General features: G+C 44.8%; 4 protein-coding genes and 1 pseudogene across 4 annotated transcripts; 2 read left to right on the plus strand and 3 right to left on the minus strand.

Moving 5' to 3' along the window:
* Positions 1-3,577: 3,577 nt before the first annotated feature.
* On the plus strand, positions 3,578-4,519 carry LOC121463781 (olfactory receptor 1361-like). The gene has a single exon (XM_041676255.1). The coding sequence runs from the start codon at positions 3,578-3,580 to the stop codon at positions 4,517-4,519; it is 942 nt and encodes a 313-aa protein (XP_041532189.1).
* Positions 4,520-11,408: 6,889 nt separating this feature from the next.
* On the plus strand, positions 11,409-12,341 carry LOC121463811 (olfactory receptor 1361-like). Its single transcript, XM_041676299.1, has one exon. It carries the CDS (start codon positions 11,499-11,501, stop codon positions 12,339-12,341), a length of 843 nt encoding a protein of 280 aa, XP_041532233.1. The 5' UTR covers positions 11,409-11,498.
* A 2,169-nt stretch (positions 12,342-14,510) lies between these two features.
* Positions 14,511-15,064, minus strand: Znf200 (zinc finger protein 200). The gene is given in 3 exon segments (XM_041676593.1): positions 14,511-14,558; positions 14,560-14,848; positions 14,850-15,064. Coding segments are annotated over 3 exon segments (552 nt in total).
* Positions 15,065-23,843: 8,779 nt separating this feature from the next.
* On the minus strand, positions 23,844-25,919 carry LOC121463910 (annotated as a pseudogene).
* On the minus strand, positions 25,916-39,987 carry Mefv (MEFV innate immuity regulator, pyrin). Its single transcript, XM_041676594.1, has 11 exons — positions 39,711-39,987; positions 37,300-38,163; positions 35,450-35,796; positions 34,992-35,087; positions 32,859-33,089; positions 32,415-32,437; positions 30,776-30,891; positions 30,318-30,605; positions 29,939-29,971; positions 26,307-26,520; positions 25,916-26,174 (listed from the first exon to the last, which is right to left on the minus strand). The coding sequence occupies exons 1-11, from the start codon at positions 39,985-39,987 to the stop codon at positions 25,916-25,918; spliced, it is 2,748 nt and encodes a 915-aa protein (XP_041532528.1).
* Between the last annotated feature and the right edge of the window lie 31,293 nt (positions 39,988-71,280).

Below are 71,280 nucleotides of genomic sequence, written 5' to 3' on the forward strand. Positions count from 1 at the left end.
AATGGATATAACCAGTCCTGGTTTGGGAGCTTCATCTGCAAGCAGTGTTGGGTATGGAGCCTTCTTTCGGTGGAGCTCCTATCTGCAGCCCTTTTCTTACCTCCTCATTAAGGCCTCCCTGCAAAGGTCCTCAGTCCAGCTCAGTGGTCAAAAAGGGCACATTTGATATTCAGATTCGCCCAAATCATAGCTACCTCTGCCACTGCACAAAGAAAGGACCCTGAATTTGGGACATCTGAACTCTGCTCTGCTCTGCTCCAAAGTCTCTCATTTCTAAGCCTTTTCTACTTTTCACTCTTCAAAATCTTTGTCTTTAGCATTTTTCTGCACTCTGCTCTTAAGAAATCTGCTAAAACTATTGTGTAAACACTTACCTCAGGATTTGTAAGTTCTTTGAATGCGATAAAGAATCTCTAAAATTTGTAGCAAAGAGTTAGCTTAAAACTTGTAGCAAAATGATGAAATTTGCTATTTATAAAAATAGACCTACTTACTGGATATGTAACAAATTGAACTCTTGTTTAGGAAAATGGGTGTTTTTAAACAGCAACCATGTGACTTGCCTCCACCTTGGCTGATGACCTCGTTAGGATAGAAGCAATCATGTGACTGGCAGTCATGCTTACTAAGGTGAAAAAAGAACATGTACTGTAACTTCACCAGCATCTTGAGTAAGATGGATACATGGCATAAGCCAACTAAGTAGCAGCCGTAAAACTTCTTAGTCCTACCGAGTCCTCGGTTATCACTGTATCTCCTTTTTAGACTAAGTAGACAACAGCATGTTCCAGCATACTTTTGATTACTGTGAATTTTTAAAATTTATTTTATGTGCATTGTTGTTTTGCCTGCACATACATCTGTGTGAATCTGTCAGATCTCGGAGTTACAGATAGTTGTGAGTTGCCATGCAGGTGCTGGGAATTGAACCAGGGTTCTCTGTAACTGCAATCAGTGCTCTTAACTGTTGAGCCATCTCTCTAGACCAAGTATGAACCTTTGTATGATAAATGCCCAAGGTTATAAAGGTCTACTCAGATTAACAAAAGCTAATGTCGAGATATGCATCAAATTATTTCTGTCTTTGCTAACTTCAGTACCAGGCTTCAAATAGACTTTTAGATAAGAAACAACAAATGTTTGATAAAGCGTGTTTGATTAGGCTAATAAACTCTTAAGGTTGTAAAAGTCTCCTTAGGTTAGTGGAAACTGACTTGGAGGTGTAAGACTTTGCTAACTGTGTTCAACAGCAGGCTTCTAGAAAATAAGGTAACAGCCAGTTGGTGATGGCGCATGCCTTTAATCCCAGCACTCAGGAGGCAGAAGAAGGCGAATCTCTGTGAGTACAAGGCCAGTCTGGTTTATGGAATGAGAACGAGTTCCAGGATAGTCAGGGCTATTAAACAGAGAAACCCTGTCTCAAAAAACAGAGAGAGAGAGAGAGAGAGAGAGAGAGAGAGAGAGAGAGAGAGAGAGAGAATAAGGTAACAGAAGCTGACACATTCCAGGCCAGCCTTGGAGGCTGCAGTGTGACATCTCAGAAAACAACAGGGTTTGCGTGGTGGCTCATGCCTTTGAACATGGCCAGCCTTCAGGAGGACCGAGTCCAGTCACGAATCTTCCTATGGTAGGGGAGGTAGGTGGTAGGGCTGTGTGGGGCTGGTGGAGCTGCACTCAAGAGCCCACAGATGTGCAGACACTGGCGTTCCACTGGTGCGGGGAGACAGCCCAGAGCGTGTCTGCTCTTGGTACACAGAGTCATGGCTGGTCACATCCCTTCATCTTCCCCCTCCTTCCTTGTATTTTATATCAACTTCTTCAGGGGTCAGCTCTAGTTCTAGTTCCGTCTATTCCAGTCTCATCTTCCATCCTCCCATCCTGAAAGGTGCCGTGAGTCCCGTGCAGCAAATGTCCAGAGAGGAAACAAAAGAGGAGCATTCCCCAAACAGTGCTGTATCTCCGGTCTCTGCTGTGAGACAGAGTCTGGACCAACTGCAGACCTACATACAGGCTTAGGGTGCTGAGAAGATGGAGTTCTCAGGGAATTTCCTCTGGGACGTGTCTCCACCCAGACTGCTTTATCCCTGAGTTCTGACACGGGAGTAAGATGTTACCCTTCCTCCTCCTTGTTGGTCCACAGAGACCAGGAGCTAGGCAGGACAATTACTGTCTGCCTGACTTTAATGAGATGCTCAGGGAGTCTAGCCCAGTGGGAAGGATGCTGCAGTAAATACCCTCTGAGTCCCCCAAACCTCTTTGCTGGCTAGGAAGGTGATCACCCACTCCACCCGCTCAGAAGCCCCCTAGGATTCTGACCCTCTCCCATCCTTAGAATAAAGAGCACCATTGCCCAGCAACTCCAAGGCGGTGAACATGGGTCAGTTACAGCACTGACTTGTCAGGTATTGTAACAGCAGTGCCGATGCCAATTTCTTTACTAAAAAATGATGCTCACTCCTGTGTGCTGAAGGACCAATAGCTACATTTGTGAACCCATGAGGCCAAGTTAGAGTTGAACACAATGGTAACTAGGTATTTCTCATTACATTTTTTTGAAAGTACATTACACTTTGTGTGTGTGTGTGTGTGTGTGTGTGTGTGTACAGCATATGTGGAAGCCACAGGAAAACTTTGTCAGGGGAATTCTTTTTTGTTTTCCACAATGTGAACCCTGAAGGCTTGGACTCAGGACTTCAGGTTAGAGACGAGTGCCTTTCCATATTGAGACCTCTCTCTGGCCCCAGCTATTTACTTTTCCCTGTGCTCTGCTAAGAACTGGGGGAAAAACAGGGAAAGTTAACAGGATGTACATGATTTCAAGGAAGGGCCATCGGTGCATTCATTAAGACAATTATGTATTTTTTGTGTGTATTCATGTGTGTGTGCATGTGTGTGTGCATGTGTGTGTGCATGTGTGTGTACATGTGTGTCTGTGCATGTGTGTGTGTGTGCATATGTGTGTGCATGTGTGTGTGTTACATACGCCACAATGCACATGTGGAATCCAAGGGATGACTCTGTGTAGTTGGTTCTCCCCTTCCACCTTTAAAAGTGTTTCGTGTTTGTTCAGTAAACACTTTAACCCCCTGAAACACCTTGCATCCCATGCATGTATGTTCTATGTTATATTTAATAAAGCACAAGGGTGATTCTGGTGGGATCAGAACAATCTAGGACTGGGAGGTGGAAGTTGAGGGGATGAGCACTATGGGCAGATTCTGATTTATTTATTAAATGCATGTATATTTAAATTTATTTTTATTTTATGTCTGAATGTATTTTCCTGAATGCATGCATAGCAAATGATAGTGCCCATAGAGGCCAGAAGAGGGCCCAGGATCACTTGGAAAAGGGCTATGCACAATTGCTGGCCACCCTATGGGTGCTGAGAACTCACTCTGGCTCCTCTGGAAGACCAGTCAGGCATTTTAATAGTTCAAAGATCTCTCCAGTCCTAATGCAGGATTTTTATGTTTGTGTTATTTTAAACGTGACAAAGTCTGTAGTAAGATTTATTACAACCAAACTCTTCAGCACCTACATTTCTGCCTCTTTTCTCTGTAGCTGGACTCAGACCATGAGAGGCAGCAACCAGTCGAGTGTCTCTGAGTTCCTCCTCCTGGGACTCTCCAGGGATCCCCAGCAGCAGCAGCTCCTCTTCCTGTTCTTCCTCACCATGTACCTGGCCACTGTCCTGGGAAACCTGCTCATCATTCTGGCCATCGGCACAGACTCCCGCCTGCACACCCCCATGTACTTCTTCCTCAGCAACCTGTCCTTCGTGGATGTCTGCTTCTCCTCCACCACTGTCCCCAAGGTGCTGGCCATGCACATACTCAGGAATCGGGCCATTTCCTTCTCTGGGTGTCTCACACAACTATATTTTCTTTGTGTGTTTGCTGTCATGGACAATTTCCTGCTGGCTGTGATGGCCTATGACCGGTATGTAGCCATATGCCACCCTTTACACTACACAACAAAGATGACCCATCAGCTCTGTGCCCTCCTTGTGTTCGGGTCATGGATGGTAGCCAGCCTGAATGCTTTGTTTCACACCCTGCTCATGGCTCGGCTCTCATTCTGTGCAGACAACACCATCCCACACTTTTTCTGTGAAGTGACTCCCCTCCTGAAACTGTCCTGCTCAGACACTCACCTCAATGAGCTGGCGCTCCTTTTTGTTGCTGGTTTGATAATGATAGCCCCATTTGTTTGTATCCTCGTCTCTTACATCCTTATTGCTTGTGCTATCCTGAGAGTCTCATCCCCAAGGGGCAGATGGAAAGCCTTCTCCACCTGCAGCTCCCACCTGGCTGTGGTCTGTCTCTTCTATGGCACCATCATATCCCTGTACTTCAACCCCTCCTCCTCTCGCTCAGCTGGGAGGGACATGGCAGCTGCCATGATGTACACGGTGGTGACCCCCATGCTGAACCCGTTCATCTACAGCCTGAGGAACAAGGACATGAAAGGGGCTTTAAGGAGAGTGCTTACCTTGAAATATTTATCTACTCAATAATGTTGAAAGTGAGGAATATCACAGAGGGAACTAATGTCCAGAAATCATTTGTGATCCTATCAATAATCTGAAACGTCACTTGTCTTTTGAAAAAAAGGATGTATTGGGAGCTTTAGAGACGACCCACATTTAAGAGCCCTTGCTGCTATTGCAGAGGACCTGGATTTGATTTCCATCATCCATAAGACAGCTCACAACTGTTTGCAACGACAGTTCTCTGGGTTTGGGCACCCTCTTCTGGACTCTGTGTGGCACCAGGCCTGACATTGGTGCACAGAAATGCATGCAGGCAAACCACCCATACACATAAAAATGTTTTGGAGAAAATAAACTATTTTGGAGAGCAAAATCCAGCATACAATTTCTTTAGGTAAAAGAATGAAAAAAAAACTGGAGCAAAGGTCTTTATTCCTTTGTCATGTCAGTGCCTTGGAAACCCCCATGCACACACCTGTGCTTCTCCTCTGTCAGTGAGCACAGCTTTGGGGAGTGGGGAGGGGTCTCCATGGGACAATCCTGAAAGGGACTAACGATAAGCCTGAGCCTGTGCAGGGTGTGCTTCCTGAAACACCTGAACACTGGACTCTGATTGGACAAGCAGCAGCCACATGTGTCAGCCATTTTCAGGACAGTGGATGTTGTTTTTTGGGGTGAGTGGGTGGTCCTTGTTCCTCTGTTCAGACGCGATCACAACACGGTCTATGTCCTGTGCTATCGCTGTAGCAGAGGCGTTATCTGCCACTGCTGTCCTATGTAATTCTCTGTGTCCCTTAGCAGAGTTCCTAGACCAATGGGAGTGTTCAGGCCACCTCTGGGGCAGCACAGCTGTCCATTCTGTCACGCAGAAGAGGCCTCGCCTGAGCTCAGCTCAGGGGAAGAGCTGAGAGGAAAGGGTTCGCTTGGAGCTCCAGGAAACCCTAATTCTGCAGCTTGTTGGGCTTCATGCGTGATTCTTGTCATCTGGTCTTATGTAGCATTAACATTAGGCAGGGACTAAGTCAACTCAATAAAAATGAACCGTGCCTTCTACAATTCCAGCGTGCAGACTTGTCAGTCAGCCCTCCCCTCTTCTTCCTCCGTTCTGTTTATCCGCATTGCTGGTATTCTCACAGAGTCTCTCTATGTAGGTCTGGCTGTCCCCGGGCTGTCATTTAGTTAAAAATTTATATACTAGCTTTCAAACATCATTGTAGTGCAAAACTTTTTTAAAAGAGTGTCTGGTTTTTCATTTTCATAAGTCTTTCATAATTGCATTTACTAATAGTTATTTTTCTCAGTTAAATGCCAAAATTACATTATGCTTTGAAATTTATTTTGCAAATGAGACAAAATCATAAAAAGTTGAGAAATAAGTCATGTTTGTTTGATTATACATAAAATCAAAGCACTCACGAGACTGAGGAAGGAGGATAGTGAGTTTCAGATTATCTGGAGGCGGAATGAATTCTAGGCTAGTCTCACCTATGATGTGAGACCCTGTGTAATAAGAACAAAAGTGAGCTCCGTCATTGGCCTGGCAGCGGCAGGACCTCAGATGACTGATGAGGGATTGCAGGGACAGCGTGCTAATTTTACTTTCTGATATTCACTTGACACTCCAAAGGCCAGCTGACAATGATTGTCCTTAGGCTAAGTTCCATGTATGTGTGTCCATGTGTGTTTGCGGTGTTTTTACTTTTCATTTATTAGTTCATATCTATATGGGTGTTTTCCCTGCATGTACTTCTGTGTACCATGTGCATGCCTGGGGCTCACAGAGGTCAGAAAGTGTGTTGGATGGAGTAACAGCTGTCTTTGATCTGGTGTGTGTGTGTGTCTGTGTGTGTGGGCTTCATATCAATATATCCAATGGGAAGATCACAAAATTGATGAGGCAAGTAGGGAAGGATTTATTTGGAGATTTGGAGCTACAGAAAAATAATTCTACTCATTTGAGCTAATGTTTTTCATCTTGTGAGCTTTGTGTAGCTGATTAATAGGAATTTTTTCTACATTCCCAATATCCAGACATGTCAATCAAGTGTATAATTTCTCCCATTCTGTCATATCTATGTGAATGGGCTCAGATATTTTAACTCAAATACTTGTCTCCATCTAAACTTTCAACTGCTATTTTGTGAGAGGTTTTCTAAATTACTTCATGTCTCTATGATTTTATTTTTACTGATTTTATGTATTTCCACTCCCTAGTAATTCGATTTGTCCTTTAAAACATAAAAAACTTACAGTATGCTTTGAAAGTATTTTGAAAATGACTAATAAGTCTGACATATTACCTTCTGCCTCATTTTGAAAATGACTAATAAGTCTGACATATTACCTCCTCCTGCCTCAGCCTCCTGGTGTTGGGAGTGCATATTACATGTACATATTACATGTACTCCCAACACCAGGAGGCTGAGGCAGGAGGATCACAAGTTCATGGCCAGCATATTATGGGTTCCAGGTCATCCAAGGCTATACTGTGAAATCCTGTCTCATTAAACAAAACATGCTACAAGCCACAACATTATATAGTAATTTCTAAGCCATCTTTTCATGAGTGATTTATCAAGATCTTTGGTAAAGGTCAAACCAAAATTTAAGGAATTTTGGGATTATTGCTTTGTGAATAAATGGCTGTTTTTTTTTTCTGTAGATTTTTGCTGGAGCTGACTCCCCTTCTGTTACACATTTGGGGGAATTAATTCTCAACTGTTTCCTATGTCTTTGGGGCTTACTGATCACATTCCCCCAGCTATGTGTGAAAACAGTTTCCCACTGCCAGGCCTTGGTCCTCCTAGGTAAACGCAGAGACCTGCCTTCCTGCAATCAACAGGCATCTGGTCAGTGATTAGAGTCCAGGAAAAATCATTCCATCTAAGATATTCACAGCTTTCCAAAGACACAGAATTACTGCTTGCCCAAAACTGCTGATTCATAGCTGCTCAGATAGAAGAATAAGATGCCCTGGCTTTACCTCATTTAAAAGATTCCTAACTCCTTATGTTCACCTTCACCTCAGTTTACTGATTATTTTAGTTCAGGAAATTTCCTGCGTGTGCTTTACTCTCAAGGACAGCAGAGGAGATAATTAACCACAACCCAGAGAAAGACTTCCTTCCATCAGCACTACAGACCCATAATATCCATGATCAGATCAGCAAACCCCAGAATCGATCATTTAGAGGCCTGAGTCTCCTCTTTGTTCCTACCACTTAGAGCAATAAGTGCAAACTTCAGACTTAGGCCCATAGAAATCACAACATCTGGTGAATGTGCTCATCAGATCAGGAGCCATTGGTTCCCCCCCCCCCAATGTTTACATAGGTTGCCTGGTTACCGGATATCATCTATGCATGCTGGGAGGAAAAAAGTGGTTCACTGATTTCAAAACAATCCAATCCATGCCCTATTCATAATTTTACTAAAAAATAAACATTTTTGTTCACTTAAAAATGTAGTGTAGCACACTGGCCCTCCCCTCTAGAATCCCCTGATTTAATTCTCTTCTTAACTAGCTTTCTCCATTAAGGAGTTCATCAGACATGCACTAGCCACTCCCACCTTTGAGCTGACAGCCACAGATCTGTGTGAGTGAGTGTGTGGGGGGGCTGGGGAATTGCTGGTTACAGGGTATATATTACTGGGAACATTGGTAACAATGAAATAAGGAATAAGAATAAAGAAACAGGAATGGAAAGACCATGCTGTGAACAATCTTTTAGCTTTCAGATCTTAGGTCCCTTCCCTTACTGTGGTGTCTTTATTTGAACCCTGACAGGGATTCTGAAGAGCTGAACTCTTGAGCACCCTGTCAAAAAGAAATGAAAATTAACTTGAAACATATGAAATATTTTTTCCTCATCTTTTACTTTCAGCACTTTTATACAACACCTGACTTTGGGATCATGCTGGTTACAATCAATTGAGACTTGTGTATATACAGATCATTTTAAAAACAAGTTTGAGAAGTTTTCAGCCATTATTTCTTCAAGTAGTTTTTCCTTTCCTTTTTCTCCCCTTCCTCCCTCCCTCCCTCCTTCCCTCTTTCTTTCTTTCTTTCTTTCTTTCTTTCTTTCTTTCTTTCTTTCTTTCTTTCTTTCTTTCATAGGGTTTCTCAGTGTATCCCGCTAGGGATATGTCTTGGAACTCACTCTGTAGACCAAGCTACAGAGTTCAAGGTGGCCTTGAACTCAAGACTCACCTGTCTCTGCCCCCAGTGCTGGAATTGAAGGTGTGCACCATTAGGCCTGGCTTCTTTCCCTAAAGTCCTAATACTGTCTACCTTTGACTCCATGCTCTATTTTTCCTCATTCCTTCTCTTCTGCTCTTCAACTTCCACACTCTGTATGTGAGTATTTACAAGTTTGCCAATTATTTCTTTATCTGGTTCAAATTTGTTAAGCTCATTTAGTGGACTGATTATTTCAATTGTTTACTTCCCAATTCCATAATTTCCATTTGGCATTTCCCCATATTTTTGTCTTCTTATTCCCTGTTTGAGTTGACATTGTCTTCATACTTTTATTTGCTTATTCAGTCAGCTCTCCTTTCCATAGGTCTATGTTTTACCATGGCTACTTTGAAGTATTTTTGTTAAAGATGCCTAGGGATCTCATTGCTGCCTCTTGCAATAAGATCACAGGCTGGCTGCCACACACATTCGGTGTATATGTGGATGCTGGGAATCTGTACCGTGGTATTTATGCTGATAGAGTATTTAACCTACTGAGCCAACTTCTAAGCTGGCAAAAGTAAAGATTTTCTTGTTTGTTTTTTGAGACAGGTTCTCAGTGTGCAGTCCAGACTGGCTTCAAACACACAGGAATCCACTTGCTTCTGTTTTTCAAGGCCTGGGATTAAAGGCATGTGCCACCATGGCAAGCAAAAGTACTGATTTTTGGTTATAAACTTTAGATAATTTCAAACATATGTAAGAGCATACAGCACAGATGTTCAAAGCACATAGATTCAAGAATTAACTAATAGCAAATAACATTTCATCTATGCCCCTGAATTTTACTCTTTTATTTTATTATATTAGTGTGTGTGTGACATGCCTATGTAGCCCAAACTACATATTCATTATTATTTTTCTTTATTTTTCTTTATTTTTAAAAAGATTTATTTTATATGTGAATGTTTTTCTGCATATTCATGCATGCGCACCACGTGCATTCCCAAGGAGATGAGTAGAGAGTGTCAGATCTCAGATTACCTGAAACTGGAGTTATGGATGGTTGAGAAACACCATGTGAGTGTTGGGAATGGAACCCGAACCGCCTGAAAGAGCAAAAATTCCTCTACACCACTGATCATCTCTCTAGTGTCTAGTGTTTCTTTTTCTTTGTTATGTTTTTGTTTTTATGAGACTGAGTCTCGGTATAATAGATCAGGGTAGCCTGGAACATGGCAGCAATCTTCTTGCTTTAGACTCCAGTGTGTCTGGATAAGCACATGCTATCCCTTTTCTAAACTCCTTTCCAGGATGAGTTAAGAAAGATACGACTTTGATTGTTGATTGAGGAATAGAAATGAAGGCCTCCTCAAGCTGGGCATTAGAAGTATCATGAATCCTAAATCAGCAGCCCCAGGACTCCCTCTCTCGTGTTTACCTTGTTTTTGCTGTCACCTCTAGACATTTACTTGTTCACCTGGGAGTGAAGCAGGAAAACACTGTGAGCTTCTAGCTGTGCATGGATGCAGCCACACTGAGGCTGGCCTACCAGTTCTCTGTCCCCAGGCTAGCTTTCTAAGTCCTACCATGAATCCTGTCTGGAAGGGGTGGGAAGATAAATGAGGCTGGTGAAGAGCCTATAGATTTTCAGAAATGGATGACTCACCGTGGGCTGGGAAGACAGCCCAAAGTAACCTTCAGTCACAGCAGACTACACATTTTTTGCTTTGCCCTCTTTGTACTTTACATCAAATGTTTTACGGGATCAAACCCGACCCTGGAAGGCCAGTTGCTCCCTTCTGTACTCCCAGGGCTTCCTATCAGCACGTGTACCACAACCCTATGTGGTAAGAGGATGTTCGCTCTGGTAACACAATACCTCCAGTTTCTGTGCTGAAAGGGAGACTCTGGACCAATCCTTCAAATCTACTAGCGTAGTTAACTAAGTTGATGAAGCTCTCAGGGAATTTCTCTAGGGCTTCTCCCCACCGTGATTTCCTCATCCCCAAATTCTAACTTCGATGATACACTCCATCATTGCCAGTCAGTGGGGACCAGGAATTCGGTGGCACAATACCTTTCTGCAGATCTTTAATGAGATGCTTAGGGAGTCTGTACCCAGTGGGATTAGATGCTGTGGGAAATACCTGCCTAATTCTCCCAAACCTCCTTCTGGCACAGAAAGCTAAGACAGTGATCATCCACTCTGTGTATTCCTGAGAACTTCCCATCCTTCCCTGGAATAAAGGACACTGTTGCCCATAAACTCCGAAGTGGAAAACAGTAGAGCTGGCCTGTCTAGATATTTTCAGAATAGGAGAAATGACAGCATTTCTTCTGAAGCATGAGCTGCTCACTCTCTTCCACAGAGAGAACAGCAGGAGGAGTCACATGTGCAGCTATTGGAGCTTGTGATCAGTACAATAACTGCCTGTGTTTCTCCTTGAGCAGTTAAGGGGTGGGAGAGACTGGGGTGTTACCAGAGGTACATATGGTTGCAGGGAAGGATGGTGTGTGTGCGTGAATGCTTTTTATGTTATATTCCATAAAACTGAAAGGGTGGACCTTGGAAGCCAGCACCACGTAAAAATGGGATTTTTAAATTGAGTGTGTAGAAAATAGGAGTGGATCTTAATTCAGAAACTATAATGCAGTCTTAATATAAACCTGGTTGTAGCATCCAAACCTGCAGACTGCATTCTCACCCGTGTCTGTTCTCTGTAGTTAGCTGGCAGCAACCAGGCGAGTGTCTCTGAGTTCCTCCTCCTGGGACTCTCCAGGCAGCCCCAACTGCAGCTCCTCTTCCTGCTCTTCCTCACCATGTACCTGGCCACTGTCCTGGGAAACCTGCTCATCATCCTGGCCATCGGCACAGACTCCCACCTGCACACCCCCATGTACTTCTTCCTCAGCAACCTGTCCTTCGTGGATGTCTGCTTCTCCTCCACCACTGTCCCCAAGGTGCTGGCCATGCACATACTCAGGAATCTGGCCATTTCCTTCTCTGGGTGTCTCATGCAAATTTATTTCCTCTGTGTGTTTGCTGTTATGGATAATTTCCTGTTGGCTGTGATGGCCTATGACCGGTATGTAGCCATATGCCACCCCTTGCACTACACAACAAAGATGACTCATCAGCTCTGTGCCCTCCTTGTGTTCGGGTCATGGGTGGTAGCTAGCCTGAATGCTCTGTTGCACACCCTGCTCATGGCTCAGCTCTCATTCTGTGCAGACAACACCATCCCACACTTTTTCTGTGAGGTGACTCTCCTTTTGAACCTCTCCTGCTCAGACACACACCTCAATGAGCTAATGATTCTTTTTGTCGCCGGGCTGTTAATGATAGCCCCATTTGTTTGTACCCTCGTCTCTTACATCCTTATTGCTTGTGCTATCCTGAGAGTCTCATCCCCAAGGGGAAGATGGAAAGCCTTCTCCACCTGCAGCTCCCACCTGGCTGTGGTCTGCCTCTTCTATGGCACCATCATATCCCTGTACTTCAACCCCTCCTCCTCTCGCTCAGCTGGGAGGGACATGGCAGCTGCCATGATGTACACGGTGGTGACCCCCATGCTGAACCCGTTCATCTACAGCCTGAGGAACAAGGACATGAAAGGGGCTATAGGGAAAGTGCTTACCATGAAATTTTCATCTTCTCAGTAAGGCTAAGAAAATCATATTGAGAAGAATTTCCAAGAAAACAATTTTTATTCTACTATGTGAAACTTAACATTTTTTATTAGAAAAGCATCTACTATCTCTTGGGAGAATAAAATCCTTGCTGTAGACTAAACAGGTGAAAGGTGGAAAGTGGCTTGGGACGGAGCTCAGCTGTAGAGTGCTTACCTAGCATGTGCAAGGCCTAGGGTTGATTCCTAGTCCTGACAAAATAAATATTATTTTAAAGATTTAAAACGTGGGTGTGCCATGTGTGTGTGGTTGTCCAAGGAGCTAGAAGAGGGTTACAGGTGTCTGTGAATCACTTGCCGTGGGCCCTGTAAACCAAATCTGGGTCCTCTGGAAGAACAGCAAGTGACTGCTGAGCCATCCCTCCTGCCCAGTCAAAATGCTTCAATTAAACCCCTTCATTCCAATCATGAGTGCCCTCCTGACAAGAGGCACCACAAACACACCTACCCTTTACTCCCAATTGCCAGAGGAGAGAATGCACATGCCTGGAGAACAGGTGGAGCTGCACATGCTTGGAGAGCAGGTGGGAGCTGCACCTGCTTGGAGAATAGATAGAAGCTGCTAAAAAGAAATAACAAGCTGAGCTTCTTTGGGTGATGTCAGGAAAGAACTGGGGACTGTTGCTTCAGATGAGTTACTGTTATTTAGGATGCTTGTGATTGACTGGCTGTCTTGGTGTATGCCATCTAGAAGAAAGGAATAGATAAAGTGTGAGCTCCGGCCAAGAAGCAGTACCATGCATGCCAGTCACCTTGGAGCACTGGCTGTGGGCCATTTTGTAGTCAGGGAAAATATATATAGTTTTTGTTTTTTGAAGCAGGGTAGCCCTGGCTGTCCTTGAACTCACTTTGTAGACCAGACTGGTCTCGAACTCATATAGATCCACCTGTCTCTGTTGGGATTAAAGGCGTGTGTCAACAAGTCTGATACAGGACAATATTCTTCATGTTCTCAGCAGTCATCCCAGAATAATCTTTTGTGATGTCACAATCACAGAGACCTAACTTGCTACAGCTGTTCTATGAAATTCTGTTCATTGGGAAAACTCCAAACTGTGCCCGCCTAGCTCCTAGGTGATAACGCTAAGCTTCAGTCTTTAAGGTGAGCACATCTGGAGAGGAGACCTGGCCCAGCAAGGTGATCCCAGCTATTCATCCATTCCTTCCTGTGTAAGGCTGATACCTGGACTATCTTTAAAAGAATTGCTCTCTTTCACTCTGGTTTCCAATTTGTGAGGTTTGTTCATAGGATTCCTTTAGTGCTTTTAAAATCTGAGATTTTTATATATGAATGTGTGTGTTTTGCCTGTATGTACATCAGTGTATTATCTCTGTGCAGTTCCTGAGGAGAACAGATGGGGACATTGTGTCCTCTGGAATTGGAGTTACAGGCATTAACTACTATGTGGGTACTGGGAGCCAAACTGGGTCCTCTGAAATAACAGCCATTCTTCCAGCCACTGGGCCACCTCTCCAGCTCTGTTATTATTCTTTTAATGTCAACCGTGATTTCTGGTACAAGTGTTTCAGGTTCATGTGTTACAGGTCTGGTTGCTATCGGGAAGTGGTGGGACCTTTGGGGGGGTAAGGCTTAGTGCAAAGAAGTCAGGTCATAAGCAGATCACTAAGGAGACATAGGACTCCCCATTCCTCCTTTGTCCTCCTTTGCTTGTAAGGATCCCATGAGGAAAACAGACCCCCTCCACCCCAAAGATCCAAAGCAACAGGGTCAAGCAACTGTGGACCGATCGCCCAGACACTGAGTCTAAATAAACCTTCCCTCTTTCACTTGTATCAGGTCTTTCGTTACAGAAATGGAAAACTGAAAGCCATTCGTTTCAGACCTCCCTGCTCAGATGTGCACTTGAGGGCAGGCGTCCCTCTTGCCGCTCTTGCTTTATCTTGCAAATGTTAGTACACTAAATTTTATTTGCATTTTTGGAATGTCTTACTTGACATTTTTTCTTTTGACCCATTTATTTAGAATTGTTCTTCAATCATAAAATGTTTGGGTTCTTAATTCTTTGTGAAACTTTTCAGGCAGAGGCAGGCCCTTTCCTGATCCCAGCTCTGCTCCTGGGGCTGAGAAGCTGAGTGACAACTGACCAATCTCCCTTCTCCCACTTCCTTGTTGTTGTTGTTGTTATTGTTGCAATGTGTATGATCTCTCAGCCTCATGATTCTGCAGATGAAACTACAAATTCTTCATTTTGGGGGAAGGTTTTCCCCCATTTTGGACACTAAAGTATTTTCTCCCCTACATGAATTCCTTCATGGCGACTCTGATGAAAATTCTGATCAAAGTTTCTACCACACTGAGAACAGGAATAGGGTTTCTCCCCTGTATGGATTCATTTGTGCTTATTAAGGTTTGTTTCATGATTGAATTCTTTTCCACAGTGGCTACAGTCATAGGGCTTCTCACCAGTGTGAATCCTCTGATGGGAAATAAGAGAAGAACTTTTGGGAAACTGCTTCCCATGCAGGACACCTACTCAATGTCTTTGTTTTCTCATCTTGAGAAAGCAGAGTAATATTAATGTCCACATATTTTGAGACATCTTCCAGTGGAGAATTATTTTCAGTTGTAACTAGAAGGCTTCTCAGTTTCTTCTGCCGTGGAATGGGTGCGTTTGCTCTTTCTTCTTGGCAAGCTGGAGGTTGTTCAGAAACCCAAGAACAACTCACTGCATCCATATCTGAAGAGTTCCTCTACAATCTTGTTTCTGAAGATCTTCATCTCCGAGATTACTCTTGTTGCCTGTCAAAATAGAGAATGTTGAGTTCTGACAGCTCGGCTAGGGAAAGCCAGGTTTCTTATGAAACAACAACCTTGATGAGCCATAATGAGGGACGCCTGTAATCCCAATATTTTTGCGACACAGGCAAGAGGAATGCTGTTAAGTTCAAGTCAAGCCTGGTCTACATAGTGAGTTCCACCCAGCCAGGGCTAGACAGCAAGACCTTGCCTTGAAAAAAACAAAAGACAAGACAAGACAAAACAACAAAACCAACCAACCAACCAACCAACCAACCAACCAACCAACCAACCAAAAAATAATAAAAGTGGCTGGATATGGAGATACTAGCCTTTAATCCCAGCACTCAGAACCGAGAGGCAGGGAGACCTATGAATTTGAGGCCGGTCTGCTCTACATAGCCAGTTCCAGGACAGCCAGGGCTACATAATAATGAGACTCTGCAAATAAATAAACCAACAAAGCAATACAATAAACAAACATTATTTTATGGTCAGAAATGTAAGGACTAGCAGAAAATCACTCCCTTTCACTCCTACTAAGCATGGGGTGATTACGAAGAAATCCTCCTCCCACAGGACAAAAGCACAGCCTCCTCTGAAAAATGAGTGGGGCAGCATTGGAAGACGCCATGTTGTTTTTGTTCTTCATGCAGACTACAAGTCAGCGCTTATGGACTCTCTGCAGAGCAAAACCTAAGCACTAGGAGCTGATGGGACACCAGGAGTCCAGCAATAAGCTGGCCGTGGGGTGGGCCGCTGCCGGACTCGCACTACAGCATGGGGCAATACTACAGTATTCTATGCAAGGAAAAGCTAGAAACAATTCAAATGCCTGCCTAGCATGAACAAAGTCCATCTGGGCATAGCTTCCAGCACACATAAACAGGGCGTGGGGGCACATGCCTGTAATCCCAGCACTCAGGACATGGAAGTAGGGGACTCAGAAGTTCTAGGCCAGCCTGGGAGACATGAGATTTTTCTCCTTTAAAAAGAAAAGTATTTTAAAATCAGGAACTGGGTGCTGGAGAGATGGCTCAGAGGTTAAGAGCACTTTCAGAGGACCCAGGTTCAATTCCCAGTGCCCACATGGCAACTCACAGCTGTCTGTAGCTCCAGTTCCAAGGCTTCTGATACCCTCACATAGATATATATTCAGGCAAAGCACCAATGAACAGTAAATAAAAGTAAATTATATATATATAAAATAAAGGAACTGTAGTTCAGTGATAGAGTGTTTGTTGACCATGCACTGGCTCTGATCCCCAACACAGAAAAAATACACTTTAATACTGGTTGAAGGGATTAAAACTTAATACTAACTTACTGGATCTTCTTATTAGGAAGGGAGTTGAATTTTATCATTTCAGTAACTATGAAAATTACCATAAGATTTTTCTTTTTTAAAAAAATACATATTTTATTTTATGTGTGTGGTGGTCTGACTAAGAATGCCCCAATGGGCACATAGATTTGAATGTGCAGTTACCAGGGAGTGGCTCTATCGGAAAGGATTGTGAGGATTAGGAGTTACAGCTTTGCTGGAGCAGGTGTGGCCTTGACGTGTGTACTGGGGCTGGGCTTTGATTTCAAAAGCTTATTTCAGGCCCACACTCTTTCTCTCTGTCTACAGATCAGAATGTAGCTCTCAGCTACTGCTCCAGTACCTGCCTGCATGCTGCCATGCTCCCCACCATGATGATAATGGACTAAACCACTGAAACAGTAAACCAGCCCCATTGAATGCTTTCTTTTATGAGAGTGGCTTTGGTCCTGGTGTCTTTTCACAGGAACAGAGCAATGACTAAGTGAATATGTATAGGTATTTTGCTCATATGTATGTTTGTTCGTGTGCCATGTGGGTGCCTGGTGCCCATGGAAGTCAGAAGAGGGCATTGGATCCCTTAGAACTGTAGGTATAGTTGCAAGCCACCATGTGGGTGCTAGGAATCAAACCGAGGTCCTCTGCAAAAACAAGAGCTGTTACCTGCCGCGCCACTTCTCCAGCTCCCTTACTAGACTTTATATGGCGAGGAGATGTGTTTTTTTGGTCCAGTCTATTCGGTGTTCTGTATGCTTCTTGAACCTTCAAAGGAATATCTTTCTTTAGGTTGGGAAAGTTTTCTTCTATAATTTTATTAAATATATTTTCTGGACCGTTGAGCTGTACTTCTCCTTCTTCTACCCCTATTATTCTTAGGTTTGGTCTTTTTATTGTGTCCCAGATTTCCTGAATGTTTTGTGATGAGAATTTGTTGGTTTTGCTGTTTTCTTTGATCAGTGTGTTTATTTTCTCTATGGTATCTTCAGTGTCTGACATTCTTTCTTCTATCTCTTGTAATCTGTTGGTAGTACTTGTCTCTGTAGTTTCTGTTTGTTTACCCAGGTTTTCCATCTCCATCCTTCCCTCGGTTTGTGTTTTCTTCATTACTTCCATTTCATTCTTCAAGTCTTGAACCACTTCCCTTACCTGTTTGATTGCTTTTTCTTGTTTCTCTTGGTTTTCTTGGGTATCTTTGAGTGATTTATTCATTTCCTCTACCTTTTTGTTTGTAATCTTAAATTGTTTATGGCAGTTTTTCACCTCCTTTTTAAGGTCCTCTATTATTTTCATATAATTCACTTTTGAGTTGATTTCTTCTAATTCTTCTGGAGTAGGGTGTACAATTCTTATTTCGTGATCCCTGGATTTTGGTGATGTCATGTTGCCTTTCAGGTTGTTGGAGGAATTCTTGCATTGGCGCCTTCCCATCTCTTCCTTCAAATGGAGCCAGGTGTCTTGGTCCAGTCTTTGCTGTGACTGACTCTCTGGGTGTATCTCCTCAGTGTAGAAGCAGGAAACATTCCCGTCCAGATGGAACTCCTCAGCACCTAAACATGGACACCTGGTAGTCCAATGACCCTCAGACAAAAGGGCAAACTTGGGGGGCAGGGTGGGGTTGAGTAGAACACAGGAGACCTTGCGCAAAGTGCCCACACTCCCTTTCGGGGGTCCTTGAGGCCTGCCTGGTAGACAGGCGCTCACGGCTCTGGGTGGGTAGCCTTAGTGTAGGAGCTTAAAACTCTTCTTGAGAACAGGTTCTAGCAGACAGCCAGGCAGGCTTGGGGGCGGGCTGGGGGGGGGCTGGGTCATGTGTAAGAAAGACAGCCCTGCAAAAGGAGCTGGGGGAGGGAGGTTTGTGCTCTCTTCCGGGACAATCCGCCCCTGGATAGCTCACACTCACCCATCCAGATGGAACTCCTCAGCACCTAAACAGGGACGCCTGGTAGCCCAATGAGCCAGGGACAAAAGGCCTTACTAGACTTTAAAAAGATTCAATTAGCCAGGCAGCGGTGGCGCATGCCTTTAATCCCAGCCCTTGGGAGGCAGAGGCAGGCAGATCTCTGTGAGTTCGAGGTCTACAGAGCTAGTTCTAGGACAGCCAATAAAGAAATGTCTCATAAAAAGTCAAATAAGGCCAATGAAAAATTTTTTTAAATTTTAATTCTATTAGTAGACTTTCTAGTATAACTTCTATCCTTAAATGACTATTAAGTAGTTTTTGCATTCTTAGGATTAAATCTTTGATTCAGGTATGGTAGAAAAATGGTAAGTTTTGAAATTGAAAAAAAGTGGTAATTTTTCAGGTTTCAGTGTTTTGTTTTGTTTGTTTGTTTTTTAAGACAGGGTTTCTCTGGCTGTCCTGGAACTCACTCTGTAGATCAGGGTGACCTTGAACTCTGAGATTTGCCTACCTCTGCTTCTCAAGAGCTGGGACTAAAAGTCTGTGACACCACTGCCCAGTCAGTTTTCTGTGTCTTATTACACTCATTTCATAAAGAACAGTTTCTCAAGTTTCCTTCTTTTTTCTATACCCTGGTATATATATTTTCCTTGATTTGAATTTAGTAATTTAGAATTTTCTGTGAAACTAATATTTTCCCCATAGATTGGAGCAAATCTTTGAGTAATTTAAATTTCCTTTATGGAAGTTGTGTTATACATGGTTTTAAATTTTGATTTAATAATTTTTTTCTTTTTTTATTGAGAAAAGGAAAAAAAACAAGTTTCCACCTCCTCCCAGCCTCCCATTTCCCTCCCCCTCCTCCCACCCTTCTCCCTGTCCTCCCACCCTTCTCCCCCTCCCCCCACTCCTCTCCCCCTCCCTCTCCAGTCCAAAGAGCAGTCAGGGTTCCCTGCCCTGTGGTACGTCCTAGGTCCTCCCCCCTCCGTCCATGTCTAGGAAGGTGAACATCCAAACTGGCTAGGCTCCCACAAAGCCAGCACATTGAGTAGGATCAAAACCCCGTGCCATTGTCCTTGGCTTCTCATCAGCCCTCATTGTTCGCCATGTTCAGAGAGTCCGGCCCTATCCCAAGCTTTTTCAGTCACAGTCCAGCTGGCCTTGGTGAGCTCCCAATAGATCAGCTCCACTGTCTCAGTGGGTGGGTGCACCCCTCGCGGTCCCGACTTCTCTGCTCATGTTCTCCCTCCTTCTGCTCCTCATTGGGACCTTGGGGAGCTCAGTCCAGTGCTCCAGTGTGGGTCTCTGTCTCTATCTCCATCCATCACCAGATGAAGGTTCTATGGTGATATGCAAGATATTCGTCAGTATTGCTATAGGATAGGGTCATTTCAGGTTCCCTATCCTCAGCTGCCCAAGGAACTAACTGGGGACATTGCCTTGGGCTCCTGGGAGCCACTCTAGGTTCAAGTCTCTTGCCAACCCCAGGGTGGCTCCCTTAACTAAGAATTGTGCTTCCGTGCTCCCCTATCCAACCTTCCTTTATCCCAATTATCCTTTTTCCCCAAGTTCCCCCCATCCTCCCCTTCTCCCTTTTCTCTCCCTTTCTCTCCTTACGCCCATCCCACCCCACCCCCAAGATCCCAATTTTCTCCCCGGCAATTTTGTCTACTTCCCATAGCGAAGAGGATAACTATATGTTTTTCCTTGGGTTCACCTTCTTACTCAGCTTCTTTAGGTTTACCAATTGTAGACTCTGTGACCCTTATTTATGCCTAGAAACCAATTATGAGTGAGTACATCCCATGTTCATCTTTCTGGGTCTGGGATACCTCACTCAGGATAGTGTTTTCTATTTCCATCCATTTGCATGCAAAATTCGAGAAGTCATTGTTTTTTACCGCTGCGTAGTACTCTAATGTGTATATATTGCACACTTTCTTCATCCATTCTTCCATTGAAGGGCATCTAGGTTGTTTCCAGGTTCTGGCTATTACAAATAATACTGCTATGAACATAGTTGAACAAATGCTCTTGTCATATGATAGGGCATCTCTTGGGTATATTCCCAGGAGTGGTATTGCTGGGTCCAGGGGTAGGTTGATCCCGAATTTCCTGAGAAACCGAAACACTGATTTCCAAAGTGGTTGCACAAGATTGCATTCCCACCAGCAATGGATGAGGGTACCCCTTCCTCCACAGCCTCTCCAGCAAAGGCTATCATTGGTGTTTTTGATTTTAGCCATTCTAACAGGTGTAAGATGGTATCTCAAAGTTGTTTTGATTTGCATTTCCCTGATCGCTAAGGAGGTTGAGCATGACCTTAAGTGTCTTTTAGCCATTTGTACTTCTTCTGTTGAGAATTCTCTGTTCAGTTCAGTGCCCCTAATAATTTTTTTGTTTCTAAAACTAACACATTAATTTCTAGTTTTGTATTAATGCCTGTTATTTTAATTTATCCAGTTTTCTTTTTTCTTTTCTTTCTTTCTTTCTTTTTTTTTTTGGTTTTTCAAGACAGGGTTTCTCTGTAGCTTTGGAACCTGTCCCAGGAACTAGCTCTTGTAGACCAGGTTGCCCTCAAACTCACAGAGATCCACCTGCCTCTGCCTCCTAAGTGCTGGGATTCAAGGTGTGTGCCACCACCACCCAGCATTAATTTATCCTGTTTTCTAATACATATGAATTACATATTAAATAAAATGAATGGCTATGAATTTTCTTCTGAGAATAAGTTCAGTTTCCATCAAAGGTTGTTTTTCTTTTTTGTTTTCTTCTGTTTGACAGGGTCCTACTGTGTAACCATGTCTGGCCTTGAAACTTGTTTGGAGGCTAACCTCCAATTCACAGAGATGTAACCACCTTAGCCTCCTGAGTGTTGTGATTACAGGTGTGAGCCACCACACCTGGCCCACGTCACAGATGCTGAAATAGATACGAGGTTCTGATAGTGTTCTATAAAAAAGTATGCAATTCAAATTTGTTTTTCTTTCTTTGGCCTAAAATTTTTTCAGGGGATGGGGCTGTGGCTCAGTTGCTAAGAGTGCTGGCTTCAATTGCATAAAGGCCTGGGTTCAATTCTAGCACCACATATAGCAAGCATGATAACACATCCTTGTGATCTCAGTGCTCAGGGGAGAGGAGGAGGAGCTTGGGGTCATCCTTGGCACCACAGTGAGCTTGAGACCAGGCTGGGTCACACAGAGACCCTATCTCAAGGAGATAAGTCTTCCTTTTTGCTGCCATTTTGGTAAAGTGACACAGCACTGACTGCCACTGTCACACAGGGCTGCGACCTCTGCTCTGTTCCTCCGTCTAGTGTAGTATTAGGAGCGGCGGGGCTGCGTCCCCAGCACCCCAGCCGCCTGCTAGCTTATGCCCCGAAATAATTACACAGACACTGTATTTTTTTAAACACTGCTTGGCCCATTAACTCTAACCCTTACAGGCTAATTCTCATATCCCGATCAACCCATCTCTAATAATCTGTGTAGCATCAGTCTTACCGGGAAAGATTCAGCATGTCTGACCTGGCAGCTTGCTTCATGGCGTATGCCCGGGAAAGGGAAGCATGGCCTCTGAGCTCACCTCCTATTCCTCCCAGCATTCTGTTCTGTTTACTCCACCCACCTATGTTCTAGTTGGGCCAAGGCAGTTTCTTTATTAGCCAATGACCTTCCTCCATCAGTCTAGTTCCCTGGGTTTTCCACAACTGAATTTCAGGTCAGATTGTCAAGCTCCATTTAAAAAAATATTACTGGTATCATCAAAGCAATTACACCGAATTCAGAAATCAGTTGCTAAGTCTCATATAATAAGGCAAGTTCTCCGTTCCATTAGTGGCTCCAAGCACACACAGCTGGGAGTCTGTGGTAAGGCTCTACTCAGTGAGGTGGAACAAAACCAAGGCTGTGCACTTGTACTTCATCAGGGGTGAGTACTGCCTCAACCACTCCAAAGACAAGGGACGGACTTCGAGGCTGAGCATGGTGGTCTGGATACACCTATCATCTTAGTACTTGGGAGCAGAGCCAGGAAAATTGTTTCAATTTTTCTCAGTCTGTTCCATCTACTGAATTCCAAACAAGCCAGAGCTACAAAATAAAACCTGGTTTTCACCATAGCACACAATCTGAACCAAAGGATTTCTTACCCAGTGACATCATCTCCCCCAAATAACCACGGTTTTCCTTATCTGAGTTGGCTTGTTGAGGGGATCTGTGTTCACAAGTAGAAACACAAAGCCTGTTCTATGCTTTATGGTACGTGGGCTGGGAACTAAGCTGGAGACTTAGAAACATGGGCACACAGACAAAGAGAGACACAGGGACATGGGTCATCCTTGATATGAGAATGCCCACTTTCTTGTGCTCAAGGGCAGCTTATATAGGGCTCTGGCCACACCCCAGCTCTCGGGATCTTTCAGCTGCAGACCCATCAGAACCCACTCCCCTGCCGTCAGGGTCTCATGCTCAGAGCAGCTGCAGACTGCTGAGAGCAGAGGAAAACAAGTTGTTTACAGGAAATTCAGGGTCCAGTGGTCTGCAGTCCCCAACACTCACACATTCTTCTTGAGAGTGACATTTATTCAAAGCCTCAAAGGCCATCTGTGCCTGAAAGAACAAGAGGCCCTATCTTTTTAGGAACAGATTCCTTGGCAGCTCGGCTGCTTAAGGAAGACTTGGACCCAATTAAGGGAAAGAATGGCGAATAGACCTGTAAACCCCATTCAGGGGCAACACAGACAGGACAGCCAGGCTGAGGAGACAGAAAAACAGAAGAGAATATTCACAGAGGCTTCCTTTAAAAAATGTATTCTATGCAGTTTGCCTGGAAAGGGAAGGCTGCAAGAGCAAAGAACGCAGTGCAGTCAGACAGGGCGTGGGAAACAAACCCACCCGAGAGTCAACTTTTTTTGATTTTCAGAAGTAGAATTTTATTGACTGTCAAATAGGATATGTCACATAAAAAATCAACTCTGTCAAACCCCTCCATTTCATTCATTTAGTGTTCACACAAAACAAGCCCCCACATGTTTTAATGCTTAAAATGAAATTATTTCACATCAAATATTAACCTCTGACAAAATTTCCATTTTAAGTCCATGGTCTGTAACATGGATGGTCCTGTTTGTTGTTGGGGTTTTTGTCCGGCTTGGTACCCTACAACTGTTTAGCCCCAAAGAAAATCACACATAGGTCTCCATAAATTATAAGCTGATTAGCCCATTAGCTCTAGCTTCTCACTGGCTAACTCTCACATCTTTTTTTTTTTTGGTTCCCCATCGGGGAATCGAACCCCGGTCTCCCTAACTCTCACATCATGATGAACCCATTTTTCTGATCTATGTTAGCCATGTGGCTCAGTACCTTTTTCAGTGGGGCAGATCACATCCTGCTGCTTCGGTGATCTGGGCAGGAGAGGGGGGGAATCAACTTCCTCCTTTCCAGAATTCTCCTGTTCTCATTACATCATTTCTACTTCCTGTCTGGTTTTCCCGCCTATATTTCCTGCCTGGCCAATCAGCGTTTATTTAAAATATGATTGACAGATTACAGACAATTCTCCCACATCAACGGTCCAGGTTTGCAGATACATTAGTATAGCAGCCCCCACCCCTCATGCACACTGTATATTTAGATGCTGATTTGTAGACAGAGCATTTTTCTGAGAAGCCGCGAAGATGCAAGGGGGGGGGGCTTTTCCATGGGGTTCAGCCAATGTGCCATAAAGCCAAAGGTTCCAAAAAGGAAGAACCACACTTCCCATGTAACAGGTTGTCTGGAGAAGAAACACAACTCATGCCATTATGTTGGTAATCTCTGAGATCCCCAAAATCCCAAGAGTTTCTCATTTTTAGAATTAATTCAGTCTTTCGGTTCTCCTTCCAGTAAGCGGCTCCCTGGGAGAGCAGGTTAGGAAGTTGTCTTTCCTCTCTGGTGCCACTAATAATTGGTAAAAGAACCCGCTATTGAGTTCTGACTGTGCGATGTACCCATGAGCCTAGCAGGTCACCTACAGATGATGGGCATTTTCACAGCTCCTGTGCTGTGATGAGCTCCTGATCACACAAGCTGGTTTGTATGGTGACCCTGACACAGGAAATATTTCTCACCGAGTTACAGATCTCAGCTCCTAGACCTTAGGATGGACTTCTAGTACTAAAACACAATCTTTCCTGGACTTCTAGATCCATATACATGAATTTTCTTGGGTCATGGCTTCCCAACTAACTTCCACATCATTCTTTCCTGTTCCCTGAGAACTTAAATTACTGAAGAAGAAAAACAAAAGCAGAGTAAAATAACTGCAGGAAAGACTACCCAGAGCTACTCAAAATTCTCTCAGGAAGCTCTAAGCTGGGGGGTGTGGTGTGTGTAACTTTATTTCCTGTATAGTGTGTGATGGATCCCAACAAGTTCTTGAAGAACAGGAGAATATGCCATGCCCAAGTCAACCGAAAGCCTTCCACCACAAGCATTTCAAAGGAACGTGAGAAGGACAACATTTCTGTTTCAACAGAAGTAGATTATCTAAGAGTACGTACACTTGAAAGTTTAAATGTGTACAAATTCAGAGGTTTAGAAATCATTGAAAACCACAGACAGGGTTTAGGGAGCAGATGGTTGGGCCCTTCCTTCTCACTTAATCCATGTCTGGTTTTGCACTCCTCACAGGTAAGCAGGCAGTGCCTGTTATGACCGGGCTGACAGTACCACGGAGCTGATCCTCCTCGAAGGAATGGAATTTTCTCTTGCACACTCTTAGGTAGGAAGCCTTCTCAAGGCCAAATCCCAAGATACCAGCCAGTGCAACTTTAGGTAATGATCCAAATTTTGGATTCCACCTTGGTGGAAAAGTCTCTAGGTGACAAGCATGCTTATAAGAGAAAATGGCAGAGCCCTTTTCCAGAAACTTTCTTCTTGACACTCTCAGATAATCTTGGCAATCTCTCCTCTGTGGATGTGCACTTTTGACTTTGGGCAAAACAACAGGCTCTGCTTGCTAAATGGTGGCAAGTGGGGATCTTTCTCTTGGCTTCCATGAGTGGACACCGAGGCCATGATGACTCTGTCCTTTCTTCGATGCCTGTTGAATGCTCTGAATTCTCCTTGGTCTGATGACTTTCTGCGCGATCTTCCTTTTCTTCCCTCTTTCCTCCTTCTTTCTGCTCTCGCTCCGCCCCACACCTCTGCGTGTCACTAGCTCAAGTGCAGCCCGCACTTGCAGTCTCTTTTTCAATCAGTTGGTGACACGGGAAGGGAGAATCCAGCCCTTTCTAGAAGGCCCCATTTCACAGTCTAGAGTCAACTTTAAACCACAGGTACACTGCTTGTTTCTGCTGGGCTCTTTCTCTGGGAAGAAGCTTCACTAAAGCATGAGTTTCCAGTGAGAAACAAAGCTGTAGTTAGTGAAAACTCAGGTGATTCTGTCCACTGTTCAGCCTACGGCCAACCGTGGCCCTCTTTGGGGGAGCACGTAGTACCCTAACCGCTCTAGCAACTCAGTTAGGGATAATGCTCACCGCCCCAACCTGGCTGTCCAAACCGCCCCCTGCCTTCGGCACGCTCAGTCGTCCCCTGCGCTAAGATCTGGGTTCTGGAAATGACCCAGAAAGCCAGGCGCGAGAGGCTGATCTCTCGCCTCGTCCTTTTGAGTGTCCTCAAAGACTGTCAGCAACCTTTGGGAATTTGCCGCTTTCCGCGGAGAGGACATTAATACCCAGTTCCATCTGGGAGGCCGGATACTTCCGCCTCTGTGGGACCACTTCCGGCGAACCACTTCCGGTGTGGAAGCTTGGTCGGCCCGATCGAAGGAGCACTCTGTGCTTTAAAAGGGAGAAGGCTGATTGATGGAGTTTAGGGCCCAAGGGAGGCCCGGCAGGCGGGAAGGACTTTCTGTGGCACACTGCGGAGCCAGAAGCAGGAAGCTACCTCTGGCCCTCCCTGGCATGCCCCACCTCCCCCGTGATCGGCTAATCCTGTGCTCGCTGGGAAATGTAGTTCGCTCCGAACTGTAACCCGGAGACCGCCTGGTGGCCGGGAGGGCGGGCGGGCGACGAGCGGCGGTCCTGCGGGAAGTTGGCCTCTCGTGCTCGGCCTCGGTTTCCTTTGCACGCGCCATGGGTATGTTCGGTGCTGGTGTCCGCTCTTCCGTGAGGTTCTCCGCGGAACCTGCGGGTTGAGCTGCGCGTAGGTCCCAGTTTACTAACCTCTACATTGTCATATTTTTAAAAGAGAGTTTCCATTTCCCTGTTTTTTGTTTTTTGTTTGTTTTTTGTTTTTTGGTTTGTTTTTTTTTTTTTGGCCTCTCACTGACTTGCGATCCTTTCTGACCTGGAACTCGTGGTGGTCTCCTGCCTCAGCCTCCTGAGTGCAAAGAAAACAAGTGTGACCCACCAACCCTAGCTCTTTCTTCATTCTTTCCGAACTCAGTTTATTCCTAGTGAAGTACTGGTTAGGTTTAGTACAATCCGTGGACACAGATTCCCCTATTCCTGGTGTGGCGTTGGAATCCACTGGGAGAAACCAAAGACTTAGGTTCAATTCAAATTAAATGAATTTATTCTTACTGCTAGAAGGACGGCCACTTTAGAGTTACGTGCGGAATGGGATTAAGGTGGGGTTTTAGGGCAGACATCACAAAGGTGTGCGTCACAGATACCCACGGAATCCACAGCTGGGCAGGAAAACTCTTCTACTTCCCTCAGTTGTTTGTTCCGTTCCCACTGTCTAGTAATAAAGAGCTCATTTCGTCGCTTTCCCATAGAGATAAACAGTGTTTGCAGCAGAAAAGACAGCCGTTAAGACCCCACAGTTAATACCCCGCAGCCCATTATCCTAGGCTTATTTCACCTGAAGGCCACTAGAATCTCCCAGGCGCCCCAGAACCTTTAAGGGATGCGGGCTCCATATTAAGTCTCTTTAGTCACAGGGTACCTGTGTAAATTACTCAGGTCTGAGCACTCCAATGACTGGGATAGAACAGTTCATTTCTGGGCAGGCAAAGGCATAGTGTCATCAGGTCAGGGCTGAAGGAAATGACAGCCTCTAGTAGGATGTCGAAGTTTTTTCTTTTTAAGCATGCCAACACCATCAGCAGCTGACTCACTTAACCATGGCTTAAAATAGAGTATGAAAACTGGCAACAACAACTTTTGGGAGGTATCTGCTTACATTTTATTATACAAAACTTAAATGAGCAAACAATAGGAAACATGTGCGTGTGTTGTTATTGTTTAAAAAAAGCTAGACATAATCCCAATGCTGGGGGAGGGCAGAGATGGCGGAGTCCCTGCGGCTTACAGGCCAGCCATCCTGCTTAACTTAGCCAGGTTCAGGCCAATGAGAGACCCTGCGCTAAAAAACAGAAAAGAAACAAACAGAAAAAACGGCGTCTGAGGAGTGAGCTGAGGTTGATCTCTGCTCTGCAGGTGCCTTATACATGCATTACACATACATGTACAGCCATCATGCAGACAGGCACACCATACACATTCATGCAAACACACACACACAAACGCACACACGCAAAAGAGTGATATTGTTATCTAGTAAAACGTACAGCCTACCTTCAAAGCTGTGGTTAAATCACATGTTAATGTAGTACAATATAATACAGCCAATAAATAGAATAAATTAAAAAGGCAAGTTACAATACAGCATTGATAATGATAAGAATAGCAGCGGTCTGCCTGAAAGGAAGCTGATGCATAATTCCCTTCAGGGATGAGATTTAGAATATAAGAGTCTCACGGCCATGATCAGACCCTGAGATGGAGGGAGAGCATTGGCCATACAATGCATGATATGGAGAGACGAATGTGGTGGAGCCTTTAAAGATGGCACCTTCAAAACCCAGAGAGCAAGAACTGAGCTGGGCAGTGGTGGTGGCACACCTTTAATCCCAGCACTCGGGAGGCAGAGGCAGGTGGATCTCTGTGAGTCTGAGACCAGCATGGTCTATAGAACAAGTTCCAGGACAGCCAGGGCTACTTAGAGAAACCCTGTCTCAGAAAAACCAAAATGAGAAAAGAGTGAGAACCAAAGACATAGGAAGAGTGTATGTGCCTCTTGGAGTCTGTGTAGATTTAGTTTCTGGAGGCTTTCTGTGTCCTTGAGACTAGGGCAGACAGGGCAGCCCCGAGGAGGGAAAGTGAAGTGGAATCTTGTGTCCCGAGTATGTCTGAGAGTACTGACTCATGCAGGATTTCCCAACAGCCATGCACTTCCTCTTCTGAACGTCATTGCATGTCGTTTCTGTGTGTGCCGTCTTCACCTTTGCTCGATAGTGTTGGAGTATCTCTGCGAGTTTTTGGTATGCTTCTTGCCCACTCTGAAGGTTTCAACTCACAAGCTGTGTGCTCGGTCAAGGGCCAAGCCTCCAGGCATGATTGAGAGAAGGCATCTTGATGAGGCTGATTGACTGGGGAATACCCTTCCTGTAACCTGTGTGGCAACCTGCCCTAGAGTTGTGTCCTGGACTGCATAACAAAGGAGGAAGATGGGCTTTCAAAGTTCGTCACTCTCTGCCTCTTGACGGAAGCAATGTGACTATCTGCCTCTAGTTCCTGCCACTGTAACTGACTTGCCATGATGTACTAAACTCTTGAACTATGAATCAGAATAAAGGCTTTCTATCCAAGTTGCTCTTGACGGGGCATTTATTACAGCACCAGAGGTACTAACTAATACAGGCCCCATCATTATTTTCTTTCTTTTTGTATGAATGCTGGGCTACAGTCAGAATAACCTGAAATCCAACAGGCTAGACCCAAACTCACAGGTGCCACCCTGCCTCAGCCTCCCAGGCTGTTAGGATTGTAGGCATGCACCACCACATCCAGCCAAATGTTATTTTCTTGTTTATTGCATCCCTTATATCAGCTGATACCTTGTTACTGACTGCTGAGTCCACGAAAGCAAGACAGAAGACCAGGGGCCAGAATGGAGGGACAGTGTGAAGTCTCTGGTCTGACTGAATCAGAAGAGCCATGTTCTTCCCTTCATCCTGTGCCCCAGGTTGAAGGGAACTGGAGGAGGAGAAGCTGGTGAACGGTAGGTGTGGGATCTGGCTGCCATGCTCTACAGGGAATGTCCTAGCTGTGTGCCCCATTCACAGTAGGGAGAGAAGTGGATTCCTGTTGCTTTGCCACCATTGTCACCCAGTAGCCATTCTCTGCAGAGTTGTATTTCCCTGCTTGCTGCTGCTTTCCATGCTCCCAGGACCCGCAGTCTTGTCTCAAACTCCACTTCCGAGTGATGGCAGCTGGAGTCAAAGCTAAGCGTATCCAGGATGATGATGGGACTTTAGAATCTTTGGGGACTGTCAGGCAGCAGGTATGACTTGTTTCCAAATCTCACACTCTTCCTGTCAGAGAAGTTGAGGCGGCGGTGAGCAGTTGCTAGGTCAGAATCCCAGAAACCACAGGAAGAGTAAGACCACCTAACTGGGCTGGGGATCTGTGGGAACCTTCTCCCAAGGTTCTCTCCGTCTAAGGAAGAGGGTTTTCACTGAGATTGTGGGAAGGGATAGGCACATACAGGGACCCAATATATCAAGGCTACCACTTGCCTTGATCTAGGCACTTACCGGCACGTTCCTGAGCACCAATCACTTCTGGAACTACAGGGGGGAAAAGAAGGAATAAAGAAAGTTCTGAGCATGCTGTTCAGGGGGTCTGACTTATACTATCCCACACGGAAAGGCAGGATTCTCCTGCTTAGGGCTCTACATCCTATGTTAGTTATAACCAGGCCCCCCCCCCCCCCAGGCACCCTAGAGAATGAAGAGGTTAATTCAGTGAACAAGGCACACACAGAGGGCCCAAGCAGAGCTGTGGGGGCCTTTTATGACCTGTCTGGTGCCTTTGTTCGAAGTGTTTCCCCCCTCTTCTGAATAGTTCCCCCAAAGCAACAGATAAAGGACAATTATAGAAGTTCTTAGTTAGCTTACATTTCCACCACCGTACTTACAAATAAAGGCTTCCATTTCAGGAAAGATCGGGTTTTTCGTTTGTTGGTCTCCTGTAGCTCAGGCGGGCTTTGAGCTTGCTGGGGCAGAAGGTCATCCTGAGATCCTGCTCCTCCAGCTTCCACTTCTGGGTACAGTACTATATCATAGTCCTGTGTGTTTCCAGCATCCCACTTTATGTAAGCGCTGGGCATCGAACCCTGGGTCCGTGGCATGCTAGGCTGGTGCCCTCCGCATTTTGCTACAGCCACACCATCGAATGTCTCCATCTCAGAGCGCAGTGTTTCTGAAATGGAGGAAAGGGAACAGGGAGCCTGGGTTAGCAGAATGAGTTAGACCAGAAAGAAGCTAGAGGCAGGGTCATCAGACTTTGTAGGTGGCGAAGGGAATGGACAGGCAGCGTGGATCCAGGGAGAAGGTGGACAGCGCCTGTCATCTTCCTCCGAGCTTGCTCACCTGAGAAGTTCTGCATACTCTTCTCCACAAACTTTGATTTCTGGTAGAGCAGGTGGATTTTTTCTTTGACTTCTGGAGGAGTGGCCAGTGACTCAGAGACAGTCACCATCTTGGCCCTAGCGATAAGAGATTGTCGGCCAGAGAAGACAAGAGCAAGATGTAGCCCGAGTCCCCATGAGGTGACAGTGAGATCATCCACACTAAACACACCCATCCCAGTTTGGGCGACTCAAGGAAATCTTCCCTAGCCTCAAATTCTGACGCTGGTCCTCACCTTCAGCTGCAGACCAGCATCTCTGAGCCACTGTTACAAAAATCACAATGTGTTTAAGTAACAGCCTTAAACTTGAGCTGCCCTCACTAGCAGAATTCTCTATGCCAAGTTAATTATACGCCTCTACTATTTCTATGGAAAGGAAAACGGAAAGAAACGGAATGCCACTTCACACCTATTAGAACAGCCAGCAGTGAAAAATGATAGCAGGGAATTTCAGGTTGATGGCGAGATGTGGAGAAATTAGCACTGTCAATGGGAATGGGAAATGATGCTTCTACTGCGGGAAAAAGGATGCAGATTCCTTACAGATTTTAGATAGATGGACATGAAGTGATTCCACTTGTAAGTGTAATATTAATATCTGAGAAAGTGAAAGCAGCATCTCAAGTAGTGCTTGTGTATCCGTGTCCAAATACCAGTCCCGGTAGCCCAGAGGTAGAGACGGTCTAAATGTCCATCCGTGAATGAATGTGGTGTCTGCATACAGGGAGTGCCACTTGGCAGTTCAAACCGGTGGAATTCTGACACATGCCACAACATGAACAGTGAAAGCGTTATTCTGAATGAAAGTGAGCCAAAGCTAAAGGAAAACTTTGTATAATTCTGCTAAAATGTAGAATTTAGAACAGCCAGACTAACAAACAGGAAAAACAGAATGGTGGTTGTCAGGCAATAGGAGAGAGAGGATGAGAAATGAGTGTTTTACAGTGCGGAGTTCCTGTGTGGAAGAGGAAAAGGTTCTAGAGGTGGAGGGGTAACAGGTTCACACTAATGTGAATGTATTAACATCAGAGCATGCAAACAGAAAATAGCTGAAAGTTTATGTTATACATATTTTACTGGAAAGATAATTTTTAAAAACACTAATGTCCAAGTTGCAGCCCCAAGATTGAGACTTAATTGGTACAACTGTGGCTTAGACACCAGCATTTTGTAAAGCTCCCAAAGTAACTATGAGATGTAGCCTTTTTATCTCATTTCTCTCTTCTCCCTGCCTGCTGGACTTAGCCCACCTCCAAACTGATCCCCAAGGCCCCCCAAAAGTGCTTGAGGCCAGAGGCAGTTCTTCAGGGAACACTGTCCTAAAGCAAATGGCATGGAATGCATTTGAGAGGGCACAAACCACTGTCTGTGTCCTGCAGGACTGGGACAAACCCCTTCTCAGTGTTCTGCCCATGCCCTCCCCGCTCCCACCCGGCCAAACTCCCTTCCTGTTCTTCCCATAAAGATCCAGAAAGGATGGTCTCAGGAAGCTTCAGGAGACAGGAGTGCTGAGTTATAGACCCAGGTCTTTCCTAGGACTGTCCCATCCAAATGCTTCCTGTAAGACACCCAGGGGGACACCATGGGACATCTCTGTACCTGTGCAATGTGACTCCAATGTCCTAGGAGAGAAAAGAGGGAAGCTCTCCATTACTTGTCTCTAAGAGTCTGTAACTCCCAGGCTGCAAGCTGCTCCCTGGCCTTTCAAGGGCTCCCAGTCCTAGGGTACCAGGAAATAGGAGCCTCCCTCCTTTATTATATTCTGTTCAAAGGGCAGAAGCCTTGTCAGAGCTCACGGTTCAACTGCACTGCAGTTCTTCTGGTCTTTTCTAGGTGTTGCCAGGGGCATCTTAGATACTGAGATGTTCTGGGCTCCCAAGAGACTTTATCAAAGAGTCACGAGCCCCAAAGACACCACAGTCATTGAAACTAAATCCCATTCCAGGCCTCCATGGCCTTACTTCCTGCCTTGGCAGTGACAAGAGCCTAAATTATCCCACTGGGCACAGCAGGCAGGGGAAGGCTAGGCATGCTTGCACTCACCTGCATGAGCTTCCATTCTGGCTGGTCTTGCTTGGCCTCCAGTTCTCCAATCAGTTTATCTAAGAGGGCAATGTCTCGGGAAACCTGGGTGTCATGCGTCTCTCGGACCTTGCCAATGGCCTGGCCCAGCTCCTGCAGCCAGGCCACAAAGAGTTGCTCTTGCTGCTCCAGGAACTGGTATAGCTTCTCCAGCTGATAGGAAGCCCTTTGCTGCTGGATTTCGGTTTCTTTCTGGGGAACACAGGATTGGGAGATGTGTGATGTGTGCTGTGGGCAGATAGTACGTAGGGATGCCCTTAAAACCCACCTCTCAGAGGTGGGAGAGAGGCAGACTTGCTCAGTGTGAAGTTTAAATGAGAATAGCCCCCTCCCCATAGGCTCATATATTTGAATGTTTGGTCCAAAGTTGGTGGAACTGCTTGGGAAGGATTAGGAGGTGTGTTCTTGGGAGGAGGTGTGTCACTGAGTTTGAGGTTTCAAAAGCCCACACCATTCCCCGTTAGCTCTTGTTCTTTCCTATGGACCAAAATGTATGCTCTCAGATACTGCTTCAGCATCGTGCCTACCTGCCTGCTGCCGCGTTCCCAGCATGACGGCCATGGACTCTAACCCTCTAGAACTGTGAGCCGAGTAAATGCTTTCTTTATAAGTTACCTTGCTCACAGTGGGTCTTTGCCGCAATTGTTTTTTTTTATGTGAACAAATGCTTTGCCTGGATGCATGTATGTGTACCACATGTGTGCCTGGTGCCCTCGGAAGTCAAAAGAGGACTTCAGACCCCCTAGAACTGGAGTTAAGGATGGCCGTGAGCCACTATGTAAGTATTATGAATTGAACTTGGGTCCTCAGCCAGAATAACAAATGCTCTTGACTGCGGAGCCATCTCTCCAGCCTCCATCTTCAGAGCAATTTAAATGTAACTAAGATTCTAGTCTCTTGGACACCTGGGCTCCAGAATCGGGAGGAATCTGTATGGAATTTTCCAGAACAGACTAACATAAGAGGGACTAGCTCCTGGGGAAATCTGTTGAATATGGTGCTAGGTTCAATGGTCCCCCCCCACAATTTCCATGTTGAAGTCTAGTACTTCAGAATATGATCCTAGCTGGAGGTAGGACATTTGCAGATGTATTTAGTTAAGCTGGGGGCATTCTTTGGGGCTGTGTGCTGCACACCTTTAATCCCAGGACTTGGGAGGTAGAGGCAGGTGGATCTCTGAGTTCAAGGCCAGTCTGGTCTTTAGAGAGAGTAAGTACCAGGACAGCCAGGGCTACTCAGCCAGAAACCATGTCTTGAAAAACCAGAGGAAAAAAATGAGATCATTCTAGTAGGTTAACCTCCAGGAGAATATAGTGAGATCTAGTCTCAAAAAGACAAAAAGGGGGGGTTGCTTGGGCGTTTATCTCAAGGATAAAACCCCTTCCTAGAAAATACAAAGTCCTAGATCCTATCCCTAGAACTGGGGGGGGGGGAGTCAATATAGTTTTTTATAAAATTTATAAAAACTTCTATTATTATTATCTCTACCATTCTAAGACAGTATCTCGTTATGTAGAACTGGTGGCCTAGAAGTTGTTCTATGGACCAGGTTGGACTCAAACCTGTGGCAGTTTTCCTGCCTTTTCCTCCTGAGTGCTAGGATTACAAATGTGTGCCAACCAGATTTTTTTGGTATATGTGGGAGTCTAATGTAGCCCAGGTTGGTTGTCATAGTAATGATGAGCTTGACTTTATCCTCTGGCCTCTACCTTCCAAACGCTGAGGTCATCCGTGTGTGCACACATCCTGGGGATGCACTCGGGGCCTCGGCGATTATGTTTCTGTGCTTCTGCTCCACCAACGAGCTGCAGCTCCCACGCCAACAGCAATTATATAACAACACAGAGAATGTTCTGACGTGACAACCTCTAGTTTCTCTAAGCCATCTAGCTGTCCTTGGAGGTGACACGGAGCTACAAGAATGAATGAGCTGTCCTAAGCTCTCCCTACCATCACCACTGAGACTGGGGAACAGGTGACCATCTGCTGCCCTGTGACTCAGGGCGGAGCCTCGGGAGCTTTTGCACCTTTGCATGTACTCCCCTCCTTTCTCCTGCAGGTGTGAAGGGGCAAGGGCTGGCTGCCGGGCCTCACCAGGAAGTTCTCTGTCTTCTTGTCTCCCTGTAGTCTGTGTTGCTCCACACATCCCCTCAGCTCCCTCAGCAGCTCCAGCTGCTTCTGGATTTGCTCCTGGAGAAGAATATTGGTTTAGATGCTTACGTTTGATCCCTGCCATTTTAGCTCATACCAATCCTAGAGGGAAGGATCGGCTTCTGGAAGCAGAGCTGGGGTGCTGCAACTGAGAGCAAAAGGGGAGCTCTAGGAAAGAAATGGGGTGAATCCACCGCCAAGAGATTCCCTGGATCCATATTCAAAACTAGAACCCTTAGATTTCTGAACAATATTAATGATTAGTTCCTTCTTTGCTGTCCTGGTTTGTCTTGTGTTTTTACCGGTGAGCCCAGGAGTCCTGACTAATGCAATCACATCCCAGAGGGCTTGGATGAAGAACACAAGCCGAGGTGAACAGCCATGTGGGAGTGAGCACCTACCTTATACTCCAGTGCAGCCTCCTCAATGGGACGCACTCGATGGCCTTGATGCTCCTGACTCAGCCTGCAGATGAGGCAGATGGGCTCCCTGTGGTCCTCGCAGAAGAGCAGCTGCACCTGCTTCATGTGACGTGGGCACTGCGGTAGGGACTGGGGGCTCTGGTCTCCACAGTACTTTCCTGCAAGTGAGCTTTGGCACTGGACGCATATGGATGAGCATCTGTCTGGGGTCTTGGGATCCCCAGGAGCAATGGAGCCGCTGAAGGAACTCTGCACACAGGTACCACCGTGCGGGTCTCCTTCCCGGGTGTGGCAAAGAGGACATGCAGCCTTGTCCTGGGACCTTCCTGGAGACACAGCAGTGGAAAAATCTCCTCAATGGCAAATCTAAGATAGTTACAAGACAGCAATTGTTCATAGAGCACCTCCAACCTCAGTTAGAACTGGCTACTTCCCAGAACTCTCTTGTCTGACTTGTATCCAAACGAGGCTATACAAACAGGCCACTAAGGCTGAGAGCTTTTCCTGAGAGTTTTTCCTTTGATTTCCCCTTGTGCAGGCACAGATCTAGCGGCTCATTTAAAAGAAAGCAAAACATGCCGACAGCATCTGCTTTCCTATTTCAAACCACAACAACTGGCCTACAACTCAAGCAAGAGCTCCTGGAGATGGTCAGTGTGTGATCATTCATGAACAGGTCCCCGCTCCCAGCAGAAAGTCTTGTCAGAGAGCACAGCAAGCATCTTTAATGTGTGTGTTGGGCGAATCCTCTACTCCCATTCAAGAAATAAAAGCAAAGAAAGGGGCTTTCTAAAGCTAAAGGGTGAATCTCACAGTGAAGATGCAAGAGCTAGGAAAGCTCTTCTCAAGGCTACAGGCAGTGCTTCTATACACCAGAAATGACAGGAGACACAAGAACACACATCAGCTCTTCCTCCCTGGCCCAGTTCCCATAGGAACCATTCTTGTGACAGAATCAGTTGTTTGCCAATATAGCTGCTCCTCTGCCTCACTCCAAACTCAAATTCTCAGCTTCCCGTGCAGTTAGCAGAAGCCATTTGATGAAATTCTAGTCAAAGGGAAGTGAGAGCAAATAACTTCTAGAAGCCTTTAGAAACCTCCCCATCGTGATGTCTCCTCCATACTCCCTTCCCCGCATCACGATGTCCCGTCCCCCCTCCCCCCCGTGCTCTTGAGTGGAGCCAGAGTGTCACTCTGAGGCTGTGAATTTCAGGAGTAAACACTTGAAGCAGAAAAACAGCTCAGCAGAAGTTCGGTTGTGGTCACTCAAGTGACCACATTGTGTGGAAGAGGAACAAGCTTCCGGATTGTTCATCTAAGCTTCTGGTTTCTGTTTCTCACAGACAAATATGATCCTGATGACTAATTTCCCAGTAGGTTTTTGGTCTACATCTTCCTCCTGCTCAGAGAAAGGTGATTAGCCAAATCTCTGCCCCAAGACTTACACTGTGGGAAAGGAATATTCTAACCCATTCTTTTTGGATTTTTTTTTTTTGAGACAGGGTTTCTCTGTAGCTTTGGAGCCTGTCCTGGAACTAGCTCTTGTAGAGCAGGCTGGCCTCAAACTCTCAGAGATTCCCCCTGCCTCTGCCTCCCAAGTGCTGGGATTAAAGGCAGGTGCCACCAACACCTGGCTCTTTTTAGATTCCTAACCTCGCTTGTGGCTCTATACAAGAACTTCTGAGAGCTCAGGCGCTAACTGAAATTCGATGCAACTCTTTGTGCAAGATGTATAAATACACATTTTCTGGGCCTGCATCACATTTGCAGAGGGACCCTGGAGGCAACCAGGTATCCCAGCAACGTAATTCTGGAGGGAGGGAGGGTACCTTTACAAGCTGTGGGTCCTGAGGGTGCCGGGTCTTCTGGAGTTTGGGCTGCGTTTTCCCATACTGACAAAGGCATTTCTGAATTGCAGGACTCACAGAATGAACTGCCAGCCGTCTTCCCCGAACTCTCCGGGGTCTCTGGTCTTTCAGTTTCATTTTCCTTCAAGGACATAGTGCGTTTCTTCTCTCCAGTCAACGATGTTTTGGAAGGGATGTTCTTGAGTGTTTCTTCGTTGGGGACCATGGAAGGTTCTGGATTTCCTGAGTTCCTTTCTAGAACTGCAGTAGTCTCTTCATTCAGGACCGCTACCTTCATGGGACCAGGGGACGAGTGTGGATTCAAAGTCATTGTTTCCTCTGGAGCCAGAAGAGCTTCTGGACCTGGGGGTTCTCCTTTGCTTGAATAAGTGGTCATCTCAAGACTTCTGGGTCGCTGCTTTCCTGAAGGCAGATACGCTTCAGCTTTCTTGCTTTCTCTCCTCCCGGGGCTACTGTTGTAGAGTCCCTGCAGCCTTCCTGCAGAGCTCGCATTCCTGCGGAGCTGGGCTTTTGCCTCGCTGTCTTTGTTCCCTGGGCACTGGGTGGTGCCCGGGCCTTTTCTATAGAGTGGTGCTGCACTCTTGGCCCCTGGCTTGGTCTGTGAGTCCAGGCTCTCAGGACCCCTCTGATCCTTCCTCTTGACCTGAGACTTCTTCTGGGACCCCTTCTCTGCTTCAGACTGGCTGGGTGGCAGGTTCTGTGATCCGTCACCACTCGGCCTGGTCCCATCACCTTCCAGAACATCTGGCGCTTTCACATTCTTGGGCTTAGTGTCTCCAGAAGACTGAGCAGAACCACCAGGTCTATTTTCTTCTGTTAAATGTTCTAGAAAGACAGATAGAAGCTCAAGGCTAAGGCGGGGAAGGAAGAGACACTCTCCCCAGAAGCTACTAAAGGGAAAAGCACAGAACATTCTAGACAACAGCAGAACCACACACAGAACTATAAAATACAAAGTAAATAAAAGCCATCTTATTGTTTTGGGTGAATACATGACTATAGATGTGGAAATTGATTTATAAAACAAAAAAACAAAAAAAAAAGTTAGAGCAGACCAACTCAGTGAGTACAAGCTCGATGACCTGAGCTTGACCTCCAGAACCCACAGCGGGAGAGGAGAGAAGCAATTCTTTCAGGTTGTTCTTGGACCTTCATATGTGTGCCATAGCATGTTGACACTCACTTATGTATGCAGACAGACACCAATACATATACAAAATACAATTAAAATAAAGATTAATATAGGGGGCCAGAGAGAGAGATGGCTCAGCAGTTAAGAGCAATGGGGCCTCTTCTAGAGCACCCAGATGCAGTTCCCAGTATTCACATGGTGGCTCACAACAGTCAGGAATTCCAGTTCCAGGGAACGTGGCGCTCTCTTCTGGCCTTTGTGGAACCAGGCATGCAAATAGTGCGCACACTTGCAGACAAAACACCCATGCACATAAAACTAGTGAACTGCAGCAGGGACTTAGAAATGACTGATTTTCATTCATTCCACCCCTGAAGGAAATCCCAGGTCACAAAGATAAGTCCAGAAGGCACTTGAAAACAAGTGTGAATGGGTATGGTGGTGCGCACCTTTAATCTCAGCACTCTAGACACAGGGGCAGGCCAGCCTGCTCTACATAGTGAGGCCCTTTCCTAAAACCATACCCCCAAAAAGAATGGAAACAAAAACAGCAAGCAAACTTGCCTGCACTTTTGTTTAAAATTACAGAAAAGGCTTAATTCCAAAGTCTACCTAATGAAGATAATCTGTATTAGCTACCTATGCTTTAATCTGAAGAAACCTTTTATTGAAAGTAAAGAATGTTTAAATATGCTTGTAAAATATGCTAACGAAGAATTCTGAACTGAAATTAGGTGGTTATTGAGATTTTCAGCTATGTTAGTATGGTTGGATTTTCAGCCCTTTCTGTTTGTCTGGGCGTGTGTATTAATTGAAAAATGGAGTAAAGAATTGTCTAGGGGCCGGGCGGTGGTGGCGCATGCCTTTAATCCCAGCACTCGGGAGGCAGAGGCAGGCGGATCTCTGTGAGTTCGAGACCAGCCCAGTCTACAAGAGCTAGTTCCAGGACAGGCTCCAAAACCACAGAGAAACCCTGTCTCGAAAAAACCAAAAAAAAAAAAAAAAAAAAAAAAAAACAAACCCAAGAATTGTCTAGGAATGGATGGCCCACTGTTGAATATCAGTTTTTATTTTTTAAAGTCTTTAGGCACCTAGGGGAGCTTCAGCAAGAAGGCCAGGATGTGCGGGATTTACACAGCAGTGGACAGGGGCTTCCCAGCCACAAAGCTGAAAAGCTTGGGTCTGAGCATCGCTTCTCTCCTCTAACAGAAGCCGGCTGGGAAGGGACTTAGCTACTTACCTGGGCCCGTGGCTTTGCGAAGCTCCTCGGCTAGTTGGCGCTGGTTGGTGGCTTTCAGTATCTGCAGGGTCAGCCTTACGGCATACTTCTCCCCGTAGTAGGTGAGCAGCAGGCTGGCCAGCTTTACCGGCCTGGCCATCTGCAGAAGGCCCCGGGGGATCCGGGAGTGGCCCTTCTCCAGGCTGGTGTTCTGCAACTTGAACTTGAACTTCTCGAAGTCATAGGGCAGCAGCTCCTCCAGGGTGTTCAGCAGATGATCACCAGGGGTCTTGGCCATGGTGCTGGCCAGAATGGACTGCAGTCAGCTGCGTGGCTTCTGGCGGAAGATAAAGACCTCTTTCCTGGGACTTCAGAACAAGTAAGAAATGGCTTGTGAAATGACGGAAAAGGCACAGGAAACACCGTAGGTTTTGGTGGGAACTGAAAGTCACGATGAGGGCGTGTCCAGGGTCCTTCCCGCAGCATCTTTTCTTTGAAGACTTCAGAGAATTTCCAGTGGGGAGGGCTCTGCTTTGCCAGCCTACGGCCTGCTAGAACAAAAGGCAGGCTAGACTCTAAGGGCGGTTTGGGATTGGAATCCAGACATTCCAGCTGCTCTCCTGCTCTCAGGACCCTGCGCTGGTGGAAGAGGAGAGAGATGGCCTTGCTTGGAGTTGGTCCTCTCTGGCCAGCTGCTCTCTTTGGACTTTTGGGGTTTTGCAGGGCCAACAACAGGTAAAAGAACAGATAGTAAATAATCCCTATCGGCTTTGCCTAGGTCTGTTTAAAAAAAAAAAACAAAAACAAAAAACAGAAGTCCAAAGGACACTGCAATGCAGTTCCAGTCTGTCTGGTCCATGTCTAGTCTATCCAGCAGCACGAAGTCCTCATGGTGGCTTTGAGGGCCACCATTCTCATGCATCTGTTCCCACAGCTGACTTGGCACGTGTTTCCCGGGAGTCTGAGTGCCCTTTGAGATATATTTTCTAAGCACTCGCCCGGATGCTTGAGATGCAAGGCTGGAGAGATGCAAGCGTGTATCCTTTGGCACTTGCCCGTGAGCCAGGGTGAGCCTGAAAGTGGCTTCAAAGCCAAAAGAGGATGCATTGGGGGACCCCACTTCTACTCCACTTTCCTGTGTATGTCTTTATGCACTTCCAGATTTATATCCTCAAACTTTTATAAAATTTCCACCTATAAAAAAGTGGAGAGATAGTACAAGGCACACTTCTGCCTTTACATAGGTCCACTAACTGCTTCTGTCTCCAGCTTTCTGCTTCCTCCTCACTGTTTTCTTAACCATTGGATAACCAATGAAAGGTATTATGGGCACCCTAGATATCTGTGAGGGCTCATCTTGGTTGTCAAGCTGACATGCTTAGGAAAGGGAACCTCAGTTGGAAAAAAAAACACGGCCTCCATCAGTTTGGCCTGTAGGCATGTCTGTGCAGCCTCCATCAGACTGGCCTGTAGGCATGTCTGCAGCCTCCATCAGACTGGCCTGTAGGCATGTCCATTTACCCTCCATCAGATTGGCCTGTAGGCATGTCTGTTTAGTGTTTAGCCTCCATCAAACTGGCCTGTAGGCATTTCTGTGGGGCCTCCATCAGATTGTCCTTTAGACATGTCTGCTTACCTCCATCAAACTGGCCTGTAGGCATGTCTGTTTAGCCTCCATCAAACTGGCCTGTAGGCATGTCTGTTTAGCCTCCATCAGACTGGCCTGTAGGCATGTCTGCAGCCTCCATCAGATTGGCCGTTAGGCATGTCTGTTTACCTCCATCAAACTGGCCTGTAGGCATGTCTGTTTACCTCCATCAAAGTGGCCTGTAGGCATGTCTGTTTAGCCTCCATCAGATTGGCCTTTAGGCGTGTCTTCTTACCTCCATCAAACTGGCCTGTAGGCATGTCTGTGGGGCCTCCATCAGATTGGCCTGTAGGCATGTCTTTGGGGGGCATTTTCTTGATTGTTGGCTGATGTAGGAGTGCCAAGCCCGTTGTGTGTGAAACCATTCCTAGGCAGATGGGTTTGGCATGTACAAGAAATGTAGCTGAATGTGAACCTAGAGTAAGCCAGTGAGCAGTGCTCCTCCATGCTGCTACTTCAAGCTCTTGCTTTTATTTCCTGCCTTGGCCTCCTTTGATTATGGACCGTAACCTGGAAGATGAAACAAACCCTTTCCTTCTCCAGTTGCTTTTGGTCACGACCTTTATCACAGCAATGGAAACCAAACTAGAACAATACCCTGAATACTTCTAATAATATATTACTTTTTGTGTATGTGTTTGTGGTGTGTGTGCACGCGCACACATGTGTTCAGAGGCATGCATGCAAAGAGGCCAGAGATTGACATTGGGTGTCTTCCCTTATTGATTTCCATCCTATTATTTATTTATTTATTTATTTATTTATTTATTTATTTGAGACAGGGTTTCTCGCCTGAACTGGAGCTTACCAGTTCAACTAGATGGGGAGATCAGAAAAGCCCTCAGGCTTCTCTGCCCCTCTGGTGCTGGGATTATACACATGTACCACCATGCCTGACTTTTACATGGGTGCTAAACATCTGAACTCAGGTCCTTGAGGCTGTGTGGTGGGCATCAAACCCACTGAGCCACCCCTCCCCAACCAATAAGGTGCTATTTTAAGTAACCACAATGCAGTTTTTTCATTCAAGGTAACATCACAAAGAACAACAAGCTCATGAAATTCCTCCATTTATCCTTTGCTTTTTCTTTTCTATTTGAGAAACTGATTTCCCCCTTTTAATGTTTAACATAATTTCTGTATTGGTTCTTTGGGAATGTCACATCATACATCCTAATTCTGCTTACCTCCCAGTCCCCCCCATATCCTCACCTCACCCCTGCAGTGTCCCCCCCCCCGCCCAATTTTTTTTTTAAAAAATCAAGCCAAACCAAAACAAGCAAACAAACAAAACACCCTCCTCCGCAATAGAACCCTTTTCGTTTCTCCTTTCCGGCCTCTCCAACACCTCTTCCTTCGTCCTGGTGCATTGGGAGTCTGGGTGTCACACTGTTTCCTTCTGGACAATCAACTTTACCAGCAAATGTTCATTGCAGTGAGTCACTGGTCTGGTTCAAGGCCTCTGTTTTCTGGTACTTCACCATAACCGGGCCCTCACCAGAACTCCTTGGGATATCCCATGGCCACCCCGAGTCAGGGAGATCCTGCCAGTGTTGTTCCACAGGACCAGTCCCTTCATGAGCTCCAGCAGGTCCCAGAAGCGGTCGATGCTAGTGTGGGCCAACCCAAAGCCTGGTTGTGGGCCTGGGTAGCAGCAGAGCTGGTCATTCCAGGCCACTGGGGCCACCTGCTTCAGGCAAGGGGGCAGAGCCTGATCCCCTATGCCCTTGCCAGTGGTGAGGGGTGGGACCATCTCTCCCAAGAGCAGGGGCCAGCTCTCTTGCTGCGGTGGCCCCAGTGAGAGGCAGGGCCAGCAAAGGGTGGGGCTGGCTCAGGATGGCCCTCTGATTTTTATCATGCATGGTTCCCATGGCCCATGGTTCCCATGAGGTGACATGGCCACAGACATCAACACAGACTCCAGCTGCAGCTGGATCAGGGACCCAAACATGGGTCAGCATGCTGGGCCTGAATGACATCCTGGCTCCGAGTAACAGCACTGGCCACGCAGATTGGGATGGTTCTGGTGGTGGCATGGACCCCAGACACCACCAAGGCCTCAGGTTGTAACCCCAACCCTGGCCTTCTATGTAACCTTTGGTGGCAATATGGGACTTGGACTTCAGCACAGATCCCAGTCATGGTAGAACCATAGACCCAGACATGTCCTTGGCAGCAGCCAGGTCTGGATGTCACCATTACCCAGGTTGCAGTGCAGGACACTCAGATTGGCACAGTCTCAGGACCCTTCTGGCCCTCAGACACCAACATGGCGCCAGATGTTGGGCTTGTGCATGGCCTTCGATGGTAGCATGAGCATTGCTCATCAACACAGACCCTGGTAGCAGCAGGACCATGGACCCTGCAGCTCTGGCCTGGATGTCACCATGGCACTGGGTAGCAGCTCAAGCCACTCAGATTTGCATGGCCTCAGTTGTATCATGGCCCTCAGACACCAACATGGACTCAGGTGTTTGACCTGACCCTGGGCAATCACACAGTCCTCAGTGGCAACAGGAGTCACATACGTCCCCTTGTACCCTGATGCTATAGGGCCACAGATCCAGACATGGCCCTCGACAGCAGCCTGGGCCCAGATGACAGGCCACCCAGATCTGTATGGTCCAGCTACAGCATGACTCCCAGACTCCAACAAGGCCACAGGTATCTGATACCAACACGGCCCTAGGTGGAGGTCCAGACCCCTGGAGTCAATAAGACCCTCAATAGCAACAGGAGCCGCAGACATCAGCACAAACCCTGGCTGCAGTAGGGTGACTTTTTCCATTAATTTGATTTTGGTGTTTTGTTCATATAGACATTTTAAACCTAATTGGTTAATTTGCATTGATGTACATTCATTGTATATGGTAGTAATGATCACATATGAATCACTTTATACAAAAACATAAACTTTGAGCAAATTCTTCCCATGCCAGCCCCTCCCCTCCTCAGTTCCTTTGTTCCCCTCGACGGTGTTTTTCTACTTTCATGTCACATCTATGTACGCGATTTCAAGTGTCTACATAAAACCTAGTAACTGTAAATGAAAGAAAATATCTTATCTTTCTGAGATTGACTTAATTAGTTTAATATGTTCATCTCCACTTGCATCCATTTTCTGAAAATGATATATAATTTTCTTTATTACTGAAAAATTCAAATATGTTAATATATTACCTTTTCTATATTCATTCCTCAGTTTTTAAAGAATCATTTTCTAAATGTCAATCTAATCTTTTACATTCAGGCCAATACTGAATGCTTTATAATCTAAGTATTTCAACCTGATTTTTATTTCCCAAAGTAAAACTGTTTTGATCTATCTATCTATCTATCTTCTATCTATCTATCTATCTATCTATCTATCTATCATCTATCTGTCTTTACAAATGTAAGCCTGTGTAATGACAAGGATATCTGAAAACATTTTGAGAATAAAATTATATTTTGTTGGGTGAGTTTGCATGCATTAAGAGGAGAAGATGCATGGGAATGAACCTTCTCTGTGCAACCTTTGCATAGAGGCTGAAGTCACACAGATGATCGGTTCCCTGACTAAAGATGGATGCTTTCATTGCTCCATCAGAGTTCAAGTCCTAATCATGGAAGATGGGCATTACCAAAGGAGAGAATTCAGTCACTTCTGAATTATTTATTGTGAGGAAAGTCATATAATGGCAGAGACAGGCACAGACATTAGCCTGGGAGTTGTTCACGGTAGCTTCTGGCCTGTTTGGAACTTGTTAAGAGGTGAGGGTGACCTTGAACACCTGATTCCCCCGCCTCAGCACTTCCCAGTGCTGAGATTAGTGCTTGACCGTCGCACCAGGCCTTTTGAGCTTTTGGTTTATGATAGGTTTTCATATAGCCCAGGATCTCCTTGAACTTGCTATCTACCCAAGGGGTAGCCTTGAGCGTCTGATCCTCCTATGCCTGCTAACTGTAGGAATTTACAAGTGGACACTGCCATGTTGGCTTTTTGATTTTCGTTGAAAGTATGGTTTCTTTATTTTGAAGCAGGCTCTCAAAAACTGGGGGAGTGGGGAGTAATTCAGAGTCTTGAAATGCTGGAAAATCAGCCTTTGCAAAAAACTTTTCTGTAGGTTTACATTTACTCAGAGAAAGTATCTCCCTTGCAAAATAAACTAAGCGAAACCAAATTAGAACTTTTCCAAGTCCTTGTTGAAAAACACTGAGTTTAGTCAGGAGGTCAAACAGGACAAAAAAAACAAAGTCCAATGCCCTCCTCTCTTACGTAGGGACCCTTCTGCTGTGATAAACACGGTGACCAAAGCAGTGTGGGAAAGAAAGGGTTTATCTGGCTGACGCCTACACAACATAGCCATCACCAAAGGAACTTGAGGCAGGAACTGAGAAAGCCGGAGAAACAGATGCTTTCTGACTTGCTCATCAGCCTGGTTTGTTATACACCCCAGGACCACCTGCCCTGGGGAGACACTGGCCCACAATGAGACGGGACCATCCACATTTATAAGTGATGAGAAAATGCCCTCCACCCCCCACATGCCCACAGGTCAATCTGGTAGAGGCAGTTTTTTTTTCCACTTGAGGTTCCTCTTTCCAAATAACTGTCAGACTGATATACAGCTAACGAACACACCACACCCTCCACAGACTCTTGATGGTTCGCATACCGTCTGCAAGCCCACTTTTAAAGCACACCTCTACCAATTGGCATATTCAAAACTACAGACTTTTTTTTTTTTTTGTGGAAGTCAGTGTTTCGGTTTCTCAGGAAATTCGGGATCATCTTACCCCTGGACCCAGCAATACCACTCTTGGGAATATACCCAAGAGATGCTCTATCATATGACAAAAGCATTTGTTCAACTATGTTCATAGCAGTATTATTTGTAATAGCCAGAACCTGGAAACAACCTAGATGCCCTTCAATGGAAGAATGGATGAAGAAAGTATGGAATATATACACGCTAGAGTACTACGCTGCGGTAAAAAACAATGACTTCTCAAATTTTGCATGCAAATGGATGGAAATAGAAAACACTATCCTGAGTGAGGTGTCCCAGACCCAAAAAGATGAATATGGGATGTACTCACTCATAATTGGTTTCTAGCCATAAATAAGGGCCACGGAGTCTACAATAGGTGAACCTAAAGAAGCTAAGTAAGAAGGTGAACCCAAGGAAAAACATATAGTTATCCTCTTGGCTAAGGGAAGTAGACCAAATTGCCGGAGAGAAAATGGGATCTTGGGGGTGGGGTGGGATGGGGGTAAGGGGAGATGGGGAGAGAAAAGGTAGAAGGGAAGGAGGGGGGACCTGAGGAAACAGGAGAATTGGGATAAAGGAAAGGTGGATAGGGGAGCACGGAACCACAATTCTTAGTTAAGGGAGCCACTTTAGGGTGGGCAAGAGACTTGAACCTAGAGGGGCTCCCAAGTGCCCAAGATGAGGTTCCCAGTTAGTTCCTTGGGCAGCTGAGGATTGGGAACCTGAAATGACCCTATCCTAGAGCAATACTGACGAATATCTTGCATATCATCATAGAATCTTCATCTGGTGATGGATTGAGATAGAGACAGAGACCCACACAGGAGCACTGGACTGAGCTCCCAAGGTCCCAATGAGGAGCAGAAGGAGGGAGAACATGAGCAAAGAAGTCGGGACCACGAGGCGTGCATCCACCCACTGAGACAGTGGAGCTGATCTACGGGGAGCTCACCAAGGCCAGCTGGACTGTGACTGAAAAAGCATGGGATAAAACCGGACTCTCTGATCATGGCGAACAATGAGGGCTGATGAGACACCAAGGACAATGGCATGGGGTTTTGATCCTACTTAATGTGCTGGCTTTGTGGGAGCCTAGCCAGTTTGGATGTTCACCTTCCTAGATATGGACGGAGGGGGGAGGACCTAGGACTTACCACAGGCAGGGAACCCGGACTGCTCTGTGAACTGGAGAGGGAGGGGGAGAGGAGTGGGGGGAGGGGGAGAAGGGTGGGAGGAGGGAGAGAAGGGTGGGAGGAGGGGGAGGGAAATGGGAGGCTGGGAGGAGGTGGAAACTTGTTTTTTTGTTTCTGTTTTTTTTCTTCTTTTCTCAATAAAAAAAAATAAAAAAAATAAAAAAAAGTAAAAAAAAAAAAACAAAAACAAAACAAAACAAAACCAGAGGAACGTGGCAAAGGTAGAGAGAAACCTGAGGAAGTACAAAGCGGGGGTCGAGTGGGATGTGGCTGTCAGAGAGATTTTCTTACTCCGGGAGCGCGGGAGCGCGTAATTAGGCCTGCCTGTCTGTTTGGCCCTGGGTTGGTTTTGTTCTTTCAAGAGAGCTGTTGACCTAATACTACAATAAAATCATGGAGAGGTAGCTTCTCACAGTTCATGAAAACATTTGTAAATGCTGTTATTTTGGCATTGAAGGAAAAAAAAATAAAAGAAAGAGAAAGTGTGCCTCTAACCGAGGGAGATTCATACATTTATAATTGCATTTTTTAGTAGTATAGGGCAGCTTTTCAGCTTTACCCATTATGCAAACTAGTCAGACAACATTGTTAAATGCAAGCAACTAAATGCCCACAAGAAGCTTAACTATAAAACCAAGCCCTTCTGCAACTTTTCCAGAATCTTCCAGGCAGACAATTAATTGAACTAATGCAGGGAAGTTTATGGCTTCTGGCACTGTTGCCATGCTTACAGAAGCATTTTAAATGTTACATTCCTAAACCTTCTAGATCAATTAGTTTGTGATAGAAGCCGATCTCCAGGTCTAACGTTACTTTTTTTGTGCTGATGTATCATTTTCCATAATAAGCATTTTTTTTAAAGAACTAATTAGTACCTACTTGCCCTAGAGAAAGTGCCATATTGATCAGATTTTTGCCCTCACGCTGTGAGGCAACTCCTCCTACCATCCGCATAACCTCTCTCAAGTGTGGGTGGGCATCTAGAATAGTAGAAGCGGGGGGGGCGGGGCTCCACCGTGTTATTGGGAATGAAATCAGAAGGTGTGTTTTCTGATAAACTCGCTCTGCGCTCTACCATTGTACGGCCAAAGCTGCCCAAATATGCACCACCTCTGTTATAATTAGGCCGTTTCAATTTCCCTTCCAGGCAAACACCATGGTTTTTCTCCCTTTGCATAATACAAATACGTTTCTATCTTAAAAAAAAAAGTCTGTTTTAGAGAGCCCCTCAGTGCAGGCTTGTAAGGCTGGTTTTCTTGGTGAGTCACATTAGACGATCCTCAAGATCTCTGGATTGTCAGAGGACATCTTTGTAGTTACCAGTTTGACCCAAGAGGGCAACAGTATCTTTTACCAAGTGGTTCTAAGAATTCACTAATGCATCCTTCCTAAATAAATTACTTCAAGTGATTGAGAAAAAGTGTGATTTCCAGTTTTTGTTTGTATTATTTGCATGTCTTGGGTTAGACTTCTGTTTTGTTGTTTCCATCAAAGTTTTGACCAGAATAGCTGGTCCTCCAGCTCCGGTAGATTCTTCTGTGTCTTCCATCTCTCCATAGGAACTCGGGGATTACAGACACACACTCTACATAGCCAGAGGATGGCAGTTATGTAGAAATTCTCAGGTTAGCCGGGCGATGGTGGCGCACAGCCTTTAATCCCAGCACTCGGGAGGCAGAGGCAGGCGGATCTCTGTGAGTTCGAGACCAGCCTGGTCTACAGAGCTAGTTCCAGGACGAGCTCCAAAGCCACAGAGAAACCCTGTCTCGAAAAACCAAAAAAAAAAAAAAAAAAAGAAATTCTCAGGTTATGCCAGAAGGATATCGAGTGAGGTCTCTCTGTGACCAGGACCTATACTAGACTCTAGGAGGCTTCATTCCCTGCAGCCAGGCAGCTTCCTGCTTCTGGTAGGAGAAGCGGTGTGGTTTCGTGGCATGCAGGGTGTTGCAGGTTTCTGGGATCTATGACTCCTTGACTCATTGCGGAACTCCTTGGAGCACTAGCCACAGAACCGGGCTGACAATGGGGATTTCCAGCATATGTTTTGCAATTGTAACCACTTCATCTGTAACAAAGGCAATTCTGAGTCAGAGACTTCCAAAAGCCAGTATTTTGATGCCACTAGGGTCTTCCTGGGTCAAGAGACCCCCAAACATTTCATTTTTAGGGGGCTTCTGATGAAATTTAAAAATAGGGTTGAAGCCTTGGTGATATATTTTAAGTGGTTGATTTAAAAATGAAAGTGGAATGATAATGAGTTCTTTGTTTTAACAATGTTTTTTATTATTCTTTGGTAATTTTGGTTTCTCTGTAGTTTTGGTGCCTGTCCTAGAACTAACTTGTGTAGACCAAGCTGGCCTCGAATTCACAGAGATCTATTCTTTGGTAATTTTATACATGTATACACTGTATCTTGATCACAACTATCCCTCCTACTTACTCAATATTCTTCCCTGTTGTAGTATGATGTATTTTAGTATTTTGGTTTTTGGGGGGGCTCATCACCCAGGTCCCAAATAGATCATACATGGAGGCTTATTCTTAGTTATGAATACCCAGCCTTCTTTGGCTTGTTTCTCACTAGCTTTTCTTTTTTTTTTCTTTTTTTTTTTGAGACAGGATTTCTCTGTAGCGTTGAAGCCTGTCCTGGAACTAACTCTTGTAGACCAGGTTGGCCTCGAACTCACAGAGATTCCCCCCGTCTCTGCCTCCCGAGTGCTGGGATTAAAGGCATGCGTCACCACTGCCCAGCTTTCACCAGCTTTTCTTAAATTATCCCAACTATCTTTTGCTTCTGGGCTTTTTCCTTGTCTTACTTCTGTATCTCTTACTCCATGACTGGCAGGGTGGTTGGGTGGCTGGCTCCTGACATCCTCCTTCTCATCGGTGTTCCTCCTCGGTGCTCCTTTTCCTCGGTTCTCCTTCTCCTTTGTCTTTTTGCTTTTTTTTTAATTAAGAATTTTTAAATACTGGGCTGGAGAGATGGCTCAGAGGTTAAGAGCACTGACTGCTCTTCCAGAGGTCCTGAGTTCAATTCCCAGCAACCACATGGTGGCTCACAACCATCTGTAATGAGATCTAGTGCCCTCCTCTGGCGTGCGGGCATACATCGAGGCAGAATGTTGTATACATAATAAATAAATAAATCTTAAAAAAAAACAAAAAAACTTAAAAAAAAGAATTTTTAAATACAATCTTTTCTCATTTTAAATAGCTATCCCCATTCCCACTCCCTGTCCTCCTCCTGCTCCACCCTCTTCTCCCTCCCCATCCACTCTTCAGAAAGGATAAGGCTTCCCATGGAGAGTCAACAAAGTCTGACACTTCACTTTGAGGCATGACCAACATCACCCTATATATATCACCCTGTGTCTAGGTTGAGCAAGCTATCCACCCAAAGAGAATGTGACATCTTGAAAGATGTCAGTTCCAGCACTAGGGATGTTTGACTTTTCTCCATTTATTTAATGAATTTTTAAATTTCCTCTTTATTAAGGGTCTCTATCATCTTCATAACCTATTGAATGTCATTTTATTCTGGTTCTTCTGGGTTAGGATGTTCGGATGTTCTTATTGTAAGACCACTAGGTTTTGGTGGTACCATATTGGATGTGTTCTTACACTGCCGTCTGCCTATCTCTTCCTCCAGTGGGTGCAGGTGAGGCCTGTGTTTCAGGGGGTCCCTCTTCCTCCAATCAGAAGATGGGGTCTGTGACTTAAGTGGCCACTCTTCCTCTGGATGCAAGCTGGCTCGTGCCTCTAGTGGATGCTGATAAGACTCTGGGGCCCCTCTCCAGGGACAGTCGTCTGGGCCAAGGCTCCTGTGTTCACAGATGTGGTAGCAGATGGTAGTGGGTGTGTGGAGGCTGCTTGGGTTCTCCATGGCTTGGTGGGTGGGGGTGAGGCAACAGGATATTCCTCCCAGGGCAAGGTCCTAGAGAACTGAACCCTCTAACTGGAAACCCAAAGGCTTACCTCTCCAGGGGCAGTCTGGGACACTCGGTTCTCCTTCTATTCATACGCTTTGCCTGCCTCGCTATTGGCTGTTCAGCTCTTTATTAGACCTTCAGGTGTTTTAGACAGGCAAAGAATCACAGCTTCACAGAGTTAAACAAATATAGCATAAACAAAAGTCACACACCTAAAAATAATATTTCCCAACACCCCCAATACATCACCCTTCTGTCTTCAACTCTCTCCCTCCCTTGCCTTCTCGCTCTCCCCCTCCCTCCCTCCACCTCTCTCCCCTCTTAACTTATTGAGTCTAGGTGGTGCTGCCTGCTGGAAGGTTGACTAAGCATGCTGACACGATCTTGTTTGGGTCTTGTACAAGTGACCACAGCTTCAGTGAGTTCGTGAGTGCATTGGGCGTGTCTTGACCAGGAGACAGCATTTCTCAGTACTCCTCCCCGCCCTCCGACTCTTCCACTCTTTCTTCCTCTCTCCCACAGAGTTCTCTAAGCTATGTTGGAGTTGATACAGATGCCCTGTTTAGGGTTGCACAATGAGCTTTTCTTTCTTGACCTTTCGAAACCAGACGTGCGATCTTATTTGGTGTCAACAATAAATCTAAACCTAATTCAGGATCTACTAAAAGATCCACCCTCGGCTCTCAGTCTCCAGTAAGGCATAGCTCCACACCTGGGCACCAGATGTTTCATAGTTTGCAATGCAGAGGATCAAACCTGGGGTCTTATGCATATGAAGGAAGAATGCTCATTGAGATATATCTGCAGTCCTGCTTTTGGATTTATAAAAACATCAAAAGTACAATCTTGTATTACTTAAACAGAGGAAAAATATAGTCTTTTGAAGTATTTTATTTTATTTATACACGTGTGATTGTATGTGTGCATATTCTCTGTGTTGGGATGCACAAAGAGAGGCCAGAAGAGGCTGTGATATGCCCTGGAGCTAGAGGTACAGGTGGTTTTGAATTGCTCCATGTAGGTGCTTGGATCAGACTTGGTTCCTCTGGAAGAGTAGCACGTGCTCTTAACTGCTGGGTCATCTCTCCAGCTCCAAAAGATAGTCTTTAAGTCATTTGTAATTATTTGAGCCTCAAAAGGAATACATAGCCTGCCCTCCAAAACATCAAGATAAAAGATAGTATTTAAACATTCTTGTTACTGAGTCAACAGAAAGCCAAACATGCCAAAAGCATGGTTTTCCATAGAGGCGAATCATAGCAGTCGGCTGTAGCAGATAATCTGAAGTAAACTCACTCCCATCAGCTTCACAAGGAGGGGCGTGAGAGTATAACCTGTCAGGAGTGCTTGTCACGAGCCACTGCAGACCACGATGCAGCTTATAGCAATAGATAATTTAGATGTCAACTCACCAGAGAAATTATTCTTGGATGGAGGAACCCTGCCCACAAGGCCGGCAGGGCCACTAACTCTGAAGACTGTCAATAATAGCTGTGACATATCCCCATTACCATGCATTCTCAAGTAAGGTGTAATTGCTTCTGTTGTTACAAATTTTCAAATATATATATTTGAAAATATATATATTTTCCCACCACTTGGCTAGTTTATACCCAAAATAACCACATGGAAATTGTATTAATTAAACACTGCCTGGCCCTGATATAGGGGAAATGATGGAGGAAGGTCATTGGCCAATAAAGAAACTGCTTGGCCCTGTGGGTGGAGTAAACAGAACAAAATGCTGGGAGGAAGAGGAAGTGAGGTCAGAGTCTCCACCGCTCTGCTCTCAGGAGCCTGAGAGAGACGCCATGCCCCGCTCCCGGGATGAAGCTCCGACCCAGGATGGACATAGGCTAGAATCTCCCCGGTAAGCGCACCTTGGGGTGCTACACACAGATGATTAGAAATGGGCTAAATTAATAAGTGAGAATTAGCCTAGAAGAGAATGGGCCAAGCAGTTATTAAATGAATACAGTTTGTGTGTTGTTATTTCGGGGCATAAGCTAGCCGAGTAGGTGGCTGGGGTGCTGGGGACGCAGCCCCGCCGCTGCTCTTATTACTTCATATGGCGCCCAACGTGGACAACTGCTTCCATATAAAGCCTGAGACAGCTTGGGAAGTAATTCTAGAACAAAATGAAAGCATTGTGCCTGGTTTCTTGGTAGCAGCAATTTCTCGGTTCTACTCTGCTTGCTAGAGGCAAGCAAGCGCCTCATCTAAGAGAGGCTTCCTGACTCAGCTTTAGCTGCAAAGCCTGCAGCTCATTAAGAGGTCCTGCCACGAAACACTTAAACGGTGTTGACGAAAAGCTGAAAACATGCTTTTCAGTTTTCAGCCGTAGCAGGAAAAAAGCTGAGCCGTTTAAAAATGCTGGCTTTCTGGGCCATCCTGCCAGGGCAAACTCTGATTGTTTGAGGCAGGAGGGCCAGTTACCGAGAGAGGACTTGAGTGTTGTCTGTTGTAGCTCACTTGCTGGCAGGGACCTTGAAATGCCATACAGTTGTGGCAGTAAACATGGCTGCAGCCTGTATATCCACCATGAGGCTGAAAAGCTAAGGAATGGACTGGATCTAGCTGGCAAAGTCACGCCTTTAATCCTACTGATATTGCTTGGTAAATTAAAGACTCGTGTGGTCAGAAAAAGAGAGATATACAGTAAAGAGAGATTCAAAGACAAAGAAAATTTCTAAATGGTTTGAAGTGTGTTAAAAATATATGCAGACTAAAAGTTGAAGTTCTTAAAGTAAAAAACAAAAAAGGAAGAGAGTTGTTGCGTGTGGTAGCACACGCCTTTAATCCCAGTACCTAGAAGGCAGAGACAAACAGATCTCTGTGAGTTCAAGGTGTAGTAGTGTACACCTTTAATCCCAATGCCTGGGAGGCAGAGACAGGCGGATCTCTGAGAGTTCAAAGACAGCCTGGTCTACAGAGTTACTTCAGGTCAAAGATACAGAGAACCTATCTCAAAAAGCAAAAAGTTAAAAGTAAAAATAAACAAAATAGAGGTTAAAATAAAATGAACAAAGATGGAAAATACACAGAGAATCTTGATACTGTATGCTATTATGCTCTCTTTGAATTGTTTGAATGCTGAGGAAGGAGCAACAGCTGCTAAAAGATATTTATTTATAAATGCTGCTGAACTAATCCGACATAGATATTTTGATGCCTTGACTTTGAAATTTGGATCTAAGGACATGATGCTTTGGAAAAGAGATTCTTATTTTGTTTTCACAGAGGATGAGACGCTGTTCATTTCTTCTATTCCGATTTGGTATGATGGACCACGCCCTCCTGAAGGGTTGGTGTGAACGCCTTCAAAAAATTGCTTCACTCAACTGCCAACTGAGATGAAGCTAACACACAGGTTATACCGTGAAAGACCTAATTAACGAAGCCCCCATTCAGCAGGAAGCAGTTTGGAGAGAAAAAAACTGCACCCATGTTCCCAAATATGGTTTATAAACGTTCTTTTACATTTAAAGGGGGATATGATATAGGGGAAATGATGGAGGAAGGTCATTGGCCAATAAAGAAACTGCTTGGCCCTGTGGGTGGAGTAAACAGAACAAAATGCTGGGAGGAAGAGGAAGTGAGGTCAGAGTCTCCACCGCTCTGCTCTCAGGAGCAGACGCCTGAGAGAGATGCCATGCCCTGCTCCCGGGATGAAGTTCCGACCCAGGATGGACATAGGCTAGAATCTCCCCGGTAAGCGCACCTTGGGGTGCTACACACAGATGATTAGAAATGGGCTAAATTAATAAGTGAGAATTAGCCTAGAAGAGAATGGGCCAAGCAGTGATTAAATGAATACAGTTTGTGTGTTGTTATTTCGGGGCATAAGCTAGCTGAGTAGGTGGCTGGGGTGCTGGGGACGCAGCCCCGCCGCTGCCCTTATTACTTCATGGCCCAATAGTTCTAGCCTCTTATTGGCTAACTCTCATATCTTGTTTTAACCCTTATGTAATAATCTGTGTAGAACCACGAGGCCGTGGCTTACCGGGAAAGATTCAGCATGTCTGACTCTGGTGACTTCATGGCAGCTCTCTGCCTCTGCCTTCTTTCTCCCAGCATTCTGTTCTGTCTACTCCACCTATCTAAGCTGCTGTCCTATCAAAAAGCCAAGACAGTCTATTTAACTAATGAAAGCAACACATAGAAAAAAGAACCCTCCTACACCATATATCCATCCATTATGGGCACACATATTTGTGGATGGTCAGAAATGTGTCTTCTCTCTATACTGTTCTCCACACTACTGTGAGCATCTTAGAAGCCTGTTCTTTATCATTAGCCTTACTGACAGAGCAGGTTGGCCAGACATGTGTCCTTCTGGACAGATTACAAGCAGAACTTTCACAGACTCTACTTAGGACATTGCAGGTGTCTGTCCTTGTAAAACCTAAGCTCTTTGGGGGATCGACAGTGAACTAGGATTGCATTGCAGGTGTCTGGTCTGATTACATCGCAGTCCTTCAAGAGATCAACAGCACCCATGTTGCCCTAAGCTTCCTTCATCAGCTCCTCCCTGCTCTGATTCAAAATAGCAATCAACACTCTGTACCAGTTTTTGACACAAGATTTTAGATTTAGTAGCCTAACTTTGTGTAGCCTGAGATGTCAGTCTGTAAATGTTGTTGGGACTATTGATATCTAGAAAAGGACACTTCTGTCTCGTGTCATATCTTAGTGTTTCTATTGCTGTGAAGAGACACCATGACCACAGCAGCTCTCATGAAGGAAAACATTTAATTGGGGCTGGCTTACAGATCAAAGGTTTAGTCCACTATCGTCATGGCAGGAAGCACGGTGGCACACATACAAACATGGTGCTGGAGAGGCAGCCAAGAGCACTACATCTGGATTGGCAGGCATCAGGAGGAGAGAAACACTGGGCCTGACTTGAATGTTTGAAACCTCAACACACTTCCTCCAATAAGGTCCCAGCTACTCCAATAAGGCCACACTTCCTAACTTACCATTCCCAAGGAGCCTGTGGGGGACTTTTCCATTCAATCCTACACACATCATTTACACAGATAAACGAGCAGATAAATTCAAGATGAGTTGGAATAATGCAAAGTTGTCAAGAGAAATGGGATAACCCAGTTCAGATTTATACACATGCACACGTACACACACACACACACACACACACACACACACACACAGAGAGAGAGAGAGAGAGAGAGAGAGAGAGAGAGGATACTACCCAGTTCAGATTTATACACATGCACATGTACACACACACAAACATACATACACACACACACACACACACACACACACAGAGAGAGAGAGAGAGAGAGAGAGAGAGAGAGAGAGAGAGAGAGATATCGATCTACAGAGGTGCAGGGAGAAAAGAAGGAGAGAGGGAAATACATAGACAGATGCCCAGAAGACTGTATGCTGAGTCCTGCATGGCTCCATTGACTTGACTAAGGAGGTGTGGAATGAAGGAAAGACAGGCACAGGGACACACAGAAAAGCCAGGACCAGGTGGCCTGAGCTCTCTGATGGAGAAGCGGAAGCACCCTGGCAGCAGTGTATTGTATACATTTGAACAGGGAGGTGGGGTTATTCATACATCCAAACAAGGAGGCTGGGCCATTATCTACAGATAAATGTGGAAGTAAGGTTATTTATGCAGCTGAACAAGGAGGTGGATTTGACTAGTCTTAGTTTCTGTGGGGGAGTTGACTTCAGGCTGGAAACATCAAGTGCTGGGTGTGGAGGAAGCTACAGGAGAGGTTTTCTGCACACACTGTCAGCACTCACACCTGGAACGAGGATAGCTTTGCTACTCCCATGACTCTGAGGCCCTGGAATCTTGACATGGCTGTGTCGGGCAATGAACATTCACGGAGGGCTTTATTCACTCTCTACAAATATGACCATAGGTTCTCTTGGCCTTGGCGCCGTGATCCTGTGCCGTGAAAGCAAAGTGGAGAAAGAAGTGATTACGCAGGTGAAGCAAAGAAGAGGAGATGGGCCAACTAAACTGGCTTGTATCCCTGGGGAAGCTACAGGAGCAGAAATAAGGAAGGCTTGGTGCTGGAAGAGCCAAATAATCATGGTGTTGGCACAAAGCGTGGCGACTCATGCTACTGTTGACAGTTTGTCTCAGTGGATCTGGGATGCCCGGCACTGTGCGATTACTGATGCCACCTCTAGGAGATCTGCTGAGCTGATGTCCCAAACAGTCCCTATTGCTACTACATTCGGGACTAGTTCTGGTCTCAGTTGTGGTGAGGTGTAACATGTGCCCAGTAACATCTCTTTTAATGTTTAATGCAAAGAATTGAAAACAAAGACAACAATATGCACCCAAGATGGTGTAAGCATCTCACAAGAACTGTACAGTGTTTTGACAGCATCTCTATATGATTTTGTGATTTTCTAAGTTATTTTTCTCAAATGATAGAATTTATAGTAGGATTTAAAGATTAGGCAAAGCTTTAAAATTAGTATAAAACATATGATGCTATATATTTCTTTTCAAACAGGGTCTTCTGTAGCTCAGGGTGAACTTCAATCCCCTGCTTCAGTTTCCTGAGTGTTAGTATAGATTCTAGGCATGTGTCATCAAGGTTAGCTTCTGTAAATGAGTTTTTAATTTTTATTTTTATCAGCTGTGTTGAATTTTCTGACTTCTATCCAGATCCTAATTGAAAACTTCTCCCCTTCTTATGGCCCCTCAATTTCCCATCTTTTGGTCCCAATTTAAGCCCATGCTGTCTGCAAAGCATTGCTCTATGAATCATGTATCTATTAGTACTTTGTTTAGTCTTCAGCCCATGCTAGGGGGTGATATAATAACTATTGCTCCAGAACAGGAGAGAAAGCTGAGGTTTACCATAGTGAGAGTAGATCACATAGCAAATGTTAGGAAGAAAAGGGCTTCCAGGTTAGAATCTAGAGTCCCTTGAGATGGGACTATCTAAAGTACATGAAAACGATCACCGGGGACACCTAACTTTACACGTCTTCTTTTTATAAAAAAAATAAGATTTATTTTTATGTGTGAGTGTTTTTTTTGTTATCTCAAGATTGACTGAGGCAGAACAGAAGTAAAGAAGGAGGCATCTGACCACCATAGAGGTAGAACTGTCCTTTAATCAGATCAGAACAGTCGAAGGCCAACCCTCTCTCCTCAGGAGTGGAGACTAAGGTGTTCCATAACAATGGGGGTCTGGGGGTTTTATAGGGCAGGAAAAGGAACCTTGAGGATGTAATATTGCATCTGCAGGACAGTTTGCCTGCAATCTGGAAGTGGGAAATGTAAGCATTACAGATCGGATGGAAAGGCATCCTGCAGTCGGGAGCCAAGGAATACCACCAAATCACACTGCACAACAAACCCCACACAAGAGATTTATTGGGAGAGAACAAACCAAGAGGGTGGCTGCCTCTGCTTGGGTGAGAAACGGCAGAGAACTGAGAAGGAGCAAGGCGTATCTAGAGTTTCCTGGGGTGACGGGGGGGGGGGGGAGGCAAGGCGTATCTAGAGTTTCCTGGGCTGACGGGGGGTGGGGGGGGGACTTTCCTTGGTGAAGCTTTTCAGGATGGGGACTGGCTGGTAGGATTTCAGTCCAGAGCTTTGGCCTTTAATCAGTAGAGTGGGGGGCAGAATCCCCTGCTGTTAGGGCAGTTAGAATGTTCTGTGGGTGGAACCTGACAGCTAGAGGTCCTCAGGGGAGGGACCTGACAATTTATGTAGCTAAAAGGGCTTATATTCCCCATTTTTGGCTTATTATTGATAATCAATCAGGTTACAGGAAAGGGGAGTGATATTATCTTTAGACTACTTGCTGTATTGGGTTGTTGAAGTCCTTTGGGAGGATTTGATCTTCATAATCAGGAGTCACTGGCCTCTGGCTCTGTAGCTAGGGGCAGTGAACCTGTATTAGCAAGGAAATAAACTGAGGGCTGAAATCAATAAAATAGAAAGAAAGAAGACAATACAAAGAATCAATGAAACAAAGAGCTGGTTCTTTGAGAAAATCAACAAGATAGACAAACCCTTATCCAAATTAATCAAAAGGCAGAGAGAGAACATCTAAATTAACAAAATCAGAAATGAAAAGGGGACATAACAACAGACACTGAGGAAATCCAGAGAATCATTAGGCCATATTTTGAAAACCTGTACTCCACAAAATTGGAAAATGTAAAAGAAATAGACAATTTTCTGGATAGGTACCACATATCAAAATTAAATCAAGAACATATGAGCAATTTACATAGACCTGTAAGGAAATAGAAGCAGTTATCAAAAGCCTCCCAACCAAAAAAGTGGAGGGCCCAATGGTTTCAGAACAAAATTCTACCAGAATTTCAAAGAATAACTAATACCTATACTCCTCAAGGTGTTCCATACAATAGAAACAGAAGGAACATTGCCAAACTTTTTTTATGAGGCTACAGTTACCCTGATACCAAAAACACACAAAGACTCAACCAAGAAAGAGAGTTACAGACCATTCTCCCTCATGAACATTAGTGCAAAAATACTCAATAAAATACTGGCAAACTGAATCTAAGAACATCAAAAACATCATCCACTATAATCAAGTTGTCTCCATCCCACAGATGCAGAGATGATTCAACATACAAAAATCTATCAATGTAATCCACCATATAAGTAAACTGAAAGAAAAAATATGATCATCTCATTAGATGCTGAAAAAGCATTTGACAAAATCCAACACCCCTTCATGATAAAGGTCTTGGAGAGATCAGGGATACAATAAACATATCTAAACATAATAAAAGAAATATACAGCATGCTTACAGACAACATGAAATTAAATAGAGAGAAACTCAAAGCGATTCTACTAAAATCAGGAACAAGACAAGGCTGTCCACTCTCTCCATATCTATTCAACATAGTACTTGAAGTTCTGGCTAGAGCAATAAGACAACAAAAGATCAAGGGGATACAAATTGAAAAGGAAGAAGTCAAACTTTCACTGTTTGCTGCTGACATGATAGTTTCATATATATATATATATATGCGTGTGTGTGTGTGTCTCCAAAAATTCTACTATGGAACTCCTACAGCTGATAAACACCTTTAGTAATGTGACAGGACACAAGATCAACTCAAAAAATCAGTAGCCCTCCTATATGCAAATGATAAAGGGGCTGAGAAAGAAATCAGAGAAATATCACCATTCACAATAGCCACAAATAACATAAAATATCTTGGGAGTAACACTAACCAAAAAAGTGAAAGACCTGAATGGCAATAACTTCAGGTCTTTGAAGAAAGAAATTGAAGAAGATATCAGAAAATGGAAAGATCTCCCATGCTTTTGGATAGGTAGGATCAACATAATAAAAATGGCAAGCCTACCAAAAGCAAAGTACAGATTCAATGCGATCTCCATCAGAATCCCAACACAATTCTTCACAGACTTAGAAAGAACAATACTCAATTTCATATGGGAAAACCAAAAACCCAGGATAGCCAAGACAATCCTGTACAACAAAGGAAGTTCCAGAGGCATCACTGTCTCTGACTTCAAGATCTACTACAGAGCTACAGTAATTAAAACAGCTTGGTATTGGCATAAAAACAGACAGGTTGGCCAATGGAATTGAATCAAAGACCCTGATATTAATCTACCCACCAATGAAACCTAAGTTTTGATAAAGAAGCTAAAATTATTCAATGAAAAAAAAGCCTCTGGCATAACTGGATGTCAGCATGTAGAAGAATGCAAACAGATCCATATCTATCCCCATGCATAAAACTCAAGTCCAAATAGAGATCTTTTGAAATCTCTATCAGGAGTTTAAAAGGCAGGATGTGACTAGTAGGATTAAGAAAAGGAGGAGAAAGGGGATTAAGAAGGGTAGAATAATGAATTTATAGTCCACGACCCCAGAGAAGCTAAGTAACAAGAAGAACCCTAAGAGAAACATACATAGATGCCCCTGGGAAGGGGAAATAGACAAGATCCCCTGAGAAAATTGGGAGTGTAGGGATGGGGGAGAAGGGAGGGCAGAGGGAGAGAAGGAGAGGAGAAAGGGGGGAGGAGAACTTGAGGGAACAGGATGGTCAAGATGGGGGAAGGACAGAGATGGAGAACAAGGAAAGAGATATCTTGATAGAGGGAGCCATTATGGGGCTAGTAAGAAACCTGGCACTAGAGAAATTCCCAGGAATCCACAAGGATGACCCCAGTTAAGTCCCTAAGCAATAGTGGAGAGGGTGCCTGAACTGGCCTTCCCTGTTGTCTTATAGCTGACTATCTCAAATGTCATCACTGAACTTTCATCCAGCTACTGACAGAAGCAGATGTAGAAATCCATAGCGGAGCACTGGGCTGAGCTCCCAAAGCCCAGTCAAAGAGTGGGAGGAGTGAGAATATGAGCAAAGAGGTCAAGACCATGATGGGGACATCCACTGAAACAGCTTATCTGAGCTAATGGGAGCTCACCAACTCTGGCCTGACAGCGAGGGGACCAACATAGGATCAAACTAAGCCCTCTGAATGTGGGTGACAGTTGTATGGCTGGGGCAGACTGTGGGTCCACTGGCGGTGTCACGAGGATTTACCCCCTATTGCTTGTTCTGGCTTTTTGGAACCCATTATTTTGTAGGGATACCTTGCTCAGCCTAGAGCAAGGGCCTTGGTCCTGCCTCAAAGCAATGTGCTAGACTCTTTTGACTCCCCATGGGAAGTCTTACCCTCTCTGAGGAGTGGATAGGAGGTGGGATGGGAAGGAAGGTGTAGGGAATGGGAGGAGGGGAGGGAGTAGAAACTGGGGTTGGTATGTAAAATGAAAAAGATAGTTTTTTTTCTTTTCCAAGACAGGGTTTCTCTGTGTAACAGCTCTAACTGTCCTAGAACTAGCTCTTGTAGAAAGGCTGGCCTCAAACTCCCAGGAATCCTCCTGCCTCTACCTCCCAAGTGCTGGGATTAAAGGTGTGTGCCACGGCCATCCAATGAGAAAAGATAGTTTTTTTTAAAAAAAAAATAAGAAAAAAAAAACAAAAAAGAAGGGTAGTATCCAATTCCACATTGGACTGTCAATGAGCAATTGGCCAGAAGCATCGAACTGTTTCTTATGTTTTTGGAGTTGTTGGATCTTGTCTTTTACTATACCTGATTGGTTAACACAGAAAGAACATTCCTCCCTGAGAAAGAGACAAAGACCAATGTAGCATGATTAATAAAAACCCAGAGACAGAAATTGGGGTTCAACCTGAAGGTCAGAAAAGCAAAACAGCCAGCCACTGGCTCTTACCTCTACCTCAGACCAAAATGGTGATCCTGCCTCCAGGAATCTCAGAATGAGACTGTGTGTGGGAACTGTCTCCTCCCGTTTTATATTCCTCTCTAGTGCTGGGATTAAAAGTGTGCACTACTACTGCGAAGTTTGTATGGCAAATCAGTGTGGCTACTGGGATTAAAGGTGTGTGTCACTACTGTCTGGCCTTTAAGGCTGATTAGTGCCGCCGTTTGACTCTCTGAACAAATGAAATCTCACTACAGCCTACCTCTCTCTGCAGTTAGTAATTCTAATCCTCACTGACTCTGTAGCACTATGGTGATCAAGTCTGTTTGGTCTGGAGGGTGAGGATGGTTTAAGACACTTATTGGGGATGCTGGATTAACTGAGAGGAAAACTGGTGGAAAATAGGGAGGTAGTTAGTCCTGCCACTCCAGTGCCATCAAAAACACTGCAGCTGGGTGGTGGTGGCACACACCTTTAATACCAGCATTTGGAGACAGAGGCAGGCGGATCTCCTCTGTGAGTCTGAGGCCAGCCTGGTCTACAGAGCCAATGTCAGGACAAGCTCCAAAGCTACACAGAGAAACCCTGTCTCAAAAAACAAAAAAACAATGTACTGTGGTCAAGCTGTTTATAGTAACAGAGTGAGGCTTTAATAAAATCCAAGTCCACAGAGGAAAAGAGAAAAATGAATTCTGTTGGAGGGAGTTTGTATAAGCTCCAAGTGGGAGCTGAGAGGCAAGAGAGAAGCCCAGTGGGCATCGAGGATCTGTGAGACTTCCAGGATGGAGCTGGGAGGAGGGAGAAGGCCAGAAGCCCAGAAGGGCTTAAGGAAGCTGTGGGCTTAGCAGGTAGCTCCTAAGTGGAGAAGGAAGGAAATAGGGAGGGTTCCAAAGGAGGGAGAGGAGGAGATGTCTTAGTAACTAGAGAATTGCCCCCAGAGTGGGTGCCAGAGAGTGTAGCGGGCTCCAGCAGCAAGAGGGAGGACATTCACTGAGTAGGGTAGGAGAGATGGTTGGTCAGAGTAGGTGGAGGAGAAACGGCTGAAGAGGTGGACTCAAGAATTTGGAATCAAATACGGTAGTTGGAAGAAGCCAGCAGAAACAAATGACCCATACACACCTTAAGAGAGCCCAATCGGCTGCTTGAGTCAGTTTGAGATGTTGAGGTGTGAACATGGCTGACATATCAGAGTAGCATTCTCTCCTAATGCTACCTGCAGAGAGAATCTGGAAGGGGCAGTGTTTGGAGACCCTTGTGTTTTAGGAGACGGGGCAGGTGGTGAGGAGAAAGGGCCTGCAGGTTAACCTTTTTCATTCGTGTCTAAGAAGTTCAGCTGTGGCCAGAGCACACAGGCAAGGTCCCATTCTTGGACAGTGTTTCTATTTGCTGATGAGTATGCAACAGGCATAAAGTAAGGTCCAAGTTAGTGACCCAGGAACCCAAGGGCATATCCCTCCTTTTCTGTAACCTGGAGAGACAAGGGGTGCCTTAAGTCCAGACATAGGGCTGGGGCCTGGAGGGAGGCCTGCTGAAGCTTATGAAGTGACGTGGTAATAGGCTCAAGAAGGGATTCATGTGAGGGACAATGACTGCCACATACGGGAATGGGTGAGATGAGAGTAAGGAATCCAAGAGCAGAAGGAGCTGGCCATCCCTAGGAAAGATAGAATTTCATCCTCGATGGTGGGAACTGAGTGCCTGAATTGTTTTCTATCTAGGGTAATGGCCTTGTGAGCCGGAGTGAAGGTTAATCCCAGAGAAGTAACCTGAGGAGTGGAATCTGGGCCTCAGAGGGTGAGACCCTATGTTCCTGCATGGTCAGAAAGTTTAATAATGTAGAGGTGTTGTCTAGCTAATCTGCAGGGATGGATACAACAAAGCAGATGCTCTGTGTGTTATATAAGCTTGGATTTAGGAAGAGACAGAGAGAATAAACCAGAGGCCCGAGCCTGGCCAAGTATATGTGAGATGTTCCAGAAGCCCTGGGGTAGGACAGTCCAGGAGAGCTGGGAGGAAAGATAACCAGTGTGGGAAGTCCTTCTGTATATATGTTGCATTTATTGCCTAATGAATAAAGCTGTTTCAGCCAGTGGCTTAGCAGAACAGAGCACAGAAGGAATTCCAAGCAGATAGAGGAGGAAAGAAGGCAGAATCAATGAGACACCATGTAGCCACCAGCCAGAACCTTGCCAGTAAACCACAAGCCTCGTGGTAAAATATAAAATAATGGAAATGGGTTAATTTAAGATATAAGAGCTAGCTAGCAATATGCTTAAGTGATTGGCCAAGCAGTGTTTCAATTAATACAGTTTCTGTGTGGTTATTTCAGGTCTGGATGGCCAGGAACGAATGAGCAGTCTCTGCCTACAGAGTCCAAGTAAAGGCAAAGATTTTTGTGACTGAGGATCAAGAGGTATGGAAAGGAAGGCATCCCTGAGGTCTAGAATGGAGAAGGGGAAGGCTTTAAGGGGAAGGTGGAGGGGACAGTATAGGGGTTGGGTACTACAGGGTGAAAGGGAACCACTGCAGAGTTGATAAGTTGGAGATCTTGAACCAAACAGGGTATTTTTACTGTGAATATAGGGGTGGAGCCTCATACTCCCCTGAGGCTGTAGAGAGAGAGTGGGTATGGAGCCTGGGTGATCTATTTGGTGGGGTTTAGTGAGGCTGATAAGGCTGTACCCCTACTCTGACAACAGAGGAATGGGAAGGAGAGGCGGGTCCCTAAAATTCCATCAGGACTAAGTAGGTGGCCCTCGTGTCCAGAAGGAGAGCGATAGATCACCTTGATACTGTGATGACTGCCTGAGGTTCCCAGTCAGAGATAGTGGTAGTTGGGCCAAAGGATACCCCTCAGTTGTCCATGGCCAGACCTAGGAAGTCAGCTGAGGGGTGATCTGCACTTGATGTCCCCATGCCATGAGGAAAATGGGGGCAGTAAATATCCCAATGCCATTCTTGATGGGAGTGAGGTCACACGGCAAAGTCCATCCTTTCCAACCCTTGCAAAGATGGCTGTCAGCCATGAGGCTACCACTTCCTGATGGGGAGAAAGCAGCTAAGATGGCGGCAAAGCCACGTTTCCTTTAAGATGACCTTGGCTTTGATTTTTAACTATCAACCCAGGTGTTATGAGTTTTAAATGAACCCTTTGTTATAGATCTTACAGGTTTTAATCATACTATGTTAATCAGGGTTCTCTAGGGCCACAGTATTTATGAATCTCTCTGTACACACACACACACACACACACACGCACACGCACACGCACACACACACGCATGCACGCACACAGGCACGGGAGTGACTTACAGGCCACAGTCTGACAATGGCTGGCTGTGAATGGAAATAAGCTTAGGCTTATTTCTGGCTAGCTCTTTTAATTTAAATTAACCTGTTCCTCTTTATATACCTTTTGTCTTGGGACTTTTTTTTCTTCTTTTTTTTATTGATTTTTATTGAGCTCTACATTTTTCTCTGCTCCCCTCCCTGCTTCTCCTCTCCCTTTCAACCCGTTTCTCCCAAGGTTCCCATGCTCCCAATTTACTCAGGAGATCTTGTCTTTTTCAACTGCCCATATAGATTATATCTATGTATGTCTCTCTTAGGGTACTCTTTGTTGCCTAGGTTCTCTGGGATTGTGAATTGTAGGCTGGTTTTTCTTTGCTTTATGTCTAAAAGTCACTTATGACTGAGTACATATGATATTTGTCTTTCTGGGTCTGGTTTACCTATTCAAAATAATTTTTTCTAGCTCCATCCTTTTTCCTGCAAAATTCAAGATGTTGTTATTTTTTTCTGCTGTGTAGTTCTCCATGGTGTAAATATACCACATTTTCCTGATTCATTCTTCAGTTGAGGGGCATTTAGGTTGTTTCCATGTTCTGGTTATGACAAACAAAGCTGCTATGAACATAGTTGAGCACATGTCCTTGTGGAAAGATTGAGCCTCCTTTGGATATATACCCAAAGGTGGTATTACTGGGTATTGAGGAAGGTTGTTTCCTAATTTCCTGAGAAATCACTATACTGACATCCAGAGGGATTGTACCAGCTTGCATTCCCACCAGCAATGCAGGAGTGTTCCCTTTACCCTATAACCTCTCCAGCATAAGTTGTCATCAGTGTTTTTGATTTTGGCCATTCTTATAGGTAAGATGGAATCTCAGGGTTGTTTTGATTTAAATTTCTCTGATGACTAAGGATGTTGAACATTTCCTTAAGTGTCTTTCAGCCATTTTAGATTCTTCTGTTGAGAGTTCTTTGTTTAGGTCTGTACTCCATTTTTATTAGATTAGTTGTTATTTTGATGATCAATTTCTTGAGTTCTTTGCATATTTTAGAGATCAGACCTCTGTCTGATGTGGGTTAGTGAAGATCTTTTCCCATTCTGTAGGCTGTCGTTTTGTCTTGTTGACCATGTCCTTTGCTTTACAGAAGCTTTTCAGTTTCAGGAGGTCCCATTTATTAATTGTTTCTCTCAGTGTCTGTGCTGCTGGGGTTATGTTTAGAAAGTGGTCTCCTGTGCCAATGTGTTCAAATGTACTTCTCACTTTCTCTTCTATAAGGTCCAGTGTGGCTGGCTTTATGTTGAGGTCCTTGATCCATTTGGTCTTGAGTTTTGTGCATGGTGATAGATAAGGGTCTATTTTCATTCTTCTACATGCTGATATCCAGTTATGCCAGCACCATTTGTTAAGTATGCTTTCTTTCTTCCATTTGATTTTTTTTTGCTTCTTTGTCAAAAATCAGGTGTTCGAAGGTGTGTGGATTGATATCTGGGTCTTCTATTTGGTTCCATTGGTCCTCCTGTCTGTTCTTATGCCGACACAAGGCTGTTTTCAGTACTGTAGCTCTGTAGCAGAGTTTGAAGTCAGGGATTGTGATACCTCCAGAAGTTCTTTTATTGCCCAGGATTGTTTTGCCTATCCTGGATTTTTTGCTTTTCCATATGAAATTGAGTAGTGTTCTTTCGAGATCTTTGAAGAATTTTGCTGGGATTTTGATGGGCATTGCATTGAATCTGTAGATTGCTTTTGGTAAGATTGCCATTTTTACTATGTTAATTCTGCCTACCCAAATGCATGAAAAATCTTTCCACTTTCTGGTGTCTTCTTCAATTTCTTTCTTCAAAGATTAAAGTTCTTGTTGTATAGGCCGTCCACTTGTTTGTTTAGAGTTACTCTGAGATATTTTATGCTATTTGTTTGCGTTGGGACTTTTAATTTTTATTACCTTCTGTATGTCCTCCTCTATGTCTGCTGGCTGACGGCTCTGGGCCTCTGTCTCATTCTATCCTCTCTTCCTCATTCTTCCTCCCAAGCTTAGATTTCTCCTCCTACTTATTCTCTTTGCCCACCAGCCCTGTCTATTCTTTCTCTGCTTAGCTATTGGCTATTCAACTTTTTATTAGGCCAATCAGGTAGCTAAGGAAGGCAAGGTGAAACAAATGGAACACATATTTACATAATTAAACAATGCAGCAGGAACAAAAAGTAACACACCCTTACACAGTTAAAGTAATGTTTAGAGCATAAATAAATGCAATACATCTTTGCTCAATTAAAATAATAGTCTACAGTACCTGAGTGTCTTATCTGGTCTTCTGTGTATGGTGGGATCCCAAGAAGTGTGCACCAGTGCCAGTGAAGGAATAGATATGCTAGCAGGTTAAGGACAAGCAGGCAAAGAGCAAAACCTTCTTCCTTCAATTGTCCTTCCAGCAGGAGATGTGACCCAGATTAAGGGTGTGCCTCTTAGCCTCAATTTCTGTATTAAATGCATGAGTCATCCAGCCTCAAAATCCAGGTAAAAGGCCCATTATTTCTTGCCTCAATGTCTAGATCACAAGTATGCCCTCTATTTCTAGATTATAGTTCATTCCAGATATATTCAAGTTAACAGCCTAGAATAGCCATTACGCATACCCAATATGCTTACAAGTTTTGATGTACAGGAAGTTTACACAATAGTTTTATAACTCTTGAGATAGGATTTATGCCTTAGCCAAAGTTTTAGGGTGTTAAACCAAAACCAAAAAAGCGTGAGATGAGTAGCAATGGTTCCTATTGACAATAGTCTGTCTCTTTGTTTTGCTCTCCTTTCTCTGAGCAGAGTGGAGTAGGGCTGTATCACTTTTGATGGGGAAACCTTCCCCTCGTGGAGCAGAGTTGTTACACTACAGGGGACCTGAGCAGAACTGTAACAGCTTCGCTGGGGAAACCTTCCTGATGCACGACTAATAAAAACTCAGAGACAAGCTTTCGGCACATAACATCACCCAGCCCAGCCTGTCTGGGCACTGGGTCCGAATCCTTGGGGCACCCAAGCGGGCAGGAGTTCCTTTGTTTCTATGGCCTGCCTGCACCAAGCAGGGTAGGCGCTTTGTTTGCGACCTGCCCAACCAGCATGGAGACCTGATCTGTTGGCTCCAGGAGAGCCAACGTTGGGGAGAGCCAGCGTTGGGTAGGCAAGGAGACCTGATCCGGTAAAAGAAGATCCATAAGGGAGCATTTGGAAGAAGAGATGGGCAGACGCCAAGGCAAAAATTCGCCCAACAAGCTGAAAAGCAACATGAAGCCACCAGAAACCAGCGACCTCACAACCGGAGGACATGAACGCCTTAATTAGAAAAGATTGACTTCATGAAAGTGATTGACGCCCTTAAACAGCATGTAAAAAACGCCCTTATAGAAATGGATGAGAAATATAACAGAAAGTTTGAAGAATTGAATAAATCAGTGAATGATACCCTAGAAAACCAAGAAAAACAATCAAACAGATAATGGAAACAGTTCAAGACTTGAAAACTGAAATGGAGGCAAAGAAGAAAACACAAACAGAGGGCCGGCTGGATATGGAAAATTTAAGTAAACAGAGTCTACAGAAACAAGCATAACCAACAGAATACAAGAGTTAGAAGAAAGAATCTCAGATTCTGAAGATACCATAGAGAAAATAAACACACTGATCAAAGAAAACAGCAAGTCCAACAAACTCTCATCACAAAACATTCAGGAAATATGGGACACAATAAAAGACCAAACCTAAGAATAATAGGAGTAGAAGAAGGAGAAGAAGTGCAGCTCAATGGTCCAGAAAATATATTTAAGAAAATTATAGAAGAAAACTTTCCTAACCTAAAGAAAGATATACCTATGAAGGTTCAAGAAGCATACAGAACACCGAATAGGCTGGATCAAAAAAAAAAAAACATCCCCTCGCCATATAATTATCAAAACACAAAGCATACAGAATAAGGAAAGAATATTAAGAGCTGCAAAGGAAAAAGGCCAAATTACTTATAAAGGTAAACCTATCAGACTTACACCGGACTTCTCCATGGAAACCATGAAAGCCAGAAGGTCCTGGATAGATGTACTGCAGAAACTGAGAGACCATGGATGCAAGCCCAGATTACTATACCCAGCCAAGCTTTCGTTCACTATAAATGGAGAAAATAAAATTTTCCAGGATAAAAACAAATTTAAACAATACACAGCCACAAATCCAGCCTTACAGAAAGTAATAGAAGGAAAATCACTAACCAAGGAGTCCAACAATGACCACAATAACTCAGACATCTAGAGACCTTTCACCAACACAAATCAAAGAAGGAAAACACACAAACTCTATGACTAAAAAAATGACCGGAGTTAACAACCACAGGTCATTAATATCACTTAATGTCAATGGACTCAACTCACCTATAAAAAGGCTAAGAGATTGGATACGAAAACAGGATCCAACATTCTGCTGTTTACAAGAAACACACCTCAACCACAAAGACAGGCACCTACTCAGAGTAAAGGGCTGGGAAAAGGCTTATCAAGCAAATGGACCTAAGAAACAAGCAGGTGTGGCCATACTAATCTCTAATAAAGTTGACTTCAAACTTAAATCAATCAGAAGAGATGGAGAGGGGCATTTTATACTCATAACAGGAACAGTTCATCAGGATGAAGTCTCAATCCTGAACATCTATGCCCCTAATATAAAAGCACCCACGAACATAAAAGAAACATTGCTAAAACTCAAGGCAGCCATCAAACCGCACACACTAATAGTAGGAGACTTCAACACTCCTCTCTCACCAATGGACAGGTCAATCAGACAGAAATCTAACAGAGAAATAAGAGAATTAATGGAGGTAATGAATCAAATGGACTTAACAGACATCTATAGAACATTCCACCCAAATAGGAAAGAATATACCTTCTTCTCTGCAGCTCATGGAACCTTCTCAAAAATCGACCACATAGTCGGTAACAAAGCAAACATCCACAGTTACAAAAAAATATTAGTAACCACCTGTGTCTTATCAGATCACCATGGATTAAAGTTAGAATTCAACAACAATGCTACCCCCAGAAAGCCTACAAATTCATGGAAACTGAACAGTCAACTACTGAACCATACCTGGATTAAGGAAGAAATTAAGAAAGAAATTAAAGTCTTCCTGGAATTCAATGAAAATAAAGAAACAACATACTTAAACTTATGGGACACTATGAAAGCAGTCCTAAGAGGAAAGTTCATAGCACTAAGTGCCCACTTAAAGAAAACAGAGAAAGCTCACATTGAAGACTTAACAGCCCACCTGAAAGTTCTAGAAAAAAAAAGAAGCAGACTCACCTAGGAGGAGTAGAAGACTGGAAATAATCAAACTGAGGGCTGAAATCAACAAAATAGAAACACAGAAAACAATACAAAGTATCAATGAAACAAAAAGCTGGTTCCTGGAGAAAATCAACAAGATTGACAAACCCCTATCCAAACTAATCAAACGGCAGAGAGAGAATTTGCAAATTAATA

This window comes from Microtus oregoni, unplaced genomic scaffold (genome assembly GCF_018167655.1).
Source record: "Microtus oregoni isolate MIOR12 unplaced genomic scaffold, Mior012 000027F_ref0000203, whole genome shotgun sequence".
NCBI lineage: Eukaryota > Metazoa > Chordata > Mammalia > Rodentia > Cricetidae > Microtus > Microtus oregoni.

What these genes read in the sequence shown, in the direction of transcription:
- LOC121463781 (XM_041676255.1), top strand. Translation starts at nt 3,578, where the DNA reads ATGAGAGGCAGCAACCAGTCGAGTGTCTCTGAGTTCCTCCTCCTGGGA.
- LOC121463811 (XM_041676299.1), top strand. Translation starts at nt 11,499, where the DNA reads ATGTACCTGGCCACTGTCCTGGGAAACCTGCTCATCATCCTGGCCATC.
- Mefv (XM_041676594.1), bottom strand. Translation starts at nt 39,987, where the DNA reads ATGGCCAAGACCCCTGGTGATCATCTGCTGAACACCCTGGAGGAGCTG. An exon ending in GAGTATGCAGAACTTCTCAG is followed by an intron (nt 30,606 to 30,775) that starts GTGAGCAAGCTC and finishes CCTCCATTTCAG; the next exon opens with AAACACTGCGCTCTGAGATG. An exon ending in ATGGAAGCCTTTATTTGTAA is followed by an intron (nt 29,972 to 30,317) that starts GTACGGTGGTGG and finishes TCCCCCCTGTAG; the next exon opens with TTCCAGAAGTGATTGGTGCT.